This window comes from Mytilus galloprovincialis, chromosome 9, assembly GCF_965363235.1.
Source record: "Mytilus galloprovincialis chromosome 9, xbMytGall1.hap1.1, whole genome shotgun sequence".
Lineage (NCBI taxonomy): Eukaryota > Metazoa > Mollusca > Bivalvia > Mytilida > Mytilidae > Mytilus > Mytilus galloprovincialis.
Window position 1 is genome coordinate 16,048,294 of NC_134846.1, and position 72,089 is coordinate 16,120,382.

The 72,089-nt window shown below is 32.1% G+C and overlaps 1 protein-coding gene and 1 long non-coding RNA gene across 2 annotated transcripts in view; both read left to right on the forward strand.

Annotated features, from left to right (window-relative positions):
• LOC143046656 (uncharacterized) overlaps nucleotides 1–340 on the forward strand; it is a 3,527-nt gene extending 3,187 nt beyond the window's left edge. Inside the window, exon 2 of the long non-coding RNA XR_012969209.1 lies at nucleotides 236–340. This is a non-coding gene — a long non-coding RNA (uncharacterized LOC143046656). The remainder of the gene's footprint in view (nucleotides 1–235) is intronic.
• A 6,385-nt stretch (nucleotides 341–6,725) lies between these two features.
• LOC143046657 (uncharacterized) lies at nucleotides 6,726–36,578 on the forward strand. The gene is made up of 14 exons (XM_076219776.1): nucleotides 6,726–6,757; nucleotides 11,677–11,784; nucleotides 20,838–21,047; nucleotides 24,365–24,595; nucleotides 26,904–27,107; nucleotides 30,064–30,237; nucleotides 30,821–31,018; nucleotides 31,670–31,804; nucleotides 32,232–32,369; nucleotides 33,190–33,333; nucleotides 33,759–33,896; nucleotides 34,216–34,344; nucleotides 34,723–34,753; nucleotides 36,436–36,578. Exons 2-14 carry the CDS (start codon nucleotides 11,730–11,732, stop codon nucleotides 36,554–36,556), a joined length of 1,908 nt encoding a protein of 635 aa, XP_076075891.1. The 5' UTR covers nucleotides 6,726–6,757; nucleotides 11,677–11,729; the 3' UTR covers nucleotides 36,557–36,578.
• The last annotated feature ends 35,511 nt before the right edge of the window (nucleotides 36,579–72,089 follow it).

Genomic DNA, 72,089 nt, shown 5'->3' on the forward strand with positions numbered 1-72,089 from the left:
ATAGAATCCTAAACTAAGGAAACAAAATTAGATTAAACAAAAATTGACTTCCATATTGTCAACCTTTCTACATGTTTTAGCTGTTCTTTTTTTCATTCTTTATATGAAGACTATCAAAAGATACCCCCCCCCCCAAAAAAAAAAAAAAAAAAAAAAAAAAAAGAAACAAGGGCCGTCTTTCGAATTCCCCTCAGAGCTATTCAGCTCTTTGATTAAATTACATGTCTATTTTCAGGACCTCCGATCCGTGCAGTTAGGCATGTTTGTTTTTGGTGTTCAAGAAGTATATCACTGGATTGAGCTCTCTGTCTAAGTGTATTATTAAAGTGCTTTGCATTAAGCTCAGTTCATTGTTATGCCAATGCATTCTTTCTGATATAAACAACTAAGGTAAGATCGTTGAAATTGTAATCACCAGGAATTATTGAAGCACCATCCACTGAGCATGAATAGTTTAAGATAGATTATATTATTTTAGATGCATTTGAAACAAATACTTTGCATCCAGATAGCCAAATAATAAAAAGTGCATTGAAATATACCAAACATTGCTACCTGGAATATGATGATAGGTGGTTTTGTCACCTTTTTAACCATTTGCACTATCTACTGAAGAAGGTTATTCATTCATACATATGGACGAAACACATAAGGCTAACTAGACCATACCAGCGACATCGCGGGTCCTTGACTGAATTAAAGAACTTACCCCTTAGTTTTAGCCTGGATTTTTAGAATTCGTATTGTCATTTGGTAAAGTCACGCTGATTATAAGGTGCACAGTTATTCCCTGTATAATGACGAAGTTCAGGTGTGATCATTACCCGTGTTTATAGCAAAGCCTCAATACACCGTTTGGTTGTGCGCCTGATAGAGGCGGAATGTACAGATTATGTAACAGGGATCAGGTAATTTTGTGAAATATACTATTGGAATCGGTATCGGATTCGACACGCAACTTTTTAATTATTGGTGATATTAATTATGTGGAAAACAAAAGGGCCTGAAATGGTGTAATTTTTAATCTACACCATTGTCCTATATTATTTATATATAAAGTTAAATGCTGCGGGCAGTACGTCGACTGTGCATGCGAAAGCGTATAAGACACGGATCGATAACGGATATTTTCTCAAAAATTGGCATTTTCTGTGGAAAAAAGATTGTTTCAAAAACAAATTAAGGAAGTAGAAAACATTACATTTATACGTCATATCACAAATATTTCTGACTTTGTATGGTTTCAGAGGAGTTTTTAGATAATAAGCACATACTATGTAGATGTGCATATTGATAGGAAATTATGATTTAATTTTTTCTAGGAGTTACGCCCCTTTGAACTTATTTGCTCCAATATACTACTGCAACAGTTTGTCATCGCAACTCCTCTGAACACAACAGAATTTCATGAAACTTTGTAGATAATAAGGACATACTATGTAGATGTGCATATCGACAGGAAATTACGATACAATTTTTTTTCTAGAAGTTACGCCCCTTTAAACTTATTTGCCTCAATATACTACTGCAACAGTTTGTCATCGCATTTTCTCTGAAATCACACAACAGAATTTCATGAAACTTTGTAGATAATAAGGACATACTATGTAGATGTGCATATCGACAGGGAATTATGATTCAATATTTTTTCTAGGAGTTATTCCCCTTTGAACTTATTTGCCTCAGTATACAAATGAAACAGTTTGTCATCAAAACTCCTCTGAAACATCACAACAGAATTTCATGAAACTTTTTAGATAATAAAGACATACTATGTTGATGTGCTTATCGACAGGAAATTATGATTCAATTTTTTTTCTTAGAGTTATTTTATTTGTCCAGTGACAATGTGGGGGCGTGGGGTATGTGAGCGCGCTCACTAAGATTCTTTAATTTGTGTTGCTGTTAATTGACGGATTACAGCACCGTTTATTTTTATACCATGGCCACAACAAAACTGCATCCTACAAGTTTCATTTATATTTCTATCCACATAACAAAAACCTTGAAACAAGAATAATTCTGCAAAACCTTATTCATATTTTTTATAGTCTACACTATTTGTAATAATCTATTTAGAGAAATTAAGAATCATAAACAAATAAATTGGATATACCATGTTATTAAAATTATTTCATTCTGGTAAATTTGTCTTTTATCATGTTTATATAACTTCAATCAGGCCATGGAGAATCTAAGATGAAGACAATTTCAAAGAAAGAATTAAAATATATGTGTGATACAACAGAAGTGTACCCTTGCTCATCTAGCCCCATGTGCATGCCAGGTATTATCATCACTTTGAACTATTAGACATCTAAGAAACAATATCGAACATGTAAAGAAAATCTTTCACTAATGATACTGGGATGATCCTTGACTACAGTGTTCCAAGTAAGAAATGCCCACCACAATGGACATAATTAGAACCATACAAGAAGAACATGCATACAGGTTCTTATAAACCATCTTGCATATCAAAATTACATATAATGTAGAAATGCAGCTTATGTGTTCCTCTACTAATTTTTAGTATTTTTTTTTATCCAAAAGTAGTGGATCTCATTTTAACAGAATCATTTGGTAATTCATATATTGTGTACAAAAAGTGTCTCCTCCAAGATAATCTTGAACATAAAACCCAAATATTGAAAAAAAACCAACACTACACATTTTTAGTGTTTGGTACTGGTCTGATATTGAAGATGGCTGTCACTGTGGAACACTATGGGGGAAAACAGAATTTTTTTTATCAGAAAACACCGTCAAACATTCAAACATATCATCCACATTGATCTGTGTCCACACTTGTTTCAATCTCAAAATATAAAATGTATATTTGAGGTGTTTTAAAGTTATTGTTAATTAATATGCAACGTCAGTTTATTATTTGTTCTCTAATCAATGTTAAAGGATCTATCACGGGTAAGTAAACCTGTTCCTGTGGTATAAGCCCTACAAGATAGGCTTGATTTAACAAACAAAAAATGCATAGATTACATTACTAGATTCATGTTCTACTGAGACTATGGCAGGAGGTTGTATGAGCCCGATGAATTTCTATGCTATGCATTCAAATCATCTTTTGTAATACATCTGCGATCTTAAATAGATGGTCATCTAATTACTAGTATATCCAAAGTGTCTATGTATATCTATATATTACTATTATTCATGCTATGTATTATGTTTTACGAAACGATGTTGGTAAATTGTGGATTCATTAATATTCGTTGGATACCAATTTTCGTCGATTTCGGGGAACAGAGGAACCACTAATTTAAATGTTCAATAAATATGCAAGTTTTCCTCAATCCACGAAAATGGGTACCCACGAAAATAAATGAATCCACAGTAGTTTAAATATCGTTTTAATGCTAAATTATATGTGTATAGTACTTGACAGTCCAAAGGACAAGGCACGATAAGGCCCGTGTTTGGCCTCTTATTTTTTCATTTTCTAAATTTTGTTTTGGAAAGGTACTTATGTTAAAATACTCCCCTAGGATTGAAGTTACTTTGTTTGGATTAACTTCAAAACCATTAATTCCAGAAAATTCCAGAAAATGGGTGTGGTGAAGGGGTAATAGAGCATTAAAAACGTCAAAAGAAGGGAAAATAACGAATTTTGACCGTTGTGTCTTAAAATTTTATAGCTTGCGCCCTGAGAAAATAATAGTGATTTAGATCTTAGTTCTTATAACATTGGATTAAAAATATTCCTAGGTCACGTTGGCGCAGGCACTAAAAACCTAAAAATTTGTTGTAAAATCACCTGTAAAATGAATAATAATTACAATATTTGAATAATAACAGAAATTTAACTCCCTCACCTCACCCAGTTGCTAAAATTAGTGGTTTTGAACTTCATCCAAACAAACTTCAAACCTAAGGGAAAATTTAAAACATAAAAAGTAGCTTTCCGAAACAGAATTTGAAAATGAGAAAATAGGGGGGCCAACAACAGGCCTTATCGTACCTCGTCCTTTATCAGCTGTGTGAAATAGAGAAAGAGACAATCAACCAGCCATAGAACAAAATCAACAGTTATCACGTATGTTTTGTTTTAGAGTTGTTTTTTTTTTTTTATCGTAAAATTACATTCATGACAGCACATCTAATGTCCAATTCTACTTACAGTATCGTTGGTCATATCCGTTTCGTCATTTCTTTAAAAATCATTTACAAAGAGGCAAAATATAACTAATCAGCCAACTATTGTACAAATAATAAGGTTCATGCAATTACAGTCACTATTACCCCGCTCCCTGTTGAAATTGTATATGGCTGTTTCTTTTTTGTGTGCTCTTTGTTTGAGTGTATATACTCCAGCGTGAGTGAACAGCTAAAAACCTTTAAGTATATTTACAATTAAAATGAGATCTGAATACAATTAAAATCAGTGGTGTAGTTTAGATGTGGAGTAGTGTCGACACGCTGACGTCTTGGATAGCGTGTCGAAAATGTTCCACAGACGGGGAAGCTCGGATGTCTGATGGTGTTAATCCAGGATAAGATTGTGTCAGGAATGAATGAGTACCTGAAGCAATCCAGTTTGGCCCTGATCTGTCTGATGTTATTAGACTCGGAACCACGGGTTGTGGTGTTATGGGGAATGAGCGCGCAGGTGGTGAACAGGTACTTCTACGACATTTTACCTCTGTTCCTGGCTCTTCTGTATTCCAGTGGTTCCCACCTAGTTGCTGAGTCATTTTGATTGCGCAACCATGTTCCCTTGAGAAGTAGTCCCCCATTGCAAATCTAGCAGCCTGGCGTTGTACATTTTCGAGTTGTTAGATTTGCTGTTGATGGTAGGATCCCATACAGCACTGGCATACTCGAGGACAGGCCTCACTAAAGTTGTGTAGGCTTGGCTTTTAACTTCCTGAGGACAACTCATGAGGTTTCTACGTAGCAATCCAACAGATCTGGAGGCCTTTGCTGTGGTCTGGTTTATATGCTCGCGCCAAGGCAGGTCCTTGCTAATGTATAACCCAAGGTATTTCCCATCTGTGACGATTTGAAGGGTGTGGCCATGCAGATGGTAATCGCATATGATGGGTTTTCGTTTTTTACTAATGTGGATGGTGGTACATTTCTGTGGATGGAATGTCATTTGCCAGTCGTTTTCCCATTTTTCTAGTTTATCTAGGTAGTCTTGCAGCTTGGTGGAATCGCTGGTGGATCTTATAGGACGATATAAGAGGCAGTCATCAGCGAACAAATTCACACTAGAGTTATCAGATTCTGGGAGGTCGTTTATGAAGACGAGAAAGAGCAGGGGTCCCATTACTGTACCCTGTGGTACGCCAGAAACTACCTTTGCTTCGTCTGACATTGTTCCCTCCACTAGGACATGTTGTTTTCCACCCATTTGAGAGTAGAGTCACTAGCTCCGTAGAATTTGAGCTTATGGAGAAGTCGCTTGTGTGGCACCTTATTAAAGGCTTTGGCAAAGTCTAATAATATTGCGTCAATTTGTTGGCCATTTGATAGTCCATTAGCCAGTTCATGAATTGTGGCAATCAGCTGTGTCTCACAAGAACGTTTGGTACGAAATCCGTGTTGGGCTTGTGTTAAAATGGAGTGCTCTTCTAGATGTTCCATTATTTTCGAGTGGAGTATGTGCTCTATCACCTTGGGACTTGTCCTACATTAATTGATAGTTGAAAGATGTGCGCAAGAGCACGCGCTAATTCCGATGATTACTCCTTTAGGAAACGAGATGATATTGAGTCTGGTCCTGTAGCCTTGTGTGGGTTTAAGTTTTTAAGAAGCTTGGCGACGCCTGAGGTTCCAATGATTCCACGTATCTGAAGTCTCGTTTCTATATATAGGCATATATAAACGAGATGATTCTATTAAAATATATATATTTACCTTTAGTTACCTCCTGTACATTTCTAGGAATATGAAGCGTCCGTGTAGATACTGTGTTTATTCCCTAGTAGGTTAGTAGGGAGCTCGCGAGGCTTATTTACATATACAGTTAGTAGTGGAGTCACGACATTTAGTACTATTTGATTATTGAAATGTATTGGAAGTTCTGTTCAATATTGTTATATCAAGGTTGTTGATATTAGTTGTCATTGTTGACATTTTTTTTTGTACAGACCAATGGAACAAGGTTTTTTTTTAAATTGAACACTTTGGTATAAAAATAAGAAGATGTGGTCTGATTGCAAATGAGACAACTCTAGTCTAAATTCAACAAATAATGACAGTCTGTAAGATAGATTCGTTACATAGTGTGCTAGACTGTGATCGATTACGATGTATACGGACTCAGTAAATTCCATATAGGTTGTGATCTTCGTATATATAGTATTACGCCACTAACACACTATGTAACTAATATAATTATATCTTGACGGCTAGTATTAACATCTTCAAAATACAATGTAAAATGCACCAAAAACAAATCCATTTCATTCTATTTCCTTGATACTCAATTTACCTAATTTTTTAATGTGATTTATAAATGAAAAACTTTCTATCAGTCGTTACGTTTAAATATATTTATAGGCCAATTGGATTATTCTGACACTCTCGTCCGTCAATGAAATCTGTAAAAAATTCAAGACATATTTCATTGGGCACGTCAAAAGTAAACAATTGATAATCCTTTTGCAACTGAAATATACTACGCAAAAAAAACACGCTTCACTGGTTCGGGTCAGAGTTAAAATTAGTTTGAAAAGCGTACATACTTTACTTCCTGATATCGTTTTAAGCAGGATTTTATTTTTCATACAAGGTATGTCACATTTTCGTGCAGATCCATTATGTTGAATCGAAAACTATTGTTCATATCGATTCGTAACACCTATGTAGGAATGTTTTTTCTAATATACTATTAAACCAAATGCAAATGTTGTCAACATTCTGATTAAAATTAAAGTATATATCCCTTTTTCCCTATCGTTGCAAAACGTATTTACATAATGTTGTATTATATTTGTACTATAATTTTAATTTGTTGCAATTTTTCAAACAAGAACAATCATTTTCTATAAGGATATTCTTGAAATGTGACAAGAAAGAGAACATACAAAAGGTTCAGAAAACCCTCAACACCATGGAACGAAAGGATTACTGACAAAAAGATTAACAATATTTAACAATGTACGGACAATTAAATATTGAAATAAACAATAAATTACCAATAGGCAACAATGATAGCTTTTTTTCGAGATACAGATTTGTTTATCGAAACCTTGCTAGAATCATAGAAAACTTATTAGGACAGTATTTTTTGATTAACAAAAAAAGGTTAGCGTTGCTTTTCTTATCGTAATCTGTACTTATCTCCCATGCCTAACAGTAAAGCACTAACAACCACGTTTCTCATCCTAGCGTTTAAAAGACATTTCAGTTCCATTAGAACTATGGAAAATAATTTATCTGGCCTTTGGTATAATGCAGAATGCACTAAGTCTCTAATAACAAAACAAAAAAACCGGGCGCACATATCAACCAATCAGGATTAGCTGTACTTTAAATTCTGAATACCATGGTATGATCATAAAATAGCTGCGCCCATAAGATCTAATGGTTTATTGTAACCTATAGAGCTAGAAACATACCTTACCAGCACAAAACGGGATTACTCAGGTACTCCAAAAAAGAGAAGCATTTCCTATTCATCAATGGGCCACATAATAAGAATAAGAAGGCTTTTGTTTTATGAAACGATTTTCAAACCTTAGACTAATTATCTATTAAGATCAAAATAACTAAAATCTCTAACAACAAGTGTTTCAAGTGGCCAAAAAAAACAAACTCTTTCGTCCGCAGAAATTTAGTAAACGACTAATTTTTGTTTGGATTAATGTTAAAAAATGTTTAGTGTTAAAGTGGCAAGGTAGTATTTGCATGCCGGAATTTAGATTACTCTTTTGTATACCACACTTAAGTGAATGTATCACTTTAATTAAATAGAAATAAGTATATATTGCACATAGTTTTCAAACTGAGGGATGAATAAGCAGTAAAAAATATCAAATAATTTTTACATGTTTAAAATACTGGTGAAATTGATTTTTTATGATAAAAGACCCGAACGCACAGATGATACATATATATCAAGGTTGGACGGTATTTACCACCCCGGTATTTACCAGTGGTATTTACCGCCCTGGACAATACTCCCCAAGTGGTCAATACTGGCAAATACTGGTCTGTTGAAATGTCCATGCTTCTTTTGACTGACTTATCTTTCAATAATAGTAAACAATTGGTTTATGGTTGAAAACTTGATTCCTTTGGCATGATTCAGTTGCTAAAAATGAATGATATGTTATTATATACTATTAAAACATTATGAATTACTACTTTAGTTCTTAGGGCTAATGATATTGCATAATTTTGGTATGCATATAAAATTTCTATATCAGTTATTTAAACATGTACTAATCAAGTTATTTTTTTCTTAAAATATTTAGAATTTTGCAGGTTAATATATATAATTACAAGTGACTAGCAATATAGATTATCAGAGCATTACCTTTAACATGTATACTATCATGACTATGGCGTAGAGGTGTCAAAAGTTTAATTACTATAACAAATGTCACATAATAAATGTTGACATAACAGGAAAAAGGTCATAAAAGTGATTTCTGAAGATTGTTTTAAACAATGAATTAATTCCCGACTATTCAACAACATGATAAAAAATTCAGGATTTTTTTTTTTGATAAATATATATATTTATAAAGAATTTAATTTTTTTTCAATTGCATCTTTCAAAATATAACAAACCAGAGGTTATATAAATATAGTCTCTTTTAAGTGACTGACTTCATGGTGTTAATGCATGACTATATCTGTTGTATGATTAAATTAGTATTTGATAAATCTTCATTAAACCCTGTCCATGAACTAATTTAGTGTGACTTTTGTCCTAGTACAATTTTAAAAGTAAATATTAAGTGACTGTCTGCCTTGTTACTATATCCTTTTACCAAGTACTTAACCTGAAGTAGGGACTATGATGATGATGATGTATGGATGTTTAGAGTCCGACTATCCTGTCTGGATATCGCGGACTGTAGCTACCTATTCTATAGACTGGAGTCTGTCGGTCTTTTTGCCTTCATTTTACTCCGACTCCGTTGGTCTTGTTGGTACAGAGTATCAGGACGTGCTGCTTGTACGGCTGATTGTATTGCCTCTTTGGATTGTTCATTGTAGACGGGCGATGTGTGCGGTGGTGTGCGCAGTAGGTCTGGGTGGTCGATGTAAAACCCATCTTCATAGTCGATCCTACTGCGCTTGCCTCTGTCATTGCTGGAGGTGTAAAATAAAAGGCGGTGGCAGGCCTTGTTGGGGTTGTAGGGACTGGTGACAATATCCCTATTGACTACAACCCCAACTGGTTCCCCTATGTTCTTAGTTGGTGTTAGTACATGTACAACTACGCTGTCTCTTGCCTCTGTTTGTGTGTTGGTAGTTTGTTGGACTTGCTCAGCAGGTATCACGGCTGTTTTTGTTGCCTTCCACTGGTCAAAGCGCTTTGCGTCTCTTCTCCTGGTGGAGGGTGGCTTGCTCTTCAGGGCCGGCTTGGATTTACTAGAGGATGCCTCTGGTTCCTTAGCCTTTGTCTTGGTCCACGTCAGTTGTACTGACACCCTGTCAGAACTTGCGGAGAACTTCCAGGCAGGTTCTTTATCAGTTAACTTCATGGCTGCTAGTAAGGCATTCAATTCATCTGGAATTTCCATTATGATTGTCCAAAAAGTTAGTGAGTAGTGTTCAGCTGTGGTCAGTACGAATACTTCAACGTGAATAGGGACTAGTTTCTATAGTAATGTCCTATCAAAATTTCAATTGACCAGTATTTGCCAGTATTTGACAGTATTAACCGGTATTTACCGCCGGCATGGTCAATACTAGTATTGACCACTTTTTTGCCAACTTTGATATTATATTCAAAGTTATTTCTGAATATTATAATGAAAGTACATCAGTTAATTGTGTTTGTAGATTTCTTGAACAGTGTCAAAAAGTGGTTAAAATTCAAAGAATGACGATCATTATCCCTTTTGGCCAGAAAAAAACTTCTGTGCCACCTTCTTAATGAGTTTTGAACAGCGGTATACTACTGTTGCCTTTTATTTAGTGAAAATTTACAAATTTTATGAAAATTGTAAAAAATTTACTATAAAGGGCAATAACTCCTTAGGGGGTCAATTGACCATTTTGGTCATATTGACCTAATTTTAGGTCTTACTTTGCTGTACATTATTGCTGTTTACAGTTTATCTCTATCTATAATAATATTCAAGATAATAACAAAAAACGGCAAAATGTCCTTAAAATTACCAATTCAGGGACAGCAACCTAACAACCTATTCATCTGAAAATTGCAGGGCAGATATATCTTGACCTAATAAACAATTTAACCCATTTCAGATTTGCTCTAAATGCTTTGGTTTTTGAGTTACAAACTAAAAACTACATTTTACCCCTATGTTCTATTTTTAGCCATGACGGCCATATTGGTTGGTTGACCGAGTCACCGGACACACTATTAAAACTAAATACCCCAATTATGATTGTGGCCAAGTTGGGTTTAATTTGGACCTGTAGTTTTAGAGAACAAAAATTTTCTAAAAGATTATTAAGATTTACGTTAAAAATTGACTTTAAAGGGTAATAACTCCTAGAGGGACTGACCATTTTGGTCATATTGACTTATTTGTAAATATTACTTTGCTGAACATTATTGCGGTTTACAGTTTATCTCTATCTATAATAATATTCTAGATAATAATCAAAAACAGTAAAATTACCTTAAAATTACCAATTCAGGGGCAGCAACATAATAACGGGTTGTCCGATTCATCTGAAAATTTCAGGGCAGATAGATCTTGACCTGATAAACAATGTTACCATCTTGGTTGGTTGGCCGGTTCACCGGACACGTGGTCAAGTGTGGTTAAATTTTGCCCAGTAGTTTCAGAGGAGAAGATTTTTGAAAAAAGTTATTGACAACGGACGACGACGGACGCCTAATGAGGAGAAAATCTCACTTGTCCCTTTGGGCCAGGTGAGCTAAAAAGGAGTTCAACACTATTCAAACGTTTAATTCATCTGAAATATTTCTAAAAATGTATATTGTATTTCAGTGAGTCACAAAGAAATCAGCCTTTATTTTTAATAACCTTAACTCTCGTAAATGATCTTCATAGAATATGATATTGATCTGACATGACTGAATACAGATACAGCTAGAAAATAGGAATACATACTAGTTTTGTGTATTATGGAATTATACATAAAACGTCATCACTGATTTATTACTTATCCGTCATTTATGTACACTGCCTTAACTATTGATCATGTTAATGAATACTATTTCTGGTCTCCCTGTTTGCAAGGACATAAACGATGCACGTTAAGATGATTCAATTATTCTCGTTCAGAGCGTTTCATAAGGTAATGAGGATTTTGCGCTAAATGTAAAAAACGTTAAAAATAAAATAATAATTAAAGAAATAACAAGAATTACTTGGTAACAAACTTTACCACTAACTTTGAATTTTGCATTTTGTTTTTAACATTTAATTTTTTTTTGCATTTGTACACGTATCATGCTGTGCAGAACATAATCCAACTTTATTCTTTTTTTATCTCATTGTAATAAAATTTGTTTGGTTTCATTAATTTCAGCAACACCGAACTACTGATTGTATCGTCTGAATGATATCATAGTTATAACAGATATGTTATTCCTGCTGCTAATCCATATAGCCAGTCTGTCAAGAGGTTCAGCCCAACGTAAGTTAATTTTCTGCTATATTAACGTTTGTATCTTTTCTACAAACAATAGTCATTTGCTATCTGTAAGTAGATAACATATATTTTATTTGATAACCTTAGTCATACAGAAGTGAATATCGAAACCAGTCTGTTAATCAAGTTATTATTATTATTATTTACAGTGCTTATATAGCGCTTATCTAAATACACATTTACTCTAAGCGCTTTACAATGCATTAAAAACAATGAAACAAGTACATATAAACAAATTTAAAAATCAAATAAAAATAGAAACCGTTAAAAAAAAAAAAAAAAAAAAAAATATGACTTAATATTTGAAAATTAAAACTTTATTCATCAAAAATGATTTAAAAAATATAAGCTAATTTGGAAAAAAAGTATTAAAAGCAAACCAACAGGAGTGCTTCAATTTAAAAAAATTGACTAATAGCTTTATGTCTAAAAATAAAAAGAGTAAAGGAAATAAAAAGGAAAAAGTAGGTATGAGAAATGTCTTAAAAAATAAATAAATTAAAAAGTGTTAAGGTAATAAAAATGCAATAAAAAGTTAGTATGATACATAAAAATATAAACTGAGATCGAACAAAAGTCTAAAACTGTCCGAATATTAATTATGTGGAAAAGCCTGTCTGAATAAATGAGTTTTTATGTTTTTCTTGAAAGCATTCACAGATTCAGTGTTTCGCAATTCTTTCGGCAAGTCATTCCATAAAACGGCGGCCGCTCTATCAAACCGTCTCTCTCCGTATGCTTTTGTTCTTACTATTGGTTTGACTAGAAGCATGTTGTTTTCTGACCGAAGAGTTCTTGTTGGCTTGTAAATGTTAACTAGATCTTGAAGGTACACGGGTGCTTCTTGTTTCAGAGCTTTAAACACATAAAGCAACACTTTGTATTTGCATCGATATGCTACCGGCAGCCAATGAAGAGATTTTAAAATTGGACTAACGTGTTCGTTTTTCTTCTTTCTTGTTATTAATTTTGCGGCGGTGTTTTGGACACGCTGTAATCGTTGGATTGCATTTGCGGAAAGTCCATATAACAATGCATTTCCATAGTCCAAGCGAGATGTCACTAAAGAGCAAACAAGTGTCTTTGCTGCATTCTCTGTAATGAATGGACGAATCCGACCGATATTTCTGATCTGATAGAAACAAGATTTTGAGGTTGCACTAATCTGTTTGTCCATCGCCAATGTTTTGTCAAAGTAAACACCAAGGTTCTTGACGCATGCTGAATTGCTAACGATGTTTTACCAAAAGTAAGGTGACAGTCTGAGAACTCTTTTAATCGGTGTTTCGGTGAGAAAATTATCAGCTCAGTTTATCTTCATTCAATTTTAGCTGATTTGAACACATCCAAGAGCTTATGTCCGCCATACAGGTTTCAAGTCGAGCAGATATATTGTTCCAATTGTCAAGAGGTTTAATAACGAGATAAACCTGAGTATCATCCGCATAGCAGTGGTAACACATATACTAGACTCAATGGTATCTTATACGTTCTTTATATTAACTATATAACAGTGTCAGATAATGAGGTCTTTCCACTTTTCGTGGAAAGACTTTTTGTTTTTCTTCTGATTATTTTTTTATTTTTTTTTCTCCTGCTGTCTGAGATGCTCTTTTGTTTTACAACATATCAAATGGATATTTTGCCAATGATGTTGAACAGTAATGGGGGTATCAAAACTCACCCTGTGTGACCGAACACTTATTCTTATAGATAAAAAAAGGCAAAAGTAGTATACCGCTGTTCAAAACTCATAAATCCATGGACAAAAAAACAAAATCGGGATAACAAACTAAAACTGAGGGAAACGCATTAAATATAAGAGGAGAACAACGACACAACATTAAAATGTAACACGCACACACACACTGAAACGGACTAAGCTGTAGACAAAATCCTATGAGAATAACAAATATAACATCAAAACCAAATACATGAATTTGGGATAGATAAGTACTGTGACACGTCTTTAAGTAATGTAAATTCACACTAGAAAATAAGAGAAAACAAACAACACAACCGAAACACAACGTTAAAATGTAACACACACAGACACGAACTATAATATAACAATGGCCATAATCCTGACTTGGTACAGGACATTTTTAAAGGAAAAAAATGGTGGGTTGAACCTGGTTTTGTTTTACCTCCTCGCGTCCCCATTTTCTTGTTATCGTTATATCTCTAAAACTGTACAAGATTTTAAAAAACTGTGTTCATCAAATTGTGCGTCTACTCTTAAGAATGATTTGGTTTATTTTGACTGGAGTGATCTGACGACATCTTATGGGAGTTATTTCCCTTTGAACATTTAAGATAGGCGATATGTTGGAAGAATTCACACATTATAAGTCGTAGAGGACTAAAGTCTTTTGATATGGAGTCATTAGTTCATTTGAAGGAAATTGAAGTCAAGGTCAAAGGTGAAAGGTCATGTTCTCAAATTTGAATTTTGCTTGTTATAGTTATTCAAAAGAAACTGTAACAGTTAATGATATGATATGTTTGTCAAATAACTGTTTACAATAAGGTGCAACTTCAACCCATTTAAATTGAAGTGCTTTGGTCAATCCTTATATAAGTTTTCTCCCCTTTTGTATTTGAAATCCGTATTTCTCCCAAACCATACAAGTGATTGACCTGGGGTCTTTTGATTTGAGATCACTGACCTATGACCTTGAAATTGAGGTCAAGGTCAAAGGTCAATTTGACGTTCTAAATTTTGACCTTTGCTAAAAATCCTTTCTTGTTTATTATAAGAGAATTAAGTCGTCTGCATATATCTATATAATCTTACTTTTTTTATAAGTTTGAAGTACCAAATTACACCAACAAGGAGTGACATTTTCTAACATCTTTTTTTAAATTTCATTCTTATTATCGAGGTTGAAAGACCTTCAATCGTTCTCTGAAGAATTGGTTTTTAATTTTTTTGTCTGCCAATGATGTTGTAAAGTAATGGGGGTTTCAAAACTCACACTGTGTGACCGAACACTTATTCAGATAGGAGTCATCTCCCCACGTCCCCTTTTCTTGTTATCGTTATATCCCTTAAACAGTAAAACTGTTTTCACCAAATTGTTTGTCTACTCTTAGGAAGAATTTGGTTTATTTGACTGGAGTATCAGAAGACATCTTATGGGAGTTATTTCCCTGGAAAATTTAAGTTAGGCGATATGTTGGATAAACTCATATGTTATAAGTCGTAGAGGCCTAAAGTCTTTTGATATGAAGTCCTTGGTCCATTTGAAGGAAATTGAGGTCAAGGTCAAAGGTCAAGGTCATGTTATAAATTAAGAATTTTGCTTGTTATCGTTATTCAAAGTCGAAAAGTTTTAATTAACTCTTATAGGAGTTTTCTCCCCTTATGTATTTGAAATAAGTATTTTTCCACATCCATACAAGTGATTGACCTTGGGTGTTTTGATTTGAGATCACTGACCTTTGCTAAAAATTCTTTCTGGTTCATTATTAAACAATTAAGTCTTCTGCATAAACCTATTAATTTTTCATATCAGTTTGATTTACCACATTACATAACATCATTTTTAAAAATTTATTTCTTATTATCGAGGCGAAGCGACCTTCAATTGTTCTGTGAAGAATTGGTTTTTAATATCATTTACTTTTGTTAAAATGACAGTACTTAGCCAAAAATGCAGAGCGTTCTTGTTATGTTAAAAGATTTGAAAAATACCTATTACAAAAACTCATTTTAAATTGAAGATAATACATTCCCATTCTGACCTCATTGTTATAAATAGATTACAATGCAATATTGGTATTTAAAGTGTACATTTATAATAGTTTTGTTGGTATTGATTCAGATACACAATATCACTTGTTGTATCTGAAAATAGTTTGTTCGAATATATTAACCATTTACAGTTTTTAAATTGATATGTAAATTATTTAATTGATCAAAACATCGCAGATATCAAGTAGGTATTATGCTTAATAATTTGTGTGCATAATATTTCATCTAGAAATTAGACGCAAGAAGGACTTAAAATAATTCAAACGTTAGATGACAACCTGAAAAATCGAATAACATTCTTCAAGAAACGTTATCGATAACATCTGAATGCACGGGTATGGCATGTCGAGTAAATAACTTAATGGTAACATCAGCTTGGTAAAACATCAAATAAACGAAAAACGTGTATCACGGTTAAAGAGATATCATTACCGATAGTTGGTAAGACGAATTTGACAGAAATATAATGCGGACATACTGGCGCATGGAAGGACATATATAACCTGGCATAACTGCAATTAGTAATTATAATATTGACAGCGGCTCTTGATGAACATAAAAATGATCGTTTGTCAGAACCATGCAGCTTCAATTGTAGATGATATTAATCAGAATTTCATCCTTTCGAAATTTAAAATATCTGAAATAACTAAATATATATTAAGTCTAAATATAGGCTACCCGACCACAGACACAGCTTACTCCACATTGTTTTTAGTCATTTATCTGCGTTGACAACATTGAGACGATTTCTGAAATTATACATTCATTGTCCTCACCTTAGCAACAATGTCTAGACTTCACCTGTGTATGTAGTTTACATGTCGGAACTCGTACAATTTACAAGAGTCTGATGCAGCTATTCAGACTTAGCAAAGCGTCTTCGGTGTCTGATCAATAAAAAAACTGAGCCAGGTCTCGTCCTTTTTAACCGGATTTTTTTGACAAAAATGTCGGTTATTGATTTGGAGATGTACGGCGGGCGGGCGGGCGGGCGGGCGATCGGTCGGACGGGCGGGCGGCAATCAAATGTTGTCCGTGCATTAACTCATGAACCGTTCAACCAAAGCTTTTAAAATTTTAATATGTTGTTACTGACAACTAAATGAAGGTCAAGTTCAATAATGGCGATTTTGACTTTTACCGTTCAGGAGTTATGGTTCTTGAAAGATTGAAAAATGGAGTTTCCAGTCGTGTTCGTGCATTTACGCATGAACTGTTTTACCAAAGCTTCCCAAATTTTAATATGTTGTTACTGATGACAAAATAGAGGTCAAGTTCAATAATGACGATTTTGACTTTTACCGTTCAGGAGTTATGGTTCTTGAAAGATTGAGAAATGGCGTTTCAATTCACGTTGTTGCATTTACTCATGAACCATTCAATCTAAGCTTTTCAAATTTTAAGATGTTGATACTGATGACAAAATGGAGGTCAAATTTGAAATTGACGATTTTCACTTTCACCATTCATCAGTAATGGTTCTTGTGATATTGCCAGGACACAAATAAATATTAATAAATCCGGTTTGCTGTCGTTGTGACAGCCTCTTGTTTCAAAATCTTTTTACTCAATTTTGTATCAAAAAAAGTGTATGCTATAAACATGTTCTGAATGTACTATCAACGATTTTTGTTAAATATATTTTCTTTTTGTTGGTGTTTTTGTTAGTCATTTTAGTTGTTTGTCTGTGATTTGTTTTTTACACAGTTCTGTCTGCTGACTCCCATGATATATTAAGTATGTTCGGTTTGGTCACCAAATGTTGTCAATTTACATGTAACGACACTATAAACAACTGGTACACTAATGGTTTTCCTTAGTATAAACCTTGGACTACAATAACAAGTTATTATGAAATTGACTGAACAAGCAGTCAGGAATATGGCAAAAGTGTTCCACTTGTTTGTTGATAGCGATGGATTTTGTCAGTTTAATGGACTTCGACTTTTTGAATTTGACTTGGAGTAAGTTGGCCTTGTATATTGTAATAATAAGCATTATAATAGATCTTCATTAGGTTTCTTCATAAATTCAATTACTTGTAGTTATTAGTTATTTACTTTGAAAAAAGCCCACATGAAGAGAACCGAAACTGATGATATTACGTGAGGGTTTCCTAAAAGATCCCTGTTACATTGGTTTCAATTCCCTTTCCAAGAAGCTATCCATCATTCAGAATGTTGCGGGGTTAAACATGTTTGCTGGATCCCAACCCTTCCCGAACCTGCGACTGTGTTGTAACAATAAAACACATGAACGAACTATTAAGATCAGTTGAAAAAGGCTTAACTTATCAGATTAATGAAACACAAATGCTACAAATACAAGTGGACATGGCCGGGTACTCGTTTAGTCTATATCCCCTTTAACGTTATTTAATGAACTAGATATACAGTATAGTATTAAGAGACCACAAAAGAATATCCTCCAAGCTGTGGTTGCCCCTACTAAATACTGATAAAGTGTCACTCGCTTTATTTGAAAGCTTAACACGACTTCGATCTTACAGCATCTTAAACATGTTAAAAGATTTCTTTTTACCTTTGATCTTATCTTATTTGAACGCTAGAAGAATCTGTTTTGGTTTAATATCCTGACACGACTGATCTGACTGAATACGATATATCAGAATAGAGTCTGAAAACAGTTTTTCCCTAGCGGTGAATTAAGTCGATTAAGACTTGATCAAACCAAAATAACCGTTTCAGAACGAGATCTTGATACTAGTGTTTGAATTTAAAGTATTAATGCATTATAGCATTTTGTTCGGTATTAGCCAAGACTCCGTGTTGAAGGCCGTACATTGACCTATAATGGTTTACTTTTATAAATTTTTATTTGGATGGAGAGTTGTCTCATTGGCACTCACACCACATCTTCCTATATCTATTATGAGCTCATGTGAGCTTATGCCATCACTTGGTGTCCGTCGCCGTCGTCTGTCATCGTCGTCGTCTGTCGTCATAAACTATTTCTTTCTTTTCCTCTGAAACTACGCGGTCAAATACCTTCAAGGTTTATAAATTGTACCCAAAGTTTTGATCCATTAACAGACATGACCGATCTGGCTAAAAATAGATCATAGGGGTCAAATGCTGTGTTAGGCTTATATCTCAAAAAATGGTAATTTTAAGGACACTTTGCAGTTTTTGTCGAGCCTGCAACTTTTGTTGCAGAAAGCTCGACATAGGGATAGTGATCCGGCGGCGGCGGCGGTGTTAGCTCACTTCTTAAAAGCTATATATTTTAGAAGGTGGAAGACCTGGATGCTTCATATGTTGTATATAGATGCCTCATGTTTCGAAGTTTCCGTCAGTCACATGTCCAATGTCCTTGACCTCATTTTTATGGTTCAGTGACCACTTGATAAAAAAGTTCAGAATTTTTGTAGCGTTGAATTCTCTCTTATTATAAGTAATAGGATAACTATATTTGGTATGTGCGTACCTTGCAAGGTCCTCATGCCCGTCAGACAGTTTTCACTTGACCTCGATCTCATTTCATGGATCATTGAACAAGGTTAACTTTTGGTGGTCAAGTCCATATCTCAGATACTATAAGCAATAGGGCTAGTATATTCGGTGTATGGAAGGACTGTTAGGTGTACATGTCCAACTGGCAGGTGTCATCTGACCTTGGCCTCATTTTCATGGTTCAGTGGTTATAGTTAAGTTTTGTGTTTTGATCTGTTTTTCTCATACTTTATGCAATAGGTCTACTATATTTGTTGTATGGAATGATTGTAAGGTGTACATGTCTAGCGGGCAGATGTCATCTGACCTTGACCTCACTTTCATGGTTCAGTGATCAAAGTTAAGTTTTTAAGTTTTGATCTTTTTATCTAACATTATATGCCAAAGGTCAACTATATTTCGTGTATGGAAATATATTATGATCTATATGTCAGTACCGCAGGTTTTATTTGACCATGACCTCAATTGCACGGTTCATTGGACAGTGTTAAGTTTTTGTGTTTTGGTCTATTTTTCTTAAACTATAAGTAATAGGTCAACTATATTTGTTGTATGGAAGCATTGTTAGCTGTACATGTCTGCCTGGCATGGTTCAACTGACCTTGACCTCATTTTCATTGTTCATTTGTCTTTGTTTAGCTATCTTGGTTTATGGTAAGTTTATGTGACAGTTGTAATAACGCTTTATACTTAGGACTATCAACATAATATCAATGATTAGTATAGAAGGCGAGACATTTCAGTGTGTGTACTCTTGTTTGTTTTTATCTTGAATATTATAATAGATGGAGATATACTTAAACCAGCAATAATGTTCAACAAAGTAATATCTACAAAAGAGTTTGTATGACAAACATTGTCAATCGACACATTAAGGAGTTATTGCCCTTTAAAGACAAATTTACACAATTTGTCCTTCATGTTTGTTTACATTTGAAAATCCTCACCAGTGAAATTAATGTACCGAATACTTCTAAACTTTAAGTTAACGTTGCTTTATGAATCTAGTTTATGAGTTGTATCCGAATTCGAGATCCACCAACACACATGGCCGCCAGGGTCAAACATAGAACATAGGGGTCAAATGCAAAACTAAAACTAAAGCATTGGAGCAAAACTTAAATGCGGTTAAAATGTTCAACAGGTCAAAATATAACCGCCTTAACATTTTTAGATGAATCAGACAACCCCTTGTTGGATTGCTGCCTCTAAATTGGCAGTTTATTATCTTGAATATTATAATAGATAAAGATAAACTATGAATAGCAAAATTGTTTAGCAAAGTACGATCTACAAATAAGTCAACTTGACCAAAGTTGTAAATTGACCTCATAACAGTAATAGCTCTATAAGGATAATTTTACCCATGTTTTATTAGAAATCTTCTCAAATGAATCTAATATAAAGTGTTAATTCTATTTCTTTAAACGTCAAGAAACATAGCCAGTATGGGTAAAATGAAAAAAATAAGGGTAAAATGCATTCATTTGCTTTCAAAGTATGTATGACAGATACAAAGAACATTTGAATGGCATTTTTAAGCTACTTATTGATATATATTGAAAAGCAAAAATAATCATTGATGAAAGATGGAACCAAAAAATAACAGTTGAGCGATTCAGACTTTTCAGAACCTCTGTCTGTGGTACATATGTTTCCTATGAATGATCTTTCTAATTTTAATGCAATATTATAGATTTTTCCCCATTTTCACGGTCCACTGAACATAGAAAGTGAGGATCCGTGAATTATGAACACATTCTTGTTTAGATTTAATTTCAGTTATTTTTGCTGTTTTTTTTTAGAAAACCTTACACCGTTTGGCACAGCTACACAAAGTTCCATAGTAGGTGCTGCAGGACCAAAAAATGCGATTGAACCACCGATATCAACTGAATGGAACTTTTACTTATGTACCCATACACAATATGAAAGTACACAAGCTTGGTGGATGTTTCAATTTTCTTACGAAGCAGCATACATCACAGATATAACAATCTACTACAGGCAAAGCTGTAAGTATACACACATATAGGTTGGTCCCCTCCGTAAAATATCCAGTATGCCTTTAGAATATACCAATATTGTCGATAATTTCAGTAACGGCCGGCGCCCACACTAACAAAAATTCATATTTATGAATCATGTGAATATCAACTAAATATGTTTTTATTTTTTTACAGGAAAAAATGTCGAAATAATTAGTTAAAAAAACTGTAATATATCAAAATCTAAATGCTACTAGGAAAACATAAGTTAAAGCATTTAAGCAATTAATAACCAAAGTTTTAGAAAAGACATGATTGTCAAATATAGCAATGAAATTATTTTAAAGTTAAACACCACAAACATTTTCGGAGAGACAATAGATGAATGCCATGTTTGAAAGAAAGATCTATTTTCTTATGGATAATATTGAGTCGACCCTTCTTCCGATGTGATTCCAGTTCTTTGGGTTTTTTTTTCAAGCTCACCTTCTAAAATGAGAACAGTGAGGCTTTCGCATCCATTGTTGTCGTTGTCGTCGCCCATCGTCGTCATCCGTTAATTTTCACAAAAAAACGTCTCTTCTGAAACTACTGGAAAAAATTTAGCCAAACTTGACCACATTCATTATTGGAGTATATAGTTTCAATGTATGTCCTATGATTGATAAAAAATAATAACTGGGGCGATTTAAATTCGTCATTTTCGTTTTACTCGAAATTCACGCTGAACTCGTTAAGATTTTGACAGAAAATCAATGATCAGCTGATTGCATTTTATAGCAAGTGACAACAAAGGACTAAATAATAGAGGTGTTGATTGTATTGTTTGACAAAATGATATGGTTAAATGGAGTCCGTCACATGTCACATAAAGGATTTATTAACCACTCTGCGACGCACGTGTTTGAAGCAAACTTTTGACGTTTCTTTCCTCTCCTTCTTTTAATGATAATTCAGAAAAGAAAATTGCTTTTATGAGGAAAAATGTTTAAAATCAAGAAAAGTCTCCGATTTAAAACCTTATGGACTTTGTTATAGGTAATTGATTTGAGAGAGTACTTTCAATTAAGTCGTTTGAGTGACACGACGAGTTTCAAGCATAATTTTACGTCTCAACTTTTTCATTTACGATGGTCTAGAAAGGAAAACTGTCATTATGAAGAAATCCATGCCAAAGGTTGGGAGTAACCGCTCGAATAAGAGTAACGCTTCGATGTAATGACTACACCTTACATGAGGAATCATTTTCAAGTGATACAAACTTTTGTTTTGTTGTAAAAACCACGTCTTGTACAAAAGGGCACACATTTTCAGGATTATAATTTAGTACGCCAGACGCGCGTTTCGTCTACATAAGACTCATCAGTGACGCTCATATCAAAATATTTATAAAACCAAATAAGTACAAAGTTGAAGAGCATTGAGGATCCACAATTCCAAAAAGTTGTGCCAAATACGGCTAAGGTAATCTATGCCTGGGATAAGAAAATCCTTAGTTTTTTGAAATATTCAAAGTTTTGTTAACAGGAAATTTATAAAAATGACCACAATATTGATATTTATGTCAACACCGAAGTAAAGAAACTTTTCCAAAGAACTGTACATCTTTCTGGTATTATGTGGTCCAAGAATATTGTTATATCCCGGGTCTTAAAGTTTCTTTATCATTAAAAATAATGTGCTTCCTCTTTTAGAAAAGTTGTTCAGAATATAATGAATTTTCATCTTTTAAAGTTAAATAAAGATTCTTCCTTTTATAAGTAAATGTTTAGTGCTTATTCATTACAATGTAGACTCTAAGATAAGTTTGAGAGAATAATCATAGACAACAATGGGGCAAACTCATCTTATTTAGAAGGGGAAGGAAAATTCTAAACGAAAAATATATCTATGTTACTTTGCGAAAAAAATAATACAGTGGAAAACAATACATTGTTTTGGCGAAAGAGGTGACGAAAAATATAATTGACCCAGAGGAAAGTGAAAATTTATAGTAGTTCCAAACACTTATCAAAATTGGTATATAGATCAGATAAATAACATTAAATACAAAAAAAAGCATTACAACTAGTATCAACAAATTAACAAGAAAGCACGATTGGAGAGTACTTGTAGTTACTGGCAGCTAGTTAAAAGCCAAAACAAATAATAAAAAATCGTGCATCAGAGACTAAAATCAACTAGAACACATCCCATGGAATCAGTATTTTTTTACATCATGAACAGTCAAAAAAGACATGACTTGTTCAATGCCAAAAAAAAAAATGTATCAACAGGCAGTAAAATAGTTAGGAATTTACTTCTTTAAAGATAAAAATGAACGTGTATGTGTCTTTATACATCCCATTTGAAAATAATACACATTTAGTTGTATTTTAATTTGTTTTGATTCAAATGTTTTGGTTTGTACACTTTTTGTGTAAGATTTGTTATCAATGCGACTTGCTTTAATTTTTTTTAAACATTAATAACCAGCATCATTAACTATAATATACATAGGCAGTGAAATAAAACACATCATCCTTGTCTCAGCCTAGAACAACCCTTTAAAAGTCGACTTACGCATATGTTTTTTTTTCACTTTGTTAAATGCTAATTATAGTTGGCTTATAATTGCTCAAATCATTTTATTCTGAACATTTGTGAATAGTTGTGTCATTCAAAATCATACCACATGTCCTTGTTTAGTTGTCAGACTTTCGAAACTTACCTGATTTATTTCAAACCTGCAGGAAATGATTAAAACTAAGGTTGCAACTTCCTCAGGAATAGTATATCTCATTGAATTAAGCTATTATTGCATGACTCCTTTGGTTAAGTTGCATAGTCGATGTATTACAGAATCGGTACTTATATATCTGATTTTCATGAACGTAGAATGCATGCAATTAATGAAGTATTATTTTTATTTTTTTGTCAGTGATTATAGTTTCCATATGCCAATTTTAAGTAATTTGAGTCGATTAATTACTCCTCTCTTCTACCGTTGTCTTGATTAACCCTAGACAAATCCTGTAAATTCGTTCTTTTGTGTCTGTTCAAAACCCTAAATCGAACAAATATCTATCCCATGTATACAGAAGACCTGCTTTTATTCTTAGAACACATATACATTTGTATATTATCACACATCACATTATGTGTAATAAAGCAATAGCTAAACCAACATGCAGATATCAATCTTGCTTGTAAGCTATACTATTGAGCAAAGTATAATATAAGAAGATTTAATTGTTCTATTCATTCATATTTATTTTCTACATCCCATGCTCGCCGAAAAAAAATGTTTGCCTTTTAGTACTTGACAACATTCATAAACTTATAGTGATATTATTGTATTACAGTTGCCTATCGCATGGATGGATTTAAATTATATGTTACCAATACATCAACCATTCCACCTGATGGTTATCTTTGCTATGAGGATCCTGATCCAGGTCTGCCAAACATCATACAAACTATTCCTTGCAACAAACTTGGAAAATATGTCATTTATTACGATGACAAAGGATCGCTACAGAGTTCAATTCGTTACGACGGACCTGTGGTTGAACTGTGTTACGTGGCGATTTATGGTAGGTCAATTGTTATTCTGCCTGATGTTTGAAGTGTTTTCATTTGCATCATGCAGAGCTCCAATCTTACTGTGCAAATGGCTGTATGATTTTATTGATCTATTGCTGAAGCTTGTCATGCTATAAACATAACCAACAAAACGATTAACACCAATTTAATATTACTAAGTGACAGATCAGTTCAAGGAGTCCTGTAATTCGTTTTAAAGATTTTCGAACTAAATAAATATTGCATTTTGTTTTAAATAAAATGGTTCATTGAGTGGACTGTAGCACATAAATTATTTCAACATGTTCAAAAGTACCTCTTTTTTGTCATCAAAAATTAATATGTATGGCAGTTGTTAGTCACTTAAGCTTGTTCCAATGATTGATAGTGTTTGATTCTTAGTAGTTTTTTTGGATCTCTTTTTTTTTTGCGACGTCACGAGTTTGCTTACAAACCGTTATAAAATACCTGTTTCACAGATGACAACGGATGACAACGGATATGTTCCAAAAAATTGAACTAAAATACTGGCATCTGATCCCCGGGCGAAGAAATTACCGGTTTGTCAGAACGGTTATGTGTAATTTGTGCCAACTAGCATATCAAAAAGGTCGGAATCGCCTCCACCCTTTCTTTTCTTATAGTATGAATTGAGTCATTAAATGGAACTTAATTGTGCCATATATACCTCTAAGCGAATAACCTACATGTAACATTAGAATTCTCACTTGAAAGGATGATTGAAATTTTAAAAAGATAGAGCCTGATAGAGGGCCTGAAACCTGGCATGGTTGCGAAGATTGTAAATTCCGCCAAGCTTTTATAGAGAATAAACAGCTGCGCCACGAGCGCATGATACGCCTTTCGTCTTGTGCGTGAAGTTTTATGCAATAATCATAAATAGTTTCTCAATACGGCGCGATATGTGAAAACCTTTTCTCTTTTTTATATCAATGTATGTGACTTCAGCTTTTTAGACTTATGATTGAACTGTTTTTATATCAATATATCAGTAAAATAGCGAGTATACCTCATGTAAACCAGGATTTGCCTACCCTTTTGGATCATTTGAGATCACCTTGTTTTTTCCCATTTGGTTGTATTCCTCAAAACTTTAGTTTTTATGTTCTAAGTGTTTTGCCGAGAATTTTTTGTTTTTGGTCGTTTTTCATTGTTTTCATGGTTTTGTCAGTTTTACGAATATTCCTGTAATACATTACCCTTATATTTGATTAAACTTGAAGCTACGAGTATAAAGTATCGAAATCAGAAGTTTTGGTATAACTGCAAACAAGACAACCAATCAATGAAAACCAAAAGACGTGGATTTAAACATGATTAAAACACAGTTAGTTTAGTCTTAGATGCATGATATTTTTTATTAGTTGTTAGTGACTTTGAACTAGCTGTCAGATAACTACGAGTATTTTCAGATCTGTTTCTATTGTCTTTTTGTTGTCGGGATGTACAAGTACCAGGCCAAGTCCATCTGATGAGTTAAACCTTTTTCAACTGATTTTTATAGTTAGTTTTTATGTTGTACTATTATACCACTCTCCCAGGTTAGGGGGAGGGTTTGGATCCCGCTAACATGTTTAACCCCGCCACATTATTTATGTATGTGCCTGTCCCAAGTCAGGAGCCTGTAATTCAGTGGTTGTCGTTTGTTTATGTGTTACATATTTATTTTTCGGTCATTTCATTATTTAAATAAGGCCGTTAGTTTTCTCGTTTGAATTGTTTTACATTGTCATATCGGGGCCTTTTATAGCTGACTATGCGGTATGGGCTTTGCTCATTGTTGAAGGCCATACGGAGACCTTTAGTTGTTAATGTCTGCGTCATTTTGGTCTCTTGTGGACAGTTGTCTCATTGTCAATCATAACACATCTTCTTTTTATAAACCTGATACAGTATAGTTGTCTTTAAAAATCACGTCATTACACAATGTGCAAATTTTAAAACAAGAAAACAATAAACCTATCATTAGGGTTTAAATCAATTAAAAATTTAAACAACGACCAAAGACAACGACTAAATTATGGTCCTAGTGTTGAGACAAACACAAAAACACAAAAACATTTGATGGACACTGCATAACAAACCGCTCATAGAACATTTGGAGAGAAAATACACAGAACATTTATTACAAGAGACAAAAACTCAAAACACTATTTATAACAAAATTAAACCCAACTTGAAGTTATACAAAAACAATCATTAACATAAACAAACGTGGTACTATATGGTCAACACTCTCTTTACTTTTTTATTACTTGTATCCTTCAAATATTAACTGGTCTTTTTGTAATTTTACAGGTTGTCAAAAGAGCTTCTGGGGAAGTAACTGTGATAAGATTTGTCCTGAAAATTGTATAGAACAACATTGCCACCCTACAAATGGTTCCTGTATTTGGGGTTGTAACCCTAAAAACTGTTTGAATGATATTTGCGATATGCATTCTGGAGTTTGTTCCGACGGTTGTAAGGAAAAAAACCGTACTGGCAAATATTGTAACAAGTGTAAGTAGCTGTGCATAAATTATCTTTGAACTTGTCCTTATGCAATTGTTTAAAAAGTGGCGAACGATACCAGAGGGACATTCAAACTCATACATGTAGATGTAATTGATATTTTAATAATGTTAACAAACAATCCTTCCCTTTGTTTGTCAACTAAACTAAACATAAAACACAATGTGTTCTTGAAATTTAGGGATATTTATGTTAGACATTATGTTTATGCTAAATTTTATATTAAAAAAAATCTAAATAAGTCGTCTTTCAGCTGGCCCCTAAACAAATATTTATACTAGTTCAGTGATAATGAACGCCATACTAAACTCTAAATTGTACACAAGAAACTAAAATTAAAAATAATACAAGACTAAGGCCAGAGGCTCCTGACTTGGGACAGGCGCAAAATTGCGGTGGCGTTAAACATGATTATGAGATCTCAACCCTCCCCCTATACCTCTAGACAATGCAGAAAAGTCAACGCATAACAATACGCACATTAAAATTCAGATCAAGAGAGGTCCGAATCTGATGTCAAAATATTTAACCAAAGAAAATAAACAAAATGACAATAATACATAAATAACATCAGACTACTAACAGTTAACTGACATGCCAGCTCCAGACTTCAATTAAACTGATTGAAAGATTATGTCTTATGTATTATCAAGTTCATTTTGTGTGCACCAGTTATTATTATTTTTTTTTTTTATCTTATAGCAATCATTCAGAAGAAAACATTATGGATTAAAAATGTCAGAAACATTTGTTTACATTAGAAACATTTTAAAATATAAATTTATAAAGATCGTCATTCCCTCATACGGGACACTCACTGCCATTACATTAATTTAGATAAAAAAGTATAAAATCTTTCTTGATATTTTTATGGAATCACTAACTGTACATATACATCTCTAAATACCCGCATACATCTTTAAACACCTACAAAATGTAACTTTGTCCTCCTGTAAAAAAGCCTTAATTTCATAAAAGTTTGTTTACATGTTTTATATACATGTATATATAATTTTGATACCATATTGTGCTTCATAGTAAATGTAGTATACATCCAGTAGCAAAAAGTGCGTTCATGTGTATTTTCAAATATTCAAACCTGTATATATAGACAATTATAGTGCATTGACTTGACATATCAACGATATATGGATGAGGCTTAGAAACGGGGAAATGCGAGGCTGTGCCGAGCTATTTCCCCGTTTCGGGCCGAATGCGTGGACAGACTTAACCTTGTATATTTTGAATTTATTGGGAAAACATATTTCATTTGTTAATGTATTTTGTTTGCAACCTATAAATCATTATGTTTTATGCTTATGGTTGATATTTTAGTCCATACTCAAACAATTTGGTTCACCATCAAGTGTGGGTATCAACAGGTAAAAGTACATTTCCTTGTGTTGTATATTTCTCCGCGAGCATGATATGAGGCCTTTTTAAAAGGGATTTACCCCAATATTTAAATCAAATAAATAACCTTAAAGCATTAGACAACAATTGAAAATATTATTTTTAGATTGCAGTATAAAGACAATAATAGTGCATTGTCTTGACATATCAACGATATAAGGATTCGGCCCGAAACGGGGAAATAGCTCGACACAGCCACGCATTTCCCCGCCGTTTCTAAGCCTCATCCTTATATCGTTGATATGTCAAGTCAATGCACTATTATTGTCTATATATCGCTAGGATAAATATGACGAATTAGTATATGTCTAATAATTATAGAATATTCCATATTGGCCCTGGTATCATCACGAGATGCTCATATCGGCCCGGGGTTTAGGTGAGGGATAGTCCAGTCAAACTAAGATTTAACTTCAAACTAATTGCGACAGAAAACGTTTGAGTTCTAATCGATAGCATTATGCCCTTAATATACACAGAAAAAAGTCCCATAAAAATCTAACGTGAGGAAAACTCAAAATCAGCATTTTTAATTTTCTATGGAAATCAACATTGGTAGGGGAAATAACTCCGCAAAAATGAGACTTTTTTTGGTAAGTTTTTGGTTGATTTTCTTGACATTTATGTAAAGTATGATACTTTGATGAGGTTATAAGTTAAATAATTTTCTGCTCATGAAATGTACAAAACCGAAGTGTTATTTTTTTTAGCATTTTTCATTAAAGAAATTGCAAATTTGAAGCTTGGTGACCATTTTGAAAAAAAAAAATGTGAAAATTTGGCATTGTTTATATCTGTATATTATATTTTTCCAGCATCTTACTTGTCTAAAGAAACGTTAAACCACAAAAAGAATAATACATGCTTAATTATTTTTATTAAATTTGAGATTCTTAACCTTGACATGTTGAAAAATTCAATAAATGGTCAGCTAATGAATTACGAAATCTAGATTATAGCTTGATAGCTAACCTTTAGAGTTGTTTGTTATAACCTTAAGACCGCTAAAAAATACATTCTGATGAATAGAAGCGGTAAAGTTATTTTTTGTATCAATTTTTATTGATATTTCTGCCTTTTGTTGCAAGAGTTATCCCCTTTTCAATGCAAATCTCGATAGGAATTTTAAATTGTGATTTTTTAGCCTTCCTCAAATAAGATTAAATGGGAATTTTTTCTGTGTATATTTGGAGTATAATGCTAAAGATTAAAACTTAAAAATCTTCTGTTGCAATTCCTTTCAGGTTAGGGTCAAATTTATGCTAGATTGTATTGACTAGGATAAATACCAGGGCAAATATGGTAATGACATGTTATAATCTATAATTATTAGACATATACCTAATCTGGGTACAGTAACCAATAACCTCTTTTTTTTGGCCCCAGGATGCAATATGAGTAGGACATTTTTGCGGTTATGGAATATGCTAAACCAAATGTTTTTGTAACAAATATATGATAAAAGCATGTATTACATGTTGGACATCAATATATATGGAAACAAATTAGTTCGAAATACATATTGTTATAGATGATATTGCTTCTGAAGGTAGAGTTGCGCAAACTCCAAATGGTAGTGAACCAGCTAGTCTAGCAAATGACGGCAATCTCAAATCATGTTCTAGAACAAAGGGACCAACCGTTACACTTCAAGTTGATCTAAAAGAAGAAAGCATTGTAACAGGAGTGTATATAACATTTGGTGGTATGTAACTTAACTGTATATAATAAACACAATATTTCAAATTGGATATAAATTATTTCATTACTTTCATCTTTAACACGGAGCCTTGGATCACAACGAACAGCAAGCTTTAAAGGGCCTAACAAATTACTAGTTTAAAATCTATCAAAGGAGAAAATTAACGGTCTAATCGACATAAAATTGAGAAACGAGAAAACACTCATAAACCTAATTAACAAACGACAACCATTTAACATCAGGTTCCTCACTTAGCACAATTACAAACAAATGCAAAACCCATGTTTATCATAAAGCTGTTCAGTACCAACAAGTGTTCGCTTATGAATTGAAACGTAGGATGTGAGTAGATTGGCTTGCAATTATACTCATATATCTGAATAATTATAAGTTTAAACGAGTTACAATTGGAAATCGGTAAGTATCAACTCGAGTTATCTATTTTCAATATCGTTACTTATGACATGATTGAAATTAAATAACGAGATTAGATATCAAGCATTATCTAATTATCAAGAATGTGTTTACCTGTTCTCCATATTGTGTTAAATAATCATTCTTTTTTTATTCATTTTTTTAATTACAGAAAGGACTACACTTGAGGGAAACCATACTCTTTATGCTTCTAATACAAGCACTTCCTGGAAATTTGGAAGTATTTTATATAAAGATACATTATTGCCTACTGAGATCAGTTGTTATGTTGTTTTAAGATACTTGACATATGTGCCTCCAACTGAGGGTTCATTTTCGGATCTTGAAGTATGTGAAATTGGGATTGTCGGTGAGGGTCTTTTTATTTTAAAAAAGACATCATAAATATTCATTCCAAAAGACATGTAGCATCCTTTATGTTAACAATACCAAGACATCTTTATACACTTCCATTTCGGAATTCCTTTTAAAGAGAATTTGCACGTACATATCAATAGTCAAGTGTTAAAGAGTCAAATCCAAATTAAAAATATTTGGTCCTCAATGATCTTCAACTTAGTACTTTATTTGGCCTTTTTGACATTGTTTTATTCGAGAGGTGCAACTATAAAATTTTATTCCTGGTATATGTATGATACGTTTATTTAGAAAAAATTGAAAGAAATGTTAGATAGGTCACTATGTTATAGGATCAACCAAAAGCCTGAATTTGTAAAATTAGGAAAACATTTGTAATGCAATTTTCACGAAAAGAGTGATGCTATTTACATGGATATCATGTAGATCTTTAGAGGAGCAAGTTCGATGGATTTTCCATTTTATAAAGGAAAATAAAAATGTAATTACTATCTGTGAACGTTTTTTAAACGTCACCTTCCCGTCAGGAAGGATATATACATTTATAATAATTGGTTTGTTCGACCAGGTAGGATCAGATAGTTTATCTAAAATAAAGTACTTCAATTGATATTGTGATAACTCGAGAACTTTTCCTTTGTAGGTTGTCCTCCTTCTTATTATGGTCCTGTCTGTAATCAATTATGCCCAGAAAATTGTCATGGGCCATGTGACCTTGACTCCGGTCAATGTATATTTGGTTGTCTAGATGGATGGAGTGGAGATAAGTGTGAACAAGGTATTACAACTTAAATTTTAAATCTAATTGTTTTAATAACATATATTGAATTTAATTTGAAAAGAAAACAGTAGTGTTTCTTGATTTGCAGTTGAACAATTTGCCATGAATTAGAACACCAATTAGTTTTACATAATGCATATTAAGCTGTTTAAATGATTATATCGTACATTACATATCGTAATACTTACAATTCAAAGTTTATTTTATACAAGAACAAAATATAAAACATTGTAGACAATTGTTCAGATACTTTTCGGTTTGAAACGATATGCACTTGTTATTCCTCAAAAGTGTACTAATGACTAACTGTCTAAAATTTGTAGTGTCGGTGCAACAAAACGAAATATAAAATTGAATACCACTAATAAAAGTATATCATTTGCATGTCCAAATATCGAGCATTCAATGTGCAAAAATTTTACAGCATGCCAAGCTGGCCTATACGGCAAAGGCTGTGTAAAGACATGTTCAACAAATTGTTTGAATCCAGAATGCCATAAAGTGACTGGAGAATGCTTTGGAAGATGTAAAGATGGATGGCAGGGATTCGATTGCTCAGAAAGTTGGTTTATTATGTTTTACTATAATTATTATAATTATAAATCTTTCACATAAAAAATAAAGACTTTCACAACTCCATTCCACACCGATAAACATTGAGTTGCAACTCAATGAACCCGTTTTAAACTTTAAGTTTCACGTACATAACTTTTCGAAAAGGGTAATCAAATTATGTTTTATGTTTGGTACCCACTGTGTTACTCATCTAAGTAAAAATTTGGTTATAAGTTGAATCCGATAGCACCTTTCGAGAAAAGGTAGAATGGATTGTGGTAACAAAAATTGAAATATGCCCGTTGTCATCTGTGAAAAAAAGTATTCCATCAAGGTTACCAAAAACGCAATGGCATTTTCAAGATTAAACTTCATCGGGAAAGTCAAATATTTAAAGGTCAAGGATGTATAAAAACTGGGACAGTCGAAGAGCTAAATGACAAAACAAGATTTGAAAAAAATAACCAAATCCACATGAGATCTGCTGTTCTTCATTTGGTTAAAACCCTAATTTTTTTACCACTTAAACATTAACAAACGGACAATATTTCAAAGTTTTGTTATAATCATGTCAGTACTGATGTATTGACTACTGAGTTGATAGCTGTACAGCGGAGGTATCGTTTTTGTCAACCTTTTTCTAACTATGCGCCGTATATTCTTTTAAAATCGATCTAGGGTTATTCATTAGAATCTTTTATTATATTCAAAATTAATATTCTACATTGAAAGTCCAATGCAAAACCTAAAAACCTTATTTGATAGAATTTTTTAAGAATTATATTTCTGTTCAGATGAACATGCATCTATCAAATCTTTATTTCCAGAATGCCCTTCAGGTCAATTTGGTAGAAATTGTTCCATGCTATGTGATGGTTGTATATTAGAAATGTGTGATCCTATTAATGGATTATGTGATACAAAAACCGGCTGTAACCCTGGGTATTTAAACGGAGAATACTGTAATACAAGTAGGTGACGTATAGTATTACAATTGTACATGTTGTACTGTTGAGAAAGTACACTTCGGCTAGACATTCAAAAGAATACATACGTGTAAACTTGGTTAATTACAATTTCGATCAATTACGTCATAACTCAGTTCTAACTTATTGGAAAATTACACTTCAACCATGATTGATGTTTATATAAAAAAAACCTAATACTACAACTTCTGAAAACTAACATACAAACACATATTACTTATAGACGTCGATTTTGGTATTTCATATAATCTACAAATGAACTGGCTACATAGATTCCCTACATAGACTATGCAACTATACTGGATTGTTGTAATACATGTTTGTAGAGAGTTACATAAACTGAGCAGGATCAGTTTGGTGCATTGTTGTGTGCATTACCCATTTGTTTTTATGGAAACTTCATTTTGCAGCATGTGTAGTTGGTTTCTATGGCAGTGACTGTCAACAGGTGTGCTCACCCCTTTGCTTACTTCAGCCTTGTGATCGTAGAACAGGAGAATGCATTGGTGGATGCGTGCACAGATTACAGGGATTTAATTGTACAGAAGGTTAATATCTCTCTCTCTCTCTTAGTACTTGTAAATCATTTATTATAATTCATGTTATTTTCAAGGTCATATCATAAATTGCAGATGTTTGTTTTCTGATTTTGTTTTCGTTTTTCAAAACATATTCTTTTGATTATGATAATACACAATATTTAAGAAATATTTAAACTTGATGAGTTCTTAGCCTGAATAAGAAAATTGCGCCACTAATCATTAATAAAAAACAAAAGTACTTGAATCCAACAGAACTGTACCCTAATGACATAGTTATATGTATATATGTAACACAAGTCATACTTATCTACTTCGTTTTATACAGTATATGCAAATAAAGAAGAAGTTGATTCACAAGTAACAACTCAGATTGGTCTTTTCAGTGGAGGTTTTCTGTGTTGTGCTCTGATCGCAACTATTGTCTGTTTTACACGACAAATACGAAAGAAACAAGGCAAGGAACATATATTTTACTACATTGAATAACACAAGAAAATGTAATGAATGTTCAAGAAAATATTTAATGTCAATATATATGCTAAGTGACAGTAAAGTCTTTAACTGTTAATATCATCCAAAATATAAACCATAAGGTAGCATACTGGACAAGAATTTAATAATATCAGTTTAAAAAAGAGGGGAAAGAGATACCAAAGACAGATACAAATTAAAGTGACAACACCATGGTTAAAAAAGAAAAAGACAATATTCATTATTTTGAAATCTTAATATCCATATTGTTCCTTATCCATATTTAGATGTAAAACAAAGAAAAATTATATTTTATGTAAACTGTGAAATCAATCATTTGATATTTGTTTTTATTTTATAGAAAAACAAAAAACAACCACGACGACACAGAGGTACGTATATATCATTAATAATATGACTATCCATGCATACATATCTGATTGTTTAAAAATCTTAGACATAAGTTTTTGTTTATCATCTTGAATGCTTTTGAAAGAGGAAACTGTAACCAACCGAAATTGTTCAGCAAAGTCAGATCAACAAATAAGACAACATGGCCAATATTTTCAATTGACACCTTAAGGAATATTTGCCCTTTGAAGTAAATTTTAAACAACTTTTTGCAAATTTTTGTAATATTTGACAAAATTCGTCTCCTCTGAAACTACAGACACAAATTCAACCAAACTTTGGCACAATCATCATTATAATATTTAGTGTAACAAATATGTCCAATGACCCCGCCTACCTGTCTAAAATAGAACATAGGGATAAAATGCATGTATTGTCTATTATTATTTAAACTGTAAGGAATATTTGTCCATATTCGTCAAGACTGTATGACAAATTCTTATAGGAGTTATTGCCTATTTTCATATATATGATTTAATTTGGTAGAGAGAAAAAATTTGTGTCTGATAAGCTTTATATGATTTGAATTATTATAGATACATACATCTTTAAATCTAGAAAATGAGCGGCAAGGCAAGAACTATACAAAAAGTCTAATTTTGAATAAATATAGTTGGTAGACTGAAGATTTTTTAACCCATTTTAAACAAAAGCTAAAGATAGAGAGAAACTAATCAGACTAAAAGATCAGTTATACAAGAACACTGTAATAGAGATTTGTGTCATGAAGTTTTGTTTACAATACATTTTATTTGAAAGTGCACATTCGAGCTCCTATTAGGTTGTCATCATTCAGTGGCGATTGTATTTGAATTAGAATTTTCAAAAAAAATGTGGCATTGTGCAATTATTACTTTTATGCCATTTCAATGTTTTCAAAATAATTTTTCTCAAGAAAACCTCAAGAAACCAATTGGAGTCGTACATGTATTAACACTAATCGTTTTCATTTAATGCATTCCATTTACAACATGATTTAATTGATACATAGAAAATATTATAAATGTATTCCTAATTGAAAATTGCACACCGTCCATCTGCGCAAAAGATAGAAGAGGGACGAAATATACCACAGCGACAGCCAAACTCATTTATTGAAAATAAAATGACAATGCCATGGTTGAAAAAAAGACAAACAGGCAAATAATAGTACAGAAGACACAACATAGAAGACTAAGCAACTTGAACTCCACCAAAAACTGAGCTAAATCGCAGGTGCTCCGGAAGGGTTAGCAGAGTGACCCTGCTTCACAAGTAGCACCCGTCGTCTTGCTTATGTTATTACAAATCAAGTAAATAGTCCAATTCGGTAGGTCACATTCGTGAAAATGGAAGGGTATTGTAGGAACGACATAAGGAACATATCAGATATCATCAGTGAAACGGTTATATAATAACGGTCAACCAACTCGTGATGGCGTATGTAAAATTGAGTAGTTGGTCGGTTTTCACAGAAAAGATAGTATAATAATGCAGTTGTTCCCTATGTGAAATGTGCTTCCCAGAAATATCGGGCCTTTCTACCAACAAGTACTGGCCATAGTTAAGAGTACTGAAAACGAAGTTACATGTTCGCATGAAAGAAAACGATATCTTTTAGTAAAGATGCTAAAGTTCTATATTTGTAGACATTACATATTGATGAGTTATTTATATTGCTTAGGGATGAACAACAACATTATGATGATGTAAGAATGGAAAATGTATCTACTTATCAGGATCTCAGGAGGGACACAGACGCAAATGAATATGACCAAATAAGCACAGCAAATATCAATCACTAAGCAATAAATATTATGAAAAATATCTTAGAATGTTTTTCGTTTGCTACATATGTGATAGACAGGTTTAGTCCGCATGATTTGTCAAACAAAAACAAAAAATATCACAAAAATATACAATTGAATGCACCAACGGTTTTTTGTTATTCTACCTAATTCATTTGTTATTTGCAGTTGATGATTGAGTTTTATAGCATAAAATTGAGAATGGAAATGGGGAATGTGCCAAAGAGACAACAACCCGACCATAGCGCAGACAACAGCAGAAGGTCACCAACAGGTTTTCAATGTAACGAGAAATTCCCGCACCCGGTGGCGTCCTTCAGCTGGCCCCTAAACAAATATATACTAGTTCAGTGATAATGAACGCCATACTTAACTCCAAGTTGTACAAAAGAAACTAAAAGTTATAATAATAATACAAGACTAGCAAGGGCCAGAGGCTCCTGACTTGGGACAGGCGCAAAAATGCGGCGGGGTTAAACATGTTTGTGAGATCTCAACCCTCCCCTATACTTCTAGCCAATGTAGAAAAGTAAACGCATAAAAATACGCACATTAAAGTTCAGTTCAAGAGAAGTCCGAGTCTGATGTCAAAAGATGTAACCAAAGAAAAGAAACAAAATGACAATAATACATAAATAACAACAGACAACTAGCAGTTAACTGACATGCCAGCTCCAGACTTCAATTAAACTGATTGAAAAATTATGTCTTCATCATATGAATATCAGGCACAATCCTCCCCGTGAGGGTTTTAGTATCATACCATCATAACATATATGAGAAGAACATAACCCGTGTCATGCCAAAAACTGGTTTTTAAATAAATGTGTTTAGTTCCGATGCAAAGACCCTATAAGTGAATCAATATTAACGCCAACATATGCAATCTTTAATGACCTGACAACAGTATCGTAACTATATCCCTTCTTAGTAAGTCTATTTAAAGGTTTTGTTAGCTTCTGAGCTGAATACTGAGATTTTTGTGCTTTATAAAGAATATTTCCATAAAATATTGGATGTGAAATACCTGAACGTATAAGAAGTCTGCATGTTGAGCTATATTTACGAATGATGTCCTTATACCGATGATAAAATTTTTCAGTAATTCATAAATTTCTCTCGTTAAAATCTAAAACATTGTTACATACACAAGCGAATCGTACAAGTTGAGAAATATAAACACCGTAAGATGGTGACAAGAGAACGTCACCATCTACAAATGGATAATAAACGATAGGAAATGAGAAATCATCTCTTTTATCATAAATGTTAGTATTACGCTTTCCGTTAATGATATATATATATCAAGATCGAAGAAAGGGCAGTGGTCATTGTTAGTATTAGCTTTATTTAAAGTAAGTTCAACAGGATAAAGTTCTTTAGTATACATACTGAAGTCGTCATTATTGAGAGCCAAAATATCATCCAAATATCTAACAGTATTATTAAATTTGTGTATCAGATGTTGTTTCGATGGGTCTTTGCTGATTTTTGTCATAAATTGTAACTCATAGCAATGCAAATACAATATAGCGTTGTTTCCGCATTGATACATATTTTTGTAAACTATGTAATATTTGGTAAATTCAAATATTTGTACATTATAAGGTTGCAGTATAAGGTTGCGAATGGAAAATTCAAATATTTGTACATTATAAGGTTACATTATAAGGTTGCGAATCGAAAAAGGGAAAGCAGTTACAACTCGACCAATGAGTCTTAACATAATTAGAAAATCCCGCACTCTGGTCAAACATTAGCTAGTAACAGATGTGTGTACTAGATCAGTGATATAGACGTCACATTAAATTTCAAAGCATAAAAATAAAATAAAAGGAACAAACAAAACAACAAACAAAAAATGAAGAAGACTAACACAGACCAGAGGCTTCTGACTTAAGACAGGATCAAATAAGGGGCTGGGTTAAACATATGTTGTTGGATCTCAACCCTCCCCTATACATCTAGTAAATGTATAATATAGAATAAACAAATATACAGCATAAAGAACAGTTTTACTGAGTTAAAATGAAGTCATAGTCCGATGTTAAAATAGGTTAACAGATGAGTTAAGCAAAATAACAATAAAAAATAAATCAGAAACGGGCTACTTGCAGTTGTTTACATGTCAGCTCAAGACCTCATTTAAACTGATTGAAAGATTATGAGTCCGTTATTAAAAAGTACAATACCTAATGTTAGTGGTCAACTAGTAACATGAAACATACCATGATGCAGGTATTCAGTACGTAGGTGCAACTGGACGCTATTTACCCTCTGCTATTTACCTAAACACATGCAAGTCTGCAAGAACACCTTTTATCGTTTTAAAGTCCCCATCAATTTAAAAGTATCATTTGAAAACATCTGAGAAGCAAAATATTCTTAATGATTATTTAGCAGTTCAAAATGTATAACTTGTAAATAAGCAGCCTGGGAAATTTCATTCAAAAGTTTGTACAATAATGGAAAATAATTGAATTAAATTTGATTGAAAAAACTACAGGAAGTCTTTCCTCGTTGGCTTTAATGATACTATCATGGGACTTAGTAATAAAGCAAGAATCATTTCTGTTAACATTTTCGATATAGTTAAAACACTACTTATGGGCGAAAACTAAAACGCATTTAGATAAAAAAAAAAAAAAAAAAAACATAATTAAAAATCGAACTAACAATACAAATATTTTGGACCTTGAAAATCACAGAAATATTTGATTAGATACAATACTTCAATAAATTACTATGTTTTGTAAATGTTGCAGGTAATTTTTATATCGATATGTTTAAGCAAAAATTCCTGGCTATTCTGATAATACTGATCTCTATCTTATTTATTATGTTTACAGAATGTTTAACTGGATATATTTGTACAACTATAGCAAAGTGTGTAAATATATTTAAAGCTTTAGTTCTCATGTTATATCAGGAGACCTTAACATCGTGCATGCCCAGCAGTTAGAACTTTATTTCGCACCTCGTCAATTGTATGAGTGTTGTATCATCATATCAACTCACTCTAAACTTACTACACGTAATACATACAAAAAATGAAAAAAGATATTTAAATTCTTTTTTTTTTTCAATTCAGTAAAAACATATAGTTGATCTTATTTCATATTAAAAAGAATATTTTACTCCTACATCAACCGTAACAGCAATATTTCTCGTATCAAACATTAGCTAAAAGAACTCGCCAAGGATTTTGTTTTTTGTTCCGGGTGATAAGGCTGCTTACAATGATCACTATTGCTTGACGTAAATCTTGCATTGAGGTTATTTAAAAGGAATTAAAAAATCACCAATATTACAACAAAGTCTTTATTCGCAAATTGACATCTATAACAAACATTAACCTTTAGCATTAACCTTTGAAGTCACATTTAAGCCTTTTGTTCCCTTCTTATCTTTCTATTCTTCTTACTAATACACTTGGTATTATAAAAAAATGTTCCAATAAGGCATATGATAGTGTGATAAATTAGAATAAATGGAGTGCCGAAATTTTAATGGAAGAACTTCTGGCACCTTAATTCAAAATCGCACTTGCCAAACATTAAATGGCGTGACAGCTCATGAAAAGTGTGCATCCCTCATTTGCAAATGTTATGGTGTTTTCTTGCTTTTCAGCTTTAAGTGGCAATTGGTGAAAAACCACATTAAATTCATCCTCTTTCTCTGAACATGAAATATTCAGAATACACTTTTCAACAGTCGGAATATTTGATGAAGGTATCAGCTTTCCTAAAATGTAGAATATAACATTTAATTACCTTGTAATTAATTTGAGAATACTGTTTAAAATATAACTGATTAATTGATTGATTGTTGCTCTTCTACATTTGGTCAACACGAACTGGCTATATTGTAGTTTTGGACATAAAATGTATGTGTGAACTGAATATAACTTTACTTTGAGTCTTTTTGTGTTGTGCTGGATATATATAATCTCTGCCACATCTTTGTCTCTATTTTGTCAGTAGTGTTTTGCTTTGTATTGATCAATATGACGTGTAAGAACTGTTTTTTTTTTATAGTGTGTTCTGATGTTATACTGTTACACCATATTGTCCAAGGTTAGGGAGAGAATAAAATAGTGCCAGCAAACTTGTTCATTTTGATCTTAAACCTGATAACCCACATGAAGGTAACGGTTTGCAGGAAGACATAAATAATATTTGGACACATTATTCTGACTTGGAGCAAACGAAAATATGTGTGGTTTTTTTTTTTTTAACTTAATCGCAAAAGACTATACATGAATCATGTATAGTGATGGTCTATTGACTGCTTACAACAGATAATCAGTGTTTTGAGATCATAGGGAAATTATAAAAAGAAAAGATAAGAAAATTATAAATTAACAAGCATTTTAAGAGTAAGACAAAGACTCCAAATGGGCTTTGCTCATTGTTGAAGGCCGTACAGGGATCTTTAGTTGTTAATTTCTGTGTCATTCGGTCTATTTGTGGAGAGTGGTCTGATTGGCAAGCATACCACATCTTCTTTTTTTTTTATACATGTAATCATTTTAAGGGGAATTATTAAAATAATATTTATCTTTTTACCTGTACCAACTTGGTATGCCTTCCAGATTACTAAATTATAATCCTGGTACCTTTGATACATTTTTTCCATGCAGTAATGCCATGTGCTCTAAATGTGAAGTTACTGTAAGATGATATTGGTTCCTTCTATAACACGAACTATGTATTTTTTTGTTGACGCGTCTATTGCCTGTAAATAAAGTGCAATTATTGTAAATGCCTATAAATAGAAAAATAACTGTTGGCTTTTTTTGTTGTAAAGCTTTACTTAGATTATAAAACCTCATTAAATAATAGATACAAAATGATAACAAAAAAGTGCCCACAACGAGGTATGGGTTTTGTTCATTGTTTAAAGCCTTGCAGTGACCTATAATTGATAAATTTTATGTCACTTGGTCTCTGGTGAAGAGTTGTACCATTGGCAATCATACTGATTCAGGTTTTTAAATTTATAAAAAGTAATAAAGTAACTTCAGCAGTCCCATAACTGGGTCTTATTCCTTCAGCTTTTATCAAACCAAATCAGTTATTGCTGTTTCCACATGATTTAATTTTTTTTAAAGCTGCACTCATGCTCCTCTGGATCTTTTATAATAAACCTTGATTACTGTTTTGCTTTGCCATTTCTGCAAAAGGTGCAGACTGACGTATGTTTAAAATATCAGAATGACAGTTCTCAATATTACTTCACTCATTCAGTCAAAGTATTACAGACATCATAACAGTTTATTAGTACATGTACAAAATAATTTACTGAGTAAACGATTAATTTATATGTACTAAAGCGTTTATTTGCACTCTACACATGCATCAAATACTTGCCACTAGACATTACACAGGCAAGGATAAAGAATTATGTATAAGTTGATAATCAATCTTGCATAAATATAAACAACTGGCGTTGAACAAAGTAATGCTTATAAATTTTGGATGGTTTTTTTTTAATTCTGTTCCCTTTTAATTTTTGGTAATTATGCCCATAATATATACTTCCGGATTCATGTCTTTCGAATGTGGATTTTATTTCTGTTTTGAGTTGTCACATTGATCATGTTTAAGTGTTAATGACATACACTTCAACCAATATAAAGTAATAAGAAACTTGTTTACAGCAACAAATTTGTCATGGAGGTAGAACAACATCTGGGTATGTAACGTGGGAATTCATTGACCCATTCGTAATTCTGATTTGTATCAACGACTTTATCGCCTTAATCAATTCAGACAGAATATCTCCGTCTTCCCTCTCGTGTATGACTAGTGCAAAACAATTAAAACAAAAAAACAACAACATATAAATGGACTAAAATTAAATAAACATACAAAACTGACCAAGGCCAGAGGCTTCTGACTTGGGACAGGTGCATACATGCGACAGGGTTCAGGTCAAGTTAAGCTGTTTAATTAATATAAAATAGTTTTTGATTTCATATGTTACGTTACACTAATGTCTCATGTTAAACTGAAAGCTGAGCCCTGTTAAAACGTTTAAACACGCTGCATTTTTTTTTCACCTATCCTAAAACCTGATCCTGTTATTTTTTAATGTTCGTGTGTTCGTATGGTGTTTTGATGTTTGTCATATTTCGTTTTTTTTATATAGATTAAATGCTCCTTTGTCAGATTGTTGTCTCTTTGACATATTCCCCATTTCCATTTTCAATTTTATACTCTGAACGAATAAGTTAGGTCTAAGACACAATACAAATATAATATTAAAATGTAGGTCACCTATATAACATAAACGTTACAGGCAATAGAAAAAAAAGACGAAAGAAGAGTATCAATAAGACGACTCTTACCTGGTGCAAATTGCCGTTAAAGAAAAAATACACAGGTAAATATTCATCAAAGGTTGTTCATATTAAAGGCAGTGAGACGAAACATGACACTAAATAAGTAAATAAAAAAGGCCACAAATGCCTTACTTATTCTGGCACACGTGCTTTTAAATTGTTTCAAATTAAAAAAAAAATTATTTTAAAATTTCTTTCTACAAAGTTTCCAAAGAAAGTCATCGTTTATTTTATGGCTTGATTTGAAATTTGCTTCAAACAAGAAAAATATTTGGTACTCAACAGCAAAACATCACTTATGTTTCGTCACTAAAAATATAATCTTTAACGCTAATTTCGAACCCCCCGTCATTTGCAGATTTAAGCTGACATTAACTTAACATTACATGGTACTACTGACCACACAAAATACCAAAACTTGTTTTTAAAATTGAGAAATGATGTTCTAACATACAGAAACAACACAATTTCAAGTTGACTGACTAATTCATGTCAATTAATGTATAAAACGTAGTGTGATTAAACCAGATCTTCGTAGACACCTAATTAAACAACAAAGCTAGTAGTATAATCAATAGACGAAGATCGCACAAAACAGCTATCAATGATATGACTGTTATCCTGCGTTAAGTAATACAAGGTCGTACATTTTAAAACAAAAAGTTCTATTCTAAATTAGTCCAGAACTACATCATGTATACATGACTTTGTTTAAGATACTTTGGGCGTTAAGATTGAACTACAATTTACAATTAGCGCACCATCTCTACTAAATTGTTTTATCTCTTTTGTTGCTCATTTACAAACTCATAAACAATGCATTCGTGTATCATGTGTATGCCTGACTTACATGGCGTTGCCAGTTCCTGGTTCGATCCCCGTTTAGGTACCTAATTTTCTGCTATCCTTTTTGAGTATTTTCATGAGGAATGATGATAGTCCGTCGGAAGGGAACGACATATAGCTGACCTGTGTTAGGAGAGAGCAATAGATCTTGCACGTAAAAACACCCTTGTAGATTTCGGAAAAGAGCAAGGCAGCAAACGCACCAAAATTTGAGAGGGATCAATATATGTTGCAATAACTTGTTTCCCAATCCACTGTAAATAAATGTGTTTAAATTAACAGCGTTAGTTTTATTTGATCAACCACGTTTGTTTAAATCATATAAATATGTGTATTTTTACACCCAATTGTGAATCTTTTATTATTGCATAATACAGTTGTCATAAAGAAACGTCTTTAAAAACATTTTACTCAACTCCTTGTATATATTTGTTTTATATCTAAATCTTTGTTTCATATCTTAACCTTCTCTATTGAAGAAAACATGACAGTTTAATAAAATTTGTTAAAAAATGCAAATTTATTTAACTTGTTTTATATTGTTGACGTTAAGCCACATGTTAGGCTTGTCTGTACTGCGATATATATTTTGGTTTTGTGATTGGTCATATTTAATAAACCTTGATATGAATTGACGAAAACACACACTGTCGTCGCAATGATTGACAATATTTGCATTTTTTTTCAATCTCAAAGTATGAAATGTTTATTAAAGCATGTAAAAGTAGCACAATAAAAAGATTTGTTTTACTTCCAATCTTCAATCTTTAGAATGCTGTTACTTTCTTAATACTGCATATTAATTAACAAAAGAGGTATATATAGATAGATAAAAGAATAACCTTATAAATGAACGCAATATTTATGTTATGCAAATAATCATGTAATCAATTGTTATGCAATTTATGGCAAAATATTTGTCAGTTAACTTGAAAGAAATAAGGTCTATCATCTTTATAACTATACAGTCAGGAAATTTTAACGAAATCTTAATAAAAACAGCAGGAGCTACAAAAGAGTGTATTAAATTTATTCTATCGTATTCCATTCTCTCATAAATCTGTAATTAGTGTAAAGTACAAGTATATAATGTTTGATTAGGTGTAAAATTTGAACTATAAATTCTATCTGAAACCTCAGACACCTTTTTGTAGATAATGGCTCTAGGAACAACATATAATAAAATCAACCCCTCGGGGTATCCATGAAGGAGCTAATTTAAATTGCAAGTGGAAACTTCTTGTAAAATTTTGTAGACACAGTTAGTATTATACTTGATTACATAATTGTTGTATAATACTAACATTGCAGTTCTTTGAAAGAGTAATCTGTAAGCTATCCATAAAAACCACACTTTTACAAATTTTCAAGCATTATAAAGAAATTTACAACATTTTTAAACTAGGAATTTAGGTATAGTTTAAATATCGTTTTGATGCTACAATATATGTTTAAAGGACAGTCAAAATGTATCGGCTGTGTGAAATAGACAAAGAGACACTCAACCAGCCATTGAACAAAAGCAACAGTTATTGCTTATGTTTTGTTTTATGAAAACTTAATCTTTAAGTATCGTAAAAATTAATCCGCAGTCATGACCGACAATTTAATGTCCAATTCTACTTACAGTATCGTTCGTCATATCCGTTTTGCCATTTTCAATTTCACTTTTCAATTTTAAATCAACAACAAAGAGGCAGAACATATCCAAACAGTTGATTCCAAAACACTGCATTTATATAACTATATAAGACTCAAAGTGTAAAATTAAATGTCTGTTGGCTTTTCAAAACGTGCATCTTCCATCATAAAATATAGAGTATTTATTACAATTGAGCTGCGTCGGATAGAAATTGATCTTATGCAAGTGTACGTAAAGTGTGCGTAAATATGTTCATTTATAAGACTATGATTGAAATTGGAAAATTCATATACGACATACATTGATTCAGAAAATAAAGATCAAATTGCAAATTGTCCCAGACTTTTTGAACTTTTCTTCAAAACCGAAAGAGATTAACAGATGTATTGATGATGATTTCCATAAAGTTAAATTTCATCTGACGCTGTTGATATGGTAAAGCATACTTCTTTTTCTCGTTCTTATTACAATCTCATAGTTTAAATGGCAATCAATGTATTTGAAACCTTGTTTCTATTTTGAAGGTTATGAACGATTTGTTTCTATTCATATAATTGAATTTACGGTCATATTAAACATCTTCTAAATACAATGTAAAATACATATAAAGAACAATGATGTCCATTTTCCTGACACTCTGTTTACATATGTAATTAAAATATGTGTTTACTCAGTCGTTACGTTACACATATGAGCCACTGTGTCCGAGTTCAATATAATCTGAACTGGTCCAAATATAATATATTGTGGACATCAAAATTAAATAATTAATTAACATGTTTTACCTGAAAAACTTTAACAGAATAATCTATACGCGTGACTGGTTCAGGTTGAAGTGTCACCCGGATAGAACCAAGGCTTTATCACCAGCCCAGTAGTCTACACTTCGGTGTTGACTACTGGGCTGTTTCACACAGCCGATACACTTCGGTGTCGACATGAATATCAATAATGTGGTCATTTTTATAAATTTCCCGTTAACAAAACTTTGAATTTTTCGAAAAACTAAGGATTTTTTATCCCATGCATATATTACCTTAACCGTATTTGGCACAACTGTTTGGAATTTCGAATCATCAATTCTCTTCAACTTTGTACTTGTTTGACTGTATAAATATTTGATATCAGCGTCACTGATGAGTCTTATGTAGACGAGCGCGCGTCTGGCGTACTAAATTATAATCCTAATACCTTTGATAACTATTTACACCATTGGGTCGATGCCACTGCTGGTGGACATTTCGTCTCCCATGGTATCAATAGCCCAGTAGTCAACACGTCGGTGTTGACATGAATATCAATAAATGTGGTAATTTTTTGTTAATTTCCTGTTAACAAAACTTTCTTTTCGAAAAACTAAGGATTTTCTTATCCCAGGCATAGATTACCTTAACCGTATTTGACACAACTTTTTTGAATTATGGATCCTCAATGCTCTTATACTTTGTACTTGTTTGACTTTATAAATATTTTAATATGAGCTTCACTGATGAGTCTTATGTAGAGGAAACGTGCGTCTGGCGTTCTAAATTATAATCCTGGTACCTCTTATAACTATTTGAACTAGAGTGCCTAATTGCTTTCGAAAATCTCATGACTTTTATACCTTCAACGTATTTACCAAATCATTTATTTATTTAGTATATTTATATAAAATTTGACATTTTGTTTTGTTTTATTTATTTTATTTGACATTTTATACTTTTTCTTAATTTTGGCAAACATTTTTTTTCCAAATCTTATTTTTCACCGGGATAATTAATCAGTCGGGTAGCAGTTTTATTGCTGCATAAGAAATAAAAGGTATTTGTATTGAAGGTAAAGCATGCTTCATTTCTCATTTTTATTACGATCACATAGTTCAAATGACAATCAATTTATTTGAAATCTCGTTTCTTTTTTTTTTTTTTTTTTTTTTTTTTTTTAAAGTTTACGAATTTCTATTAATATAATTGTACTGACGGTCAGAATTACACATTTTTAAAATACAATATAAAATACATCAAAAGAAAATTTAAGTCAATTTTCCTAAAACTCTGTTTATGTATGTAATATATGAATGAAGAATATCTTACTCAGACGTTACGTTATACATTAGAACAGGATAGACTATATTGACATTCATACTTCTTCCGTTGTCAAGGTAATCTGGACTGGTCCAAATATAAAGTATTGAGTACATCAAAAGTAAATAATTGATAATTATTTTCTTACCGAAACACTTCTACATGATTAATATTTACGCTTGACTGGTTCAGGTTGAAGTGTCACCAAGGTTTAAATCTAGTTAACAAAGTGGCACGCTTTACTTTATATAAGGATTTTGTTTTTCATATTTTTGTAAGGTATGTCGTGTTTTTTCTCACTAAATCTCAATTACATGGTGTTAATATGTTAGAGTTTATAAGTCTCTGGTAGATAGTTCGTTGGCTATCGCATAACACCAATTTGTTTCAACATATTCACTAAATACTGCAAAAAATGTATGACGTGTATTTATTTGAGATATGTAGACCAACAAAATATATGCTCAATCGTTTGTCTTTATGTGTAGTGTATAAGGTTCATAATCTGATTTTGTCAAATTTTGAATTATATTATTTTAGCACATTTCAAAATTAGTAGGGGGTTTTGTAAGCTAGCTCTCAATTTTTTATAAATCAGTTGGTTTGAATATTCCAGTTTTGTGTAATCTTTTCCATTTCTAAGTACATGTAACACAGTGGCCGTATGGGCCTGATGTTCCTTTAATTTAAATACAATTTTTCCGCGGGGTTTCTATTGAAGGCGCAAATGGTATAAATCACGACACATGTAACACTCTTAAATGATATCAAATGAATATGATATAATAAAAAAGATAATTCTAAAATTACTTAATGCATAAACAATTGAACAAAATCAACGACCTAATTCTATTTTATATGACCATATGCGACGTTTAACTGTCCTTGCTTCAAAATATACATAATTATTTCAAGACGTTCTTCAATTCAAATATAATGTGAAAAATCAGAACTAAATCAAAGGAAACTTGAACTTATACATGTTAAATGTAAATATACATAAAAACTGCTACGATGTTTGCACATGAAATTTTGATCGATAAAATCAACTTTTATTCGAGTTTGTGTTATATACCTTAACTGACATATGAAGTGTAAAAGTTTAACTCGATGGCAGGAAGTCAATATAAAACACTACATTTATTTTTTTTAATTATTAAGTGTTTCGTCAACATATTATAAATAGAGACATAAGGAAAAGAGGAAGACATATGTCTGAATGTCTGTGGGTATTACAATATTCGTTTTTTGTTGAGTTGTCTTGATTTGTTCCTTAGAAAATATGTGTGCTTAAGGGAGATAACTCTATAAAATCAGCTAAACGTTTTGATTACGTTGTGTTGTTAACGCAATATTAAGCTTCTCAGTGATCAAAATTAGTGTTTGTCAAACTGCCATATAACCAGTGTAATTTTTCGGATAAATTGGTTGGTTCAATTTTTTCGAAATTTTTATATTTTTGTCAAAGGGTCAAGGTAAGTATTTTGTAAAAATTTTATGAAAATTAAACGAGCAAAATAAATTTTAATCAGGGTGTTGGGAACCACCTTAAATGTCTAACCTTATTTCTATATCAAATTAATGAGGTTTTTTAAGGTGCTATGATAAATTTATTTTTGTTAGTTATTCATGTTTGACTTTGTTCAGATTATTTTTCGATCTCCGAGTTTAACTGTCCCTCAGGTATCTTTCGCCCCTCTTTTATATTGAGATGCACTCCTCTAATTATTTTATTTAAACGAATGTGTACACGATGTTCTAATTTCCTTATTCTTGTGTTGCATTGATCAATGCATCTCGACAATCAAAAATTATATCACTCTTTGCAAGATCCTTTATTATTTACAATTTGTTTATCGTAATGAAAATTACATTCTGATTTCAGGTAAGTTTATCCAATTGATGATTTTGTATGGCTGATAGTCTTTCCTACGATACACAAGCTCGTGACTTGTAAGGGGAATGGATAAGAAAATAAGTCGCCCCTGCGAGACCTCTTCCCTAAAAATAAAAAAAAAATAAAAAATGAATGAATTATAAACAACAAACACAAAAAAAAATGAATAAATTATAAACAACAAACACAAGAAAAATAAAACACAGGCAAAAGAATTTAGTCAAACAATGTATTTTATTTTCATCGTCGATTTTTGTTGTACTAAAGGAACAAACCGATTACATTGAACGACAACTCCTCTAACAAATCGTATATTGGTGATATGATGTCCGAGCGTAGTGTTTCTACTTCCGAATTTTAAAGTCTATGAAATAATCTTTTTTCCACAGAACAAGCCATTTTTTAGAAAATATCTTCGAAACCGTTATCGATCCTTGTCTCATATGATTTCGAGCATGCTCAGTCGACATATTGCTCGCGAAATTTAAAAAAACGTTTAGGTTCAACACTTTGTATCGCAATTTTGAAGGATCTTTAATTTTACTTCATTTGAAATTTATGTTCCGAATACAAACATTTCAAAAGAAAAGAAAAGAAATACTTAATTTTAAAACCTTACTGGTAGCCTTACTACTATTTATAGTAAACAAATGTTAGCATTACCACCTCAATATTATAAGTGTCACTGAATATTGGACATGATGATTTAATTTTGATAACGACGCTGCACTTAAATGAAAACAAAATTTATTCTATCAAAAAGATTCATTATTATCAAATTCGATATCAATCCATCCCTTGTTCATGTGGTTGTCTCTTGACGTTTATATTTAATTAGATAGAAAAGTTTCAATTGATGTACATGTAATTGCCACTTTCCATATATTTCAGAAAAGCTAACTGTACATGTTTGATGTTTATTGTATAAGAGCTGAAATGTTATTTCTATTATCGATGTCAACTGTTCTGTTGAGTGTTTCAACACAACGTAAGTTAATAATACTTATATTTCTAAGTAAAACTTTCGTTCGCCATCAAGACTAAGGATATATATATATATATATTTTTTTTATGTTCAAATAAGAATTATTCTTAATACTTAGGGTTTTCTTATCCCAAGCATTGATAAACTTTGCGTTATTTGGCACCACTTTTTTAATTTAAGGTCATCAACACATGATCAATGCTTTTCAATTTTGTAATTGCTTTGCTTTCTTTTTTATTTTGATCCGAGCGTCACGGGTGAGTCTTAGGAAGACGAAACGCACGTATGGCGTATTAAATCATAAGCATGGTATCTTTGATAACAATAAGCATAAAGAAAGGTATTTGTACTGTGGTCCTGTCATGTAATGATGTCATTTTAATGTTATATTTAACATTGCCATAACAGCGCGAGGTTTTGCTAACCTCAAAAACCAGGTTCAACCCACCAATTTGTCTTAAAATGTCAGTTACAATGTCAGCAAAGATGGCAGTTGTTATTTCATAGTTCGTCTCTGTGTGTTGCATTGTCATTTGTTTTTCAGTGATTCTGTTGTTTCGTTGTTTCCCTCTGATAGATGATGTGTTTCCCTAAGTTTAAGTATGTAACCCCGATTTTTTTTGTTTCAATTGATTTATGACTTTCGAATAGCTGTATACTACTGTTGCCCTTATTTATATATACCAATATAAGCCTATTATTTGTTGTTAATGTTTACTAGATCCTAAATATGGGGTATGAGTGTCAATGAGACAAGACTCCATCAAAGTTACAATTTGTAAATGTAAACCATTATTGTTCCAAAAAAGTACGGCCTTTAACAAGGATATTTGGCTCATACCGAGCTATAAAGGGCACCAAAAATGTCTAGTGTAAAACCATTAACACAGAAAACTAACGGTATAATCAAAACAGTCAGTGAAAATTAAGCTCCACCAGTTATTATGACATCCGAATTTTTTTATTTGTAAAAACCAGTTATCCTTCGAAAAAGAGAAAGCATTCATGTAGCAATTTTGCTAACACATTCCATAACACATTCCATAAACTTAAGTTTGGTCATCTATATATATGCAAAGTTCGTGCATTTAAATTTAACATTTTAAAGAAATACTGTAAATTTCACATATCACCAATTATCATTAAAATTCTCTACACATTATCTTTATTTAGTTTGACTTATTTAATGTCATTTTTTGAGTAAAAAGGATGTGTAACCACCTCTCTGCCATAACACGGTGTCAGTACAAGCCTTCTGAACTAAAGTTGAGGAAATTAGTTCATTTCATCAACATTTGCCGCTCTTAAATCGCGAAGATTTAGCAACGGTGGATCTATGTGATTGACATTTCTGCCAATGGCATCCCAGACATGCTCAATAGGTTTCATGTTTGAATATATGGAAGGCCACAATGTTAATGGCTTCTTTCTCTTTGTACTCGGTTCGAATCCTTGCCCTGTGGGGTCTAGCGTTGTCGTCAATGTACAAGGGTCTTATCGTCGGTAGGTGATTATCAAAATGACGATCAACTGGAGGCTAGTGCTTTCTATACTGCAAAGCAGGAATAAATAGTATGTCTTTAGCACGACAAATAAACAGTATGTTATCACGAAGGGTATTTAAACAGGGTCTTCCGTGCCTTTGGTCAATCATTTACAGTTTCACAAATAATAACGGATATGTTCCTTACGTCGTAACTACAATCCCCTTCCCTTTCATGATTGTGAACTACTGCATAAGGCTATTCACCGGATTTGTTATAACATAAGCATCACGACGGGTGACACATGTGGAGAAGGATCTGCTTACCCTTCCGGATCACCTGAGATCATCCCTAGTTTTTAGTGGGGTTCGTGTTGATTATTCTTTAGTTTTCTGTGTTGTGTCATGTGTTCTATTATTTGCCTGTTTGTCTTCTGTCATTTTTAGCCAGGCGTTGTCAGTTTGAATGCCCCTCTGGTATCTGTCATCCTTCTTCTACAGTTCCTGTGTCAACATGATGTTTTAAAAGCCCCACTACGACTGTGTTATAAGTTTGAAATGGTAACCTATACTTCTAATGATCATACCAACATTTGACATGTCAATTGCTTGTCAATGTTCGGCCACAGATGACTAACGCCTTACCATATTATACAATGACTTGATAAAGGTCAAATTTCACCTGTACGTGGAAAAACAGAAGAAGATATGAAGGTATCGACACAGTGTATTTGTAAAAGTGCAAATGACCTTTTATTAAATGTTTCCTGACAACAAGGACGAGTTCAACGGGTTTCAATCGTTTGAGTCGTAATGAGTTTTCTTAGTGTATGTTGACGGCAATTCTAAACACCAAGCATTAATATTTTTCTCTTAATAGTTAAAAAAACTATTGCCAATTATATTTAAGTGGTGCTTAACTTTTTTCTGAATGTATCTATAAAACAAACTACAACAGATGTGTATTATGACAATTATAATCTATTTAGATTATTGTCTTTTTATCAATAATAGTTTTATTATCTCCCGAAACGTTCATATTTGAAACATATTTTTGTTGTTGTTATATTTGCTCCGTTTGTGTTGTAGAAAACCTTTCACCATTTGGCAAAGCTACTCAAAGTTCTCAATTATCTAGAGCAATACCTGGAAATGCCCTAAATCCACCTATTTCAAATACATTTTCCTTTGCTCAGTGCTCCCACACGGATATTGAGAACCCAGTGGTGGCTTGGTGGATGTTTCAATTATCTTTCGGAACTGCATATATAACTGATGTAACAATCTACTACAGAGAAAAATGTAAGTATATCGAAATAATACAAAAGTATAAATATCAACTTAATATGTTAAAATGTGTATATGTAAATTTATCGAAGTATTGAGTACAGTATGGAATAATAAAACAAATTTGGATGGAACGAGTGATAGTTTTTCTGGAGCACAATACATTACAGAAGATGACTAATACATAAAAAAATTAGTATATTCACACTTTCAAATTAAAGAACTAAGCAACACAAAACTAAACAAAAAGCTCTACATGATAATATAAAACAATTCAATTGAGAAAACCGAAGGTCTATTTATTAACAAAACAGTTTGCGAAAAACTAATATCACAAACATAAACGAACAGCAACCACTGAACTACAGGTTCTTGACTTGGGACAGGCAAACAAATTATGTGTCAGGCGCAACATGTTTGAGAGCGCCCAACTGTCCCCTAACCTGATGCACAGTAGAACATAAGAACACACTAACAAAATAAGTTGAAAATCGGTTAACACTTCAGATGGATGTTAATAGAAATACATCTAAAGACAAAGTAGATACGGCTGGAAACTTATACGTCCCATAAACAAAAGAGGTGCAGATCCGAGTCAGAGTATTCGCAGTTATTAAACAGCTAGTTCAAACTCAATAATAACTAATGAAAAAAAAACCTCATGTTTTAAGACAAACATATCAATCAGTCCATCTTCAAATGAATTTAGTGTGAAAACGTCATTAACAGTCATTGAAAAACATGATTTTGTGCTAAGCCAAACTATAAGTATCGACAGATTGTAGTACCGTTAAGATGCATATGTACAACATTATTTTTTTTTAAATTCATTAATAACAAAATCAATATTTACACCAATTAAATAATATTTAACGATTAAAGTACAGTGTTAGATAGGTAAAAATTTATAATTAGTTAATTTGAACATGTTAAGAATTGATATGTTTACTTGAATGGTATCTAAATTTTCCAAAAAGACAACGAGGCGGACGAAGCCGTATCTGTTGATTTCTTACTTTCTGGTTCTGGGGGATATATTAATGGAACCAATCAGAAAAGTTTGGATTGTTAAAAGAAAAATGTCATCAATATATCTACTGTGAAACTTTATGACGTGGCTTTTTTTTTATCTTCCTGTATTTGACAAGTTTCTGAAGGAAATCCAATTCATACGTTCATTCCCATAGGAATGCTGACAAACTATTGAAAACGTCTACCTTCAAATTCTACAAATATGATGTCATTCGGAGACTACAGCGTACTAATCAACTCACTCTCGGTACATGCATGTGTAGCTCTTAAACATATGAATTCATGAATTTCTTAAGAGGAAAAAGCTGTAAATGCCATTAACCACTTCAAACGTCCTAGCTTTCTGTGCTTTGTCGGTAATCATAAGATTTAAGTTCTGCACCTAAAGGCATGATTTAGCTGGCCCCTAAACAAAAAGTGTACTAGTTCAGTGAAAATGGATTTCACACTCAACTCAAAAACATATACTCCGCCTATTGGTCATCTTGTCTAAATTATTTCATTCTGTTTTTTCTGTCGTTATTTTCTTATTTCTATAGAGGTATTCAGGTTAAGTTGCACATCATTATACAAAATACCTGTTTTTCTACTTTGAATGCACATATTTTATCACAAAACACAGGATTTCTTCAAACGCAATTGTTAAGTAAAACATGACTAATACGACACTCTGTCTTTTAAGTTATATTATTTAGCATGCTGCTGTGATTAAATAATTATACAAATATATAAAAATACAAATATTTAGTTTCACTAGTTTCATTAATCTTTGGAAATATTGTATTAGTCTTCCTGAAATAAAGTTAACGACTTGTCAGTCACTGACTCCTGTATTAACTAATATTGGTGAAATGTGTGTTGCAGTTGCTTATCGAATGAATGGATTTAAATTATATGTGACAAATACATCAACCATTCCACCTGACGGTTATCTTTGTTATGAGGATCCTGATCCAGGTTTGCCGAACATCACACAAACTATTCCTTGTAATCAACTTGGAAGATATGTCATATATTACGATCATATAGGATCCTAAGAGAATGAGACATTTTACATTGGACCTATAATTGAACTGTGTTATGTTGCCATTAATGGTGGGTTAAGTGCTTTTATTTTGATTATGTAAGCTTTAATCTGTTAGAGCCAATGACTAAATCTGTAAATTGGTTTGTTGCAGAAGATCTATCTAATATGAAAACCAAATCAAAACAATAAATGTACTGGCTATTGTGACCACAATATGTAGGTGCAGCGTTTATAATTCAGAACTTTAAGATTAGTTTTATTACATTATTTTTGTATTTGAAGTGTATAAAAAAAACACAAAAACAACAACAAACGAATAAAGTGTTACGGAGATTTAGATGTGATTCAAGTAATCCATTCATACAGTATTAACTTTTTTTGTTAAAATGAAACATATTCTGTTTGTATCTTGCATTATGTTGAAAAAAGATTGGTTTGTGGTCTGGACATCAGTACTAAAATTGCTTATCAATAACATCACATTTTTGTAATTACTCTTTGATTTTTGAAATAAGTAAAATCTTCTAATCAGTTACTATAATAACAGGAGATACAATCTCCGTTCATAGTCAACCAATTTGTTAGAAGAATTAATGATGATTTCTAAATGTAAATTTAACTGGTCCAAATTTTGTTTACTGACGGCTTTGATAATTGGTTACTGCTTATAAAGAATGTATTAATTTAGCTTCCCAACTGTAAGCTTTCCATTTTATGTATCAAAAAGTAAAATCACAAAAATACTAACCCGAGGAAAATTCAAAACAGTAAGTCCATAAAACTAAATCAAATGGCAAAATCAAACACTTCAAACGAATGGACAACAATTGTCATAATCCGAACTTGGTACAGGCATTTTCAAATGTAGAAAATGGTGGATTGAACATTCCAGGAACGCCTGCATACGGAGTATATATCTCCCAATTGATACGATATTCCCGTGCTTGCATTGTCTATCATGATTTATTTGATATCGGATTGGTGCTCACAAGGAAGCTTTTATACCAAGATTTCCAAATGGTGAATTTGAAATCATCCGTAACCAAATTTTTACGGGCACCATCACGAGTTGGTTGACCTTTACGGAATATCCGTTTCATGGTTGATATCGGATACGTTCCTTATGTCATAACTACTATCTCGTTCTCTTTTCAATAATATGACTTATCGAATAAGACCTTTTACAGGGTTTGTAAAAATATGTGCCACATATGGAGCAGGATTGGATTACTCGTCCGGAAATCCTGAGATCACCCTAAGTATTTGGTTGGGTTCGTGTTGCTTAGTCTTTAGTTTTCTATTTTGTGTCTTGTGTTCTATTATTTGTATGTTTGTCATTTTTTTTAAGCTTACCGTTTATTTTCGATCAATGAGTTTGAATGTCCCTCTGGTATTTTTCGCCCCTATTTTACAGCAAGTGATCCGAGTTACAAAGGGGATATAATATATCTGTCACGAGCTTGAGATGTGGGACTGTTTTCAAATATCTATCGGACAGCTGACAAAGTATATGTTCTAAGTGTCGTGACAAACATTTTGCCATCTGTTCATCAAATGGGACAGTACTTTTTTTTTTTACATTTTTTGACTGAATTTATACTCTATATAGATAAAGCAAGATGTGGTGTGAGTGCCAATAAGACAACTCTCCATCCAAATAACAATTTAAAAAAAATAAACCATTGTAAGTCAATGTACGGCCTTCAACACGGAGCCTTGGCTTACACTGAACATCAAGCTATAAAAGGCTCCAAAATTACTAGTGTAAAACCATTCAAACGTGAAAACCAACGGTCTAGTCTATATAAAAAAAAAACGAGAAACGAGAAACACGTATAAATTACATAAACAAACGACAAATACTGTACATCAGATTTCTGACTTAAGTCTGTTGGTGGATATTTTCTGTCCTTTGTGTTTAAAAACATTTAAATGAATAAGGAACGATCTCATACCACATCTTCTTTTTTATATCTATAGTCGATAATTTTGTTGCAATGTTTTTTGTTACAAGAAGCCTTTGTGTTTTGCAGGTTGTCAAAAGAGCTATTGGGGTAGTAACTGTGATAAAAGTTGTACCGAAAATTGCATAGAGCGACATTGCCATCCGATAAACGGTTCTTGTGTTTGGGGCTGTAACACTAAACATTGCTGGAATGATATTTGCGATATACAAACTGCATTTTGCACTAATGGTTTCAAGGAAAGACGAACGGGAAACTATTGTAACAAGTGTACGTATTTGTGCAAATGATTACTTTGAAATAGCCAAACATATATTGTGATTTATAACTCAAGCTTAATTAAAAAAATATTTCCTTTATTCTTACTATATAAACACATATCAAACAAACAATGTGTGTGTTTTTTTTAGGTACTAACATAAGTTACATGAAACGACCGGCCGGAAACGGTGTGTACATATATCTGTTAAAACTTGCATATGGTTTTCGAAACATCACTCTGTTTTCTATCGCACTAGTTCAAACGTGCATGTGGATATCACCATATCATCCACGAATAATTATATATCCAATTAAAGCCTATGTTTAAATTTGGTTCTCCCTATAATGCCTAATACATATTGTTTCAGATAACATTACCTCTGATGGTTTAGTCACTCAGTTTCCCTCTGGTAGTCAAACGGCAAGTCTAGCAAATGATGGAAACAAAAAATCATGTTCTAAAACAATGGGACAAATCGTAATATTTCAAGTTGACCTTCAGGAAGAAAGCACTGTAACTGGAGTGCATATAACGTTTAGTGGTATGTAACTTAACCTGATAGAATGTATTGTTTTAAAAGCGGAAATAAACTATTGTTATTACTTTTATGGTGACAACTTACCCTTCCGGAGTACCTGAGATCACCCCTAGTTTTTGGTGGGTTCGTGTTGTTTATTCTTTAGTTTTCTATGTTGTGTCATGTGTACTATTGTTTGTCTGTTTGTCTTTTTCATTTTTAGCCATGGCGTTGTCAGTTTATTTTAGATTTATGAGTTTGACTGTCCCTTTGGTATCTTTCGTCCCTCTTTTAAAAACAAAACCGGCACCAATTTTGGTGCAAAAGTCCATTTCGATGATACATTCAATCAGGTCCAAATATATCAAAATTCAAATAAAAAAAGAATAAAAAATATTGAACAGCTTATAACAAAAAGGGATTAACAGTATGTAAAGTATGGTATATGTTTAACCCCGCTGCATTTCTGCAATGCAATGCAACTCTTACCTTAATAAGTGTTGTTTGTTTTTATTTCATTTTCAGGTTTTATTTTAGTTATAAGTTTAATATGCCTTTCATTGTTACTGAACTTGTATACATTTACGTTCAGGCGCCAGATAATTCAAATAAGCTCTCGCTGCGATATAGACTTTTTGTGCTAATGCGGCGTAAAGCAACCAACAATCCATCAATCAGATAATTCTCAACACTGGGTTTGACATTTTCCCGTTGTGTTGAAGACCAATTGGTGATCTGGAGTGCTTCCTACTCTTTGGTCGTTCTTTTCCACATTGTATGTCTCGATTTTCTTATCTTTGCAATGCAATGTTACAAGCTAAATGTTATAAATTCTAATTGTCTGTAATATCAAATACTCGTACTCAATTTAATCTACTCTAACTGTGTTTTATCTAACAATGTATCTTAAACTGTGAAATGATCAAAGTTGTTATACATATATCATGTATATTGAACTTTCATTTGAGAACATGTCTAACCTTGTCATCAAACATCAGATGATTTGTTCAACATATGTTCAAAATGCTCTAACGCCCAAAACTCAAAGTGAAAATGGCTTTCTTGCAATATCTTCCGTTTGCATTTGAAATCAAAATAAATTCTATTAAACCGACCAAAACAGCGTGTTACAACAAAGAGTTGAACGATGCTAAACATGTAAAAGGTACATTCAAACTTATCAGTCGAAAACATTTCTTAACAAACACAACAGTAGGTCATGAAGCACTTAAATTTTGAAGAAACATACTAGTTGATAAAACAAATACACTTTTGTATTAATTTGCTAGTTTTGTAAAAGTCGATGTTTAAATGAGTACTTATTGTTCCTTCCTATTGGCCTTTCTGTGTTATACACACATTAAGCAAAGTTCGACCATAGAGAATATTCCATATCTCAAATGCTTTTAGCATCCTGCAAAATTCTTTAATGTCACCTGCATATACATCAATGACTTCCTGGCACTCATAATCCAAATCTCATCTCAGTAAATTTTTACATCTCAAATATATCAAAATAAACTACAAAATCAGGTTTTTACTGACAGCAGAATGTCTTCCTATTACATGTATAATTGTGATCTTTTTCATGATATTGACAAGGATCGAAGTCTTTAAACTGTAATCTATTTAAAACGGTTAATTTCACAACAGAACCATACCCTCTAGTCTTTAAATATTGCAGTTTATACGCTATATATTATGTTCATGTTTTAACTATACTAATTAATAGAAACGCTCTCTTTTAATAATAACAACCCCCAACAGCGCTACAAAGAAAAACGACTAAAATCGGCTTTGCATAAGTTTTATGGTTAACAATACGAGTTGGTTGACCGATACGATGAGTCTGTGTCTCAACATCCTGACGATTTGTTTTTGATAGATACCAGTATGGAAATGTCATCTGTATTTTGAGTTGACACGATTTCCTCGGATTTTTTTTTGTGTCATTGTATTTTTCTATTCTTTTTCATGTGTATTAACTTACCACAATTTGACATCGGTAAACTACTGTTACCTTGATATGACAAATACAAAATCTTTAAAAGGTATCAAATTCGAGTTAACGCTTACTTCCTATCATGGAAGTTGAATTATCTAATACATATGAAAAGTATGGTAGAAACAACTTATTGATTCCTTTTCTATTTACATGTAAGTGAATGATGATTTTCCTGAAAATATCAAAACGTTTACATTTGCTCAATATGCATAATCTACCATGTCTACCCTGTATTGGTTTTAGTACAGTTGTTACAAGTCAAATTAATTGATGTTCCTGGTGTCTTATGTCTTTAGATATCGTTTTTATGCATGAATATCCATTTAAAGTACTTTCAATTAAAAAAAAAAGAAATATATATATATATATATAATAAAGAAAAAAGAAAATTCCTAATTAATAGTTTCCTATCCTTATATAAAGTTTTGAAAAAGATCAGTACGGAAAATAAAAAACAATATTGATACACACGTTATACACATCTGTTTTGAGACATTACTAAAAAAAATCACAAATAATCAATTTTGTAGTGTATTTGTATACTTTAATGTTTATTGTTATTACCACGTTTTTTCAGAAAGTACTACACGGGAGGGATTTCATATTCTTTACGCTTCAAATACAAGCACTTCTTGGACATTTGGAACTATTTTATATAATGGAACATCTTTGCCTATAGAGATCAACTTTCATACCGTTTTTAGATTCCAGACTTATAAACCCCCAGTCGAGATAGGAAGATCTGTACTTGAAGTATGTGAAATTGGAATTGTTGGTTAGTATTTTTTATTAAGAAATGGGAAATATTTATATGTGTAGAGTTGGCATGAATCTGTTTTAAGCGTATCTTACCTGAACAGTATTAAGAGACTAGTATATACTTCTCAATCGGAATGTCATTTAAAAAAAGAGCACATATTTGGTCCTTCATACCGATTATATTAATGTAAGAAACCTTTTCCACACTAAATTGATATGAGAGAAAAAGAAAATTCTCTTTAAAGTCGTCATCACGAAAATAGTTAATGTCATCCTCGATTTGCTTACTTTTTCATTGAAAACAATACTAATTAACAGCGGCATATTAAAGCGATCATTATACATTTTGTACCTTTATATCAGTCTTATTTCTTCATTTGATCTCCTTGTATTCGGGGTCAACACATCTTAAGTAGACTCGTTACAAAAAATGGACTGAACAAAATTTAAGGATATGGAACATTAACCTTGTAAATAATTACAAATGTTGATTCCTAAATCTTATAAATAATTGCTAAGTGATTAACACCAATCATACTGTTGAGATGGTGTCAAGCCATCTTTAAGAAAGCCACGAATATTTTGAGATATAATCATAAATCCGTCCTTACGGATCGATATCAGAAATTGAAAGCAGAAAATGTTCTTAAAATAAAGTATTTGTGTTAGTTCATCACAAAAATTATCATTTTAAAGTTGTCCTCCTTCACATTATGGTCTTTTCTGTGATCAGTCGTGCTCATGGAGCTGTCGTGGACCATGTGACCTAATCACCGGGCGGTGTATATTTGGTTGTTTAATCGGATGGAGTGGCGATACTTGTGAGCAAGGTAAAAACCCCTATGCGTCTTAATTGCCTCTAGTTCAGCAAAAAGAAGTTAAAATGAATAGCACTGGTGTTACCTTTTTATTGGATTCAGTTTCATAAGTAACTACACGAATTACACTATTTGTCACTGTATTTTATTGCCAAATAAATGTTGTGTTCTTTTCTTATTTAAGTTGTAACAGCACATTTTCATTCTCCTTAAATAAATGTTTAAATGATGTAGACAGCTAATTCAAATAAGTACAAAATGCAAATTTACTTTATACAGGAAAGGACATAAGAAGATTGTTGGTTCCGCTTTATAGACCCTTATAGTTTTCCAAGATATGCACTTGTAATACTTTACGTGTTATTTGTTGTGATAATTGCACAGAACGCATGAATCATAATTTGATTTGATTGACGTATTTGTAATTCTTCACTTTTACTTAACATCACTTGTAGTTGATAAAAATACTAACCAAAGACGTTCGTTATTTGCTCTGATTTAATTATTCGTAAATGATTTAAGTCAAACTATGATCATGTTAATTCATCTTTTAAAAGTAAAGTATTTGCATAATATACAGATTTAGAACACACAGATTTATACAACAAACATACTGTTGTATAGACATGTCAGATTATGAGAGGTTTTTGTATATTATATAAAACAAAACCAGGTCATTTATTCAAAATCATAAAATTCGATGACCATTTGGAATTTAAAGTAATCATCTTTTAAACTGTGATTTTTTTTCCAGCATGCCAACCTGGTACATATGGCAAAGATTGTCTTGAGACATGTTCAACAAATTGTTTGAATCTACAATGCAATGCAGTGACCGGAGAATGCTTTCAGGGATGTAATGTCGGATGGCAGGGGTTTAATTGCAGCCAAAGTTTGTTTCTTGTTATTAATTGCAATTAAGGTAGTATACTACAATACAGAGTGAAAACTCTGACGGAATCAGCAGAACGTTTATATCACGTCTAATTGTTATGAAAATGTAACGCTTCGCAATGTTCATCACAAGTGTTTGTAAAACAACTTCTATATTTATTGAAAGTTTTTAAATAAAGGGTGATGTAAAGTGTTTTGATTTTTGTAAAATACTGTGTCAAGATTTTAAGAAAATTAAACGAGAAAAAATAAAGTTGAAACCATCTTAATATAGATGATGTATTTTTAGTTCCAAAATTAACATCTTATTTTCCTAAAACAGCATTGAAAAAAATGTCACTACCATTGAATAAAGTACTAATGTACCATCAACGTGACTGTTTCAACGATTATAACTGGTCGTACTGTGGGTAAATCATGTTGTAAATATGAAAGAAGGACTGAAATTTGCACGAACAAATCGCCATGTGAATAATTAGTATCCGTAAAACATGTTACTATTTTATTGTCACTTGGAATCCGGATCCACTAACAAATACTCCATCTATAGCTCTTGAAATCACACAAAGGTTTTTGAGGGTTGTCATTGTAAAGTAATTTGTATGTACTGTTATCAATACAGTTGCTATTTGTTTATTTCAAAATCAATTTATTTTCATATCGTGCTAGTGTATTCTGCAAATAATTTTACTTACACCATGTACATGCCATATTCAGGTGTTCCTTTGTAACAAGATCTATTTTCCAGAATGCCCTACAGGTCTATTTGGAAGAAATTGCTCTCAGTTTTGTGAGGGTTGCATTTCAAGAAAGTGTGATCCCACAAATGAATTATGTGATAACAAAACCATATGTAACCTTGGTTATGTAAACGGAAAATACTGTAACATAAGTACGTAAAATGTTCTTTTAAAATTGTACTTACACAGGGGATTTTAAGTTACGTAACAGTAGTTAAGAGAAATAAAAACCTATATCAATGCTCTAAAAAAACAAACCCGACAATTTGTGCTAATGTCAGAATGTTTCACTTTATAAATCAGGTCAGAAATGAAATCAACATATATCCATTATCCATTATCACTGTACTATTATGCATATTTTTAAGAGGCCAGCTGAAGGACGCCTCTGGTAGCGGGAGTTTCTCGCTACATTGAAGACTCATTGGTGGCCTTCGGCTGCTGTCTACTCGATGATCGGTTTTTTGTCGCTTTGACACATTCCCCATTTCCTTTCCAATTTTATATAAACCAAAATTAAAACTTTGTGTGCGACAGATGCTTGTCATGAAACAGAGGCAAAAGATACCAAATAGATATTCAAAGTCATTTGTCGAAAAAAATGACAATACCATGACAAACACAACAACCGATCATACTGACAACAGTATACAAAACACAACATAGACAGTTCAAAGATTGAGCAATATTAAAATCACCTAAAAACCCTACGAACTCATGTGATCCGGACTTATATGCAAATCTTTCTCCTCATATGGCAACCAGTGTGGTATTCGTGTAAGACAACACAAAGCGATGTATTTAATTCGCTAGGAAAAGTGAACATGAACGTGGTTACGACAATACCTGTCATAATATGTTCAAAAGTATATACGATCGCCTGGATGATTAAAATTCGAGTAGATTATTTAATAGCAATGTGACATTACAAATTGTTAATATAATAACTATTGTTACATAAATGCAAAATAAACTGCGCTATTTGAAAAATGATAACACAAAATTAAATATAATAACAACATGACCTCCGTTGTAGTGCTTATTTTAGATTTACCAACATAATTGTAGTTTATCTTGAATAAGGTAGAGAATGGGGTGTAATTAAATAACTAACAATGGTTCAGCAGAATTTGTTACAACATAAGTTGTTTTGAAAAAGAAGTATGATATACATAAAGGCAACAGTAGTATACCACTGTTCAAAACTCGTAAATGGATGGACAAAAACCAAATATACAGTCACTAATCACAACAACTTCTAGGTGATATGAATTCCAAAGATTGTGTCTCAAAACTTTATCAATTTAATATATAAGTCATTGCATGGTAGAGTAGATTACCTTAACCGTATTTGGCACAACTTTTTGGAATTTGGACCTTCAATGCTCTTCAACTTTGTACTTGTTTGGCTTTAAAACTATTTTGATCTGAGCGTCACTGATAAGTAGACGAAATGCGCATCTGGCGTACTAAATTATTATCCTGGTACCTTTTATAACTATTTCAACAATGAGTTAAATCTATTTTGTGTGGTAAGCAATAAATCTAAGAAATTAATGTACACTTTTATAGATTCATTTTCTTGATTTCTTTCTATATTTTACTGAATACATAAGTGACCATGTCGAACATTTTCAGATGCAGTGTTGCTGATATGTGTTTAACATTTCAAATTGAGCAAATACATTAAAACTATTTCTTTTAATATACATTTTTGTCTTGTAATTTGGTATTTACACTTTGCATAACGCCATACTTTTACTATAAATATGAGGTATTGTTCTCTTAAACGAAGTATACGTGTATTTCTTGTATAATTTTTTCTGAAAGATAATTTTTTTGTGTTTTTGTTTGAAAGTTTTTTTAAATGTTCTTTTTAAAATCATCAAGGTGTTCTAAAAATGTAGAATTGGTTGAACTATATATATCGGCCTACAAAGCTAAATTCCTTGCAGAACATAACAACATTTCTTCTACGTTAATGATACAACTATTTTAAATGTGAAAACTCTAGCTACTGCAAAACAGCAATACGCTGATATGATTATAGTTATACATGTTAAACAAATATGTGCACAATTGCTTTCTAATGAAAATGTCCTGTTACAGCATGTATTGAAGGTTTTTACGGTAGCAACTGTCAGCATTTATGCTCACCATTTTGCCTGCAACAACCTTGTCATCGAGAAACAGGGGAATGTATTGGTGGATGCGTTCGTGGAGCACAAGGATTCAATTGTAAACAAGGTTGGTCTCATTCTCTCTTTTTTTCTTTCTCTCTCTTACAGAATATGAATTCCTTTTTTTTAGTATCGTTTTTCATTCTATACTTATTCTTGTTATTGTCAATTTCATATTTTTTCATTGTCACTTATTCGTTTTATTATGTTACAAAAAATGTAAACGAATACGAAATAATGCTCTTCAACTGTGTACTTTTTTTAATTTCAACTGTTTTATATAGACGAAACGCGCGTCTGACTTATTAGATTTTAATCCTGGTACCTTTGATAACTATTACACCTACGTGTACGAATGGATAATTATGATACTTACATATTCAATGAGGTATACAACCATACTCCGAATGACCATCTGTTCCGTATGTATCACCAACTTTATAGCAGTAATTTACGGTTAATAAATACATAGTGACTGTGGAGCTAATAATTCAATAAGCAATAAATACTTTTTTTCTTTATGCATATTTATGTTAATATATTCTTTAATTCTATTTATTAGTTTTATCTAATAGTGAAGAACAAAGTTCCCGAACACCGATGCAGATTGGTATTTTCATTGGAGGTTTTATATTAGGTGCACTGATTGCACCTGCTGTATGTTTTCTAGTAATGAAATATCGTAAAACAAAAGGTAGGGAATATTTTATATAAATATCATAGTTTCACGGATAATTAATAAATACTTAATTGAGATTTTTTGGAATACAGATAAATTATAATTAAAAATTGTTTCCAAATTACTTTATATAAGTATATCATGTATATTACGGCATTTATATGACTTTTCTGAAGAAAAGTAAAATGAAAACAAAACGCTTTTCATGGAAGATTCAAACACGAAATTCCTTTATAAAATGGAAAAATCAAAAGCTCAAACACATCCAAAGAATGTAAGCATCCGTCATTAATTACAGGCATTCCTTAATTAAAAATGCTTGATCGCTGCATTTACATTATTATTTTTAAATGCTATACGTTGGACGTTAGTCTATTCTGTATTAACAATCGTTTGGTTTTTGATAGGTAAAGAAGAGAAGAAAACACAATGGTATGAAATTGTAATGGATAGTATTCATGATATTGTTACAACTTTATGCATTTAACAGATGTTTTTTTTTACTTCATTTTTCCATATAAATCATATAGAAACTGAATTAATAAGAATGCATTTTCAAGGTTAAATAGTTATCAAAGGTACCAGGATTATAATTTAGTACGCCAGACGCGCGTTAAACACTAATATTGATTTTAAAAATTTCTAAAGTTAGTTAAAAAAACGTCCGTGTTTTCTTTTATTGTTTTTGCCTACAAACATAAGTAAATACTGAATAAGTTTCAAGTGTGTTATTTTTCGTTGTCTTTGAATTTTTTCTGTTTGAACATGATTGACATATTCAACAAACTTATCTAGTTGACAAAGACGAACCCTATTAGGTTCATACAACTAGTAACGTTCTTTATTGGGAATTAAGTCGACTTGATATGACCTCTCAGTGTACAAGTAAAACGTATAATGTTCAACATATGTTCTTCTTTTGTTTAATGTTTTGTTTTAATCAGTACATTTCATATTAATATTGCAAATACAAAGTTTTCATATTCAAAGTCCAAAAGCCAATTGTATTCCAAGGCATATTATCACGAGTATGTCAAATGATATGTTTATCTTCGGATATGTGTATTTGTCACTGCAGTCGGAACTTCGGGAGAAAACAGCAGATAAGAATGATTTAGGTATTTGTACATTATGAATGTGTTCAGACATTGGTAAACTAGTTATTTTTTGTAGTCATGAGCAACAACATTATGACGATGTTAGAATGGAAAATGTATCTTCTTATCAGGATCTCACAAATGATTCCACTTCACATGATTATGACCAGATAAACACAGCATACGTCAATCACCAAGCAATATGTAATGCATTTGTGAACACTCAATAATGAACAAATAAGTGAACGTACAATTAATGACCATAGTTACACCCAAAACTCTCTGCAAAAAAATAAGTTTATGCAAGCTGTGACATACACGAAAATGAAACTAATGAATGTTGAGTAAAATAAAATACACAAAGTGTATTTGCGCTTCTAAACTTGATTTAGTTGTATTTAAAGGATTAATTTTTCAAATGGTTGCTGCACATGCACTATATATGTGCGGGCGTGTTTATGTGTGTTTGAGTGTGTGTTTAAATGTGTGAAATTAAAAGAGAGAGAGGGAGCAACAAAAATTATAATAAAATTGATGAATGGATTGGTATATCCAAAGAGTTGTTTTGTAATTGATGAACATTAGATTTGTTATGTTTGCTATGCTAACGTCGGTATATCTCAATATTAGAAAACAAATTTACCTTTTACAGAAATGCCTTACTAGTTTCTTCTTTAATGCTTTTTTGAAGTAAATAATTTATATAATGGTAAAGATAGGGCATAAAGACATAAGAATAACAGTCAAAATTCTTGGTAAAAAGGGGCAGAAAATATCAAAAGAATTTGGAGAACCGGGGACAGACAGACAACACCATATATCTATTTACGCAACATAGAAACAACTAAAAGACGAATTTCATTTTATTAAACAATGAACGAGTACTATTAGATTGATTAACAGGAAACAGTAAAGAAGTAGGTTGTTATTGATGGTAAAAAGATCCTGTTCTACTAGTGGCATCCATCGTATGATTAGTATGATGTAAGATTTATGGATACGGTGCAATTATGTCAAAGTTCGTGGCGTGCATAACGTTCTTGTCATTTTATTTTCGAGTTATAAGTTTGACTATTCCTCTTGTATCTTTGGCCCCTCTTTCATGTTAACTATAGGCTTGTGGTTTGACCCTGATACTCCTCTCTGTATTGACATACTAGATGCGTATACATTAGAAATAAAAGTTTCCTCTGATATGCAATTTAATTAAGTATCAATATAAATAATCAAAGAAAAAAGACCAGTCTTATCACTTTGTAGTTTAATAATGTTCTTTAATATGGAAGCAACAAACATTTTCTTGCATCAGTGCTTCTGTATGAGCGGAGTTCCCCACAATGCTAATATTTGAACTATAATACTATGAACTCACTTTATACATATTAGATTTAATAACGTTTTTCACAAAACACAAAAAGTAAGCTTTCTATATCAATAGTACAACTAGGTCTGACATTATCAACTTCATAATACCCTCTTATATCACATGGATAAAATTCTTTAGATGTCATTTGAGCAATGAATCATTATTAAAGGTAAGCGAATGATGCAAAAGGGACATTCAAACACATAGATAGAACATAATCTGACAATTTTATGGCAAAACAAACTAATTTTAGGAAACAGAACAGTAATGATAACAGAAAATTAGAAAAGATTATACTAAACATTGCGCAGTTCAAAACGTCTAAAACATTTGCAAACGTTTCCTTTAATTGAATCGGAAAGCTAGCTCTGAATATACGGTTATCAGTTAACAACTGCTTATATCGCAATAAATTTTGATATAATAATACTGATACTGATAGCTGTCAAGAAGTATCCTCACATTCAGCAATGTGTTTTAGTGGTTGCTGTTGTTTAGTTTCTTTAATTTCATTGTATAAATAATGTCGTTTTACATTTTAATTTTGGGACGGTATCGGTATCGATGTTTCGCCTTGTAAGAGGCATTACAGTAATCTATAAGTTTATAAGGGATATACTCATCATTGAAAAGTAAAATCACAAAAATACTGAATTTAGAGGAAAATCTAATCGGAAAGTCTATAATCACATGGCAAAATCAAATGGCAAAACACATAAAAAACGAATGAACAAGAACTATCATATTCCTGTTTTGGTACAGGCATTTTCAAATGGAGAAAATGATGGATTAAACATGGTTTTAACATGTTTAAAGCGCTAAACCTCTCACTTTGATGACAGTCTCATCAAATTTCGTTATATTTACAATGATGCAAATAAACAGACATAATAAATAAAATAGTCAAAATATGTGTACAGCAGTCATCATCGTATAACAATTTTAAAAGGAATAATTTAACAGAACACAAAAACATCTATCCAAGTGTACATTAATTATCGTGATCCTGATAATAGCTATCAAAGGAACCAGGATAATAATTAATACGCCAAACGCGCGTTTCGTCTACATAAAACTCATCAGTTACGCTCAAATTAAAAAAAGTTATAACGCCAAACAAAAACAAAGTTGCAGAACATTGAGGACGGAAAAATCAAAAAAGTTGTGCAAAATACGGCTAAAGCAATCTATTCCTGGGATAAGAAAATCCTCATTTTTTTTTCGAAAAATTCAAAGTTTTGTTACAGGAAATTTATGAACTTACCATATAATTGATATTCATGTCAATACCGAAGTGCTGGTGAAACCCTCGGGGACGAAACGTTCACCAGCAGTGGCATCGACCCAGTGACACGCGATTAACAGCACATTTGTCATATTTAATGGTGTAATTGATTTATAAGTACAAGTTTTCACTTGTTCATATGTTTATATACAAGTTGAAAAACAATATGAAAAACACATTCAATAGCAATTTTGAGAGAAGTGGATCCTGAAGTATAGACTAGATACGAGAAGCAGTCAATGAATTTTTCATTTGATAACATTATTATCAAAAGGTTCTACATATTGTAAAAAAATCACCTATGCAAAGAAAGGTTTTATTTCGTTTCAATCATGTACTTCGTTCTGGTAACTTATGTTTGATTGGTTTTACACTATTAGGGCATTTAGTATATTAATGTTTAGAGATATGCTTCACTGTGTGTTTTATTAGAAAGCCTAGTTATTCATCCTCTGATGGCAAGTTCATTCAGTTAAAATGTATAGTTCATTCTACACTTACAGACAATGTGTTTTAGAAAAGAGCAAACAATGGTTCTACAACCACCATAGTGTTAGGGATGATTGGTATTCGTGGTGTCAACAATGCAAATCCTTCAACATGTTCAATAACAATTGAATTTGTCGTACTCGAAATGACTGGAGAGTATAATTCCATAATAGCAATATCAATCATCATATTAATGCAGTTAAAAATTTATCTGTTATGTATGTTTCGCTATCTTCATGTTATACATCGATGCACTTCGCCCGATTTAAACAAATGTACTTCCTACTTACTTTTAATACACTGTTCTATTCATTAAAAATGTGTACAAGAATGTCTTATTTTCCTTCTTTTGTTGTATTGATATTATATATATATTGATATTGATATTGATAATTATTTATAATCATCATGCCTGTCAACAATATTTTGTATAAATAATTTATTATCGATGTTGATTTCTAGGCCAAAGAAGTTAACTCAAACGAATAGTTGTATTGTATTTTTTGAAATTGAAAAAAATGTATCAAAACAATTAAAACGTCACGCACGCGTTCGCGAAGATAATCTGGTTTGGAACTATCCCTCAAAATGAGGGCTATGCCTTAAAAGAGAGATTGTCTCTCGGACAAGAGGTCATGTTACTATTAGTGAAAATAAAAAAGAACAACTTAGATTTTTAACTAAAAAGAGGAAACTCATTTTATTTAGAACAACTTTTCTGAAGGAGAGTCTCATTATATTTAATTAAGAAAAAAAATGATGCAAGCTATACTTTATTGTAGTTTTAACATAAGTTGGCATTATATTCGGTATTATTTTTGCTCGATCGATAGTGACATAAACACGAATATAATGCCTACCCATGTTAAAACTAAAATAAAGTATAGCCTACAACAATAATTTCGATTCTGAATAAGGCAATCAAGGAAATTTCTATGCCCGATAAGTATAAGTGTAAAAGCGTTTGTTTAGGCTCCTCCATGAACCTACCTTTTTGTTTGTAAAGAAGCAAACGGCTGGCACTGTGGGTTTTCAGAGGGAGAAGTTTGAACAGCCAGTATGAGCGGTTGTCGTATTTAGGTCAGATAATGTCAATTTCGGAATGCAACACATTACAGTCATAATAAATGAATTAGTAGTATCATTTTCACCATTTAAGAGTTTGAAAGTGTTTTAAAGTTTAGGAAATATGTTAAGTGCTTGATAATTTGATAAAATCCATTATTCTGAAGAAGTCAATATACGCATGTGCAAACAAATTTGATTAGATTTAGAGCATGGTTTTGTTCACAAAGCGAAAGAAGCACGTCATATAAGAAGGTCGATTAATGTCTAGTTATATTACATAATTCTTGAACATGTTGTGACCATATAATACCAAATAGATGTATTAATCCTTGGAAAAAGTTTTGTGTAAACGATATAAATATGTGCTCATTTGAATGAAATGCTACCCCTGATTTTAGGGTTGTTCCCAGACAAATACATATATATTAACAGGACTTTAAAAGTCTAATCGTCACAGAAGGAGGATATAACTGATCTGTGTTTGAAATAAAGCTTGGATCGATAGGCCATGCTTTCATTGTAGGAGATCGTCTTGTAAAAGCCATATCTGCTATCTGAGATGTGCAATATTAATTTGTCAAATGAAAGGTTTGCAGCGATAGCAGAAGAACGGTTTAATGTGCATACAATACTAATGGTTCCTTGTGTGACCCCCACCCACAGTAATACAAACGATTGGAAATATTAAAAAAAAAAACACACACCCGGTTGCAATTGATTTTTAGAATACAACCATCTAAAAGTAATGAAAAATGGAGAACACTAAATTTGAACTTTATATACGGATTATATATGT

Excerpts from the sequence above, each read along its gene's own strand:
- LOC143046657 (XM_076219776.1), top strand. The coding sequence starts at position 11,730 with ATGTTATTCCTGCTGCTAATCCATATAGCCAGTCTGTCAAGAGGTTCA. Across the intron at positions 30,238-30,820 it reads AGTGTATATAACATTTGGTG|AAAGGACTACACTTGAGGGA; the intron begins GTATGTAACTTA and ends TTTTAATTACAG. Across the intron at positions 31,805-32,231 it reads TGGAGATAAGTGTGAACAAG|CATGCCAAGCTGGCCTATAC; the intron begins GTATTACAACTT and ends AAAATTTTACAG.